At 47.2% G+C, this 71,688-nt stretch overlaps 3 protein-coding genes and 1 long non-coding RNA gene across 4 annotated transcripts; 1 reads left to right on the forward strand and 3 right to left on the reverse strand.

The window, feature by feature from the left end:
- Positions 1-4,542: 4,542 nt before the first annotated feature.
- Positions 4,543-9,308, reverse strand: LOC126542168 (probable chitinase 10). The gene is made up of 2 exons (XM_050189112.2): positions 8,801-9,308; positions 4,543-5,778 (listed from the first exon to the last, which is right to left on the reverse strand). Exons 1-2 carry the CDS (start codon positions 9,113-9,115, stop codon positions 4,603-4,605), a joined length of 1,491 nt encoding a protein of 496 aa, XP_050045069.2. The 5' UTR covers positions 9,116-9,308; the 3' UTR covers positions 4,543-4,602.
- An 8,949-nt stretch (positions 9,309-18,257) lies between these two features.
- On the reverse strand, positions 18,258-20,276 carry LOC126542167 (chitinase-3-like protein 1). Its single transcript, XM_050189111.3, has one exon. It carries the CDS (start codon positions 20,183-20,185, stop codon positions 18,536-18,538), a length of 1,650 nt encoding a protein of 549 aa, XP_050045068.1. The 5' UTR covers positions 20,186-20,276; the 3' UTR covers positions 18,258-18,535.
- Positions 20,277-22,744: 2,468 nt separating this feature from the next.
- On the reverse strand, positions 22,745-49,254 carry LOC126542166 (uncharacterized). The gene is made up of 5 exons (XM_050189110.3): positions 48,984-49,254; positions 45,549-45,751; positions 44,331-44,541; positions 41,978-42,663; positions 22,745-23,086 (listed from the first exon to the last, which is right to left on the reverse strand). Exons 1-5 carry the CDS (start codon positions 49,137-49,139, stop codon positions 22,816-22,818), a joined length of 1,527 nt encoding a protein of 508 aa, XP_050045067.2. The 5' UTR covers positions 49,140-49,254; the 3' UTR covers positions 22,745-22,815.
- Positions 26,802-38,123, forward strand: LOC140216104 (uncharacterized). Its single transcript, XR_011892764.1, has 5 exons — positions 26,802-27,259; positions 28,013-28,103; positions 32,224-32,409; positions 34,224-34,385; positions 38,018-38,123. It is a non-coding gene; the product is annotated as an uncharacterized lncRNA (long non-coding RNA).
- Positions 49,255-71,688: the final 22,434 nt, after the last annotated feature.

Genomic DNA, 71,688 nt, shown 5'->3' on the forward strand with positions numbered 1-71,688 from the left:
CGCGCTTTTTTTCGCTCGCGATGCGCGTGCGCTAGTTGTTTATAAAAGAGGTGCGGCGCGTCGACAGCAAGTAGCGAGGCGGTCGCACGCGGGCGGCGCCGTGGAGAGTTATTCCTTTCGCGCTCCCTGGCGCGGGAGCGCACGACTTTTCGAGATTCATCAATCACTTGTTCGTTTTGGATGTGTCCCTGTTGCCGCCTGTTTTTCGTCTCCGGCGTCGTTGACGATGATGGCCGTGTCCGCTCGATGGTTCGTTTCCTTTTGACTTTAAGATTACCTGTCTTTTTCTTTCTCTAGCCCCCCCTCCCCGAGCTACTCACAGGTTTCCTTTCGTGCGCATTTCGGCGGTGCAGACCTTGTTGATTCGCTATAACTTGTTTCTATGGCAACCGTTATTCTGCCTGAATTCTGGATGCGCTTGCCCGGATGTCTGCATTCTGTTTTCTTCTTCTATTCAGTCCTCCCCGCCGATCACTTGTATCTTGTACCGTTGCGCAAGTTAAAGTACGCGGGCACATGCAAACTAACGCACGTCCATGCATACACACACGTACACACACGCGCGCGCACGCGCGTGCGTGCACGCGCGTGCGTGCACATAAACACAAGCCCTAACATGCAGTAGTCAGCGCTAGAGCTGCCCATCCGCCGCCCGTTAGCAGAAGATTTGCATTATCTGCTCTTCGCATGACGATAAAGTGAAACGTATCAGTTCAAAGCACCGAAAGCACCGCACCCGGTATCGAACCCGAAAGAGAGAAAGGGAGAGAGATAATGTTTAATTAAAAGAAAAGCGGCGCATGGAAACAAACCTGCAGAAATGATGACAAGAAATGGTACTACGCGGCAGCTGCTGTCTTTAGCCATTTAGTTCTGCAAATTGCTACTTTCGCCAATCTCTGTGAAAGTTCGTCGTCAGCAATATCAAAAGGCAATGAACTTCTGGTCGCATTGAATCGCTGTAGCGTCACGCTATCTCCGAACTTTAATTTCTTTCTTGTAATAGTTGACGCTTCAGGCCACTGCGCTCTGGATACGCCGACGAAGTGCGCGCGCTAATTCTGTTGATTATTCATCTGGTGTGATTGCTCAATGTTTGCGCCCAAAAGAATTAAATCTTAAAATTTACCGTTTTTTTTTGTAATTCGCATCTTTATATTCGGTAATATGTAGATACAATAGATTTCATATCTATGTCAGGTAAATTTTAAATTGCAGAAATTGCTCTCACCAGTTCTGATTGAAATTATAATCCTCAAAATTAGGAACGTATATTTTTTCAACTCTTGCACTGCCAGATTCATGGTTAATCCCCCAAAGTGGAGTATGCCAGGTCACTGAAGAACAACAACTACTACTACTGCTACTAAATACTGGACTATTGAACAAGATGCCCTGGATGCCTGTAATTGGTAAACTTGTGCGTTTATGTGTAATGTGTATGTGTGGATCATTTCACGCATCGCCAAACTCATCTGCAGAGAGAAGCGTGCCAGGCATATGGCCAGGGAAACATGTCTAGCGTTCACAAAATAATCTCTCTCTCTCTCTCTCACGTATGATTCCTCCCTTTCCAATTTCCCTTCTACTACATTTTCATATAATTTATGTATTTATCACTATCTTTATAGTATTCTTTTTTCTAACTGCCCCATCTTCGCCCATCTCCTATTGTCGGTAGGAAAACTTAATAGAAATAAGTGGGGTAGGTGCAGGTGAAATGTTTGAGTGTCATCTTAATCATTATGATCATCATTGTCATCACCACCATAAAGAGAATGAGGAGGAAGAAGTCCAGTGTAGCCACGACTGCCGCGAGGAAATTCTATAAGGAAATTCTAAAAACGGGAATTTGAAATTTGCGTTAAAGATTTGTGGGTTTACCCCTTTCTCACTGTTGCATTTTCACGGCACGCAGCCCGAACAGTTACGAGACACAGACCGCTCGAACAAGAAGACGTTTATTTAGGGGCGTGCGATAGCTTTTATCCCCTGAAGTGGGAAGGGAAGTGGGAGTGGAGAGAAGGAACGAAAGTATACTGCGCATGCGCAGAACTATCATGACGAAGACACAACACTCACCTTCTTTATTGCTCTTCAAGATTTTGTTCTTACTCTTGAAAGGCTGACTACTCTGGTACACATTCCTTTATTTCACCCGCGATCGGTTATTTCGGTATTTTCATGTATCTCTGTCTTCTACACCCATATTCATCGCTTACGTTTCACAATAGGCTTTTGCCATTTCTTGAGGAGAGCATCATTGTCGTCATCCCCGGAAGAAACTGAATGTTACTGTTTTTGTATTTAGTCTTATTATTATTATTATTATTTTAGGTCCATGGTCTAGTCAGGTAGGGCAACATCACCATCACCATCATTATTGAAGCGTCTGCCCGGGAAGCTCTAGCTGCAATATATAATAGTGCATGACCACGACGTTGACAGCTTAAAGCACTTTGATGTTGGCATAATCAATGTGTCATCACTGCAGCGTGAACCGCTGGATATCCAGCGTCCGCTGGATATTATGTTGTACTTGCTGAAAGTTGCGCAGGTCTCTGCGTTTTTTTTTATGCCTAAAGAACGGGATGAAACAACACAAGGTCGCCGCCTGGCCGGGATGGGCTATTTTGCCTTTCGATACGTAGCTTCTCGAAGCGCTTTTTTTGCCTGCAAATCTTGTTCTTTCAGCTTAATTCAATAGCACTCGTGACGTCGGCTCCCGTCTACTACCTCCGTTTCATACGATCACTACAGGCGAGCTCCATGTCCAGTATGGTTATCCGAGATTCGCAGAGCGACTGATGACAACAATTGAGCTCGCTAAGTATTTTTTTATAAGCTGACTTGACTATAAACTACTTAAGAACAATTTTTTCTATTGTATAAGTCCATCGTCCCAGGACAATGATTTCGCCCCACGGACACAACGAGACCTTGCGTCCACCTAAGGCCTCGTGTATGACAGTGAACTCGCAGCTTATAGAAAAGCCCTGTGCCGTGCACAAAACCAGCAGTTGTTCTTTCCACTCTCCTCAAATGTCTTCATAGTTTTCTTCACCTTTAACCCTTCCTTCACGTTGAGTAGCCGGCTAGAGCACGTTGACCGTAGCTAATATCTTTGCTACGCCCGCTAATATAAATGAAAAAAATATATATATAAAACATTTTTCTCCATGAGGTGTCTGAAGATCCGAAACTGTGGTTGTGTACAGTAAGCTTGCACTCCTCTCTGCTGAGCGGTGGCATTCGGGCGGGCAGCGCCAACGGCGTCAGCGCAGCGCCATGCTAGGCGTGCTGCGGGGCCGAACGCCCCTGGGAGCCTCGGTGGGCCAAAACCCGGCCGTCGTCTTCTACGTCGCCACGATGTTCACGCTCATCGTACTCGTCATGCACGTGTGGCTGCGCAAGCACAGCGAAGAGACGGCCTCAAGGCTTGCCGCGCAGCAGCACCTCGCCAGGCAGCACCAAGGGTCCGGCCGGCACCGAGGTAGGTCCGCGCTCAACCACACTGAAGGACGATACGTTAACGACGACGGCTACAGTGACCTAGAAACGCCAATCGCTGGCGCCGTGGATGACGAGTTCTTCTTGGCAACGCGGTCACTCAACAAGAGCAACGCGAGCGTCGATGTCGTGAACGAGAAACTATCGACCGGTGTCGGGGTTCTGCAGAGCGCCCCAGACGATCGAGGGAATTTAGACGAAACGTCCTGGTTCATCAAGTGGCTGAAGAAGAAACTTGGCCTTGGGTGGGTGCGAATGTCTGTCGAGACACGAGAACTCCCTGACAAAGTGCTGTAGACGCCGCTTTATTTGTTTCGTGAATTTGTGTTCATGGATATTATGGCCTCATGTTCTGGTGCGAGAATTTCGGGCCGTATGAATGACGCATGAAGAAGAACGACTCGCGGGTGAAAAAGCATCGAGACCAGCGAAATCAGCTGGCTGTGGAAACTTCGAAGAGCGCAAGTCATTGTAATTTTGTCGCCTGGCGTCGTTAATCACCACATGGAGCAGTGGAGCCAGTGGTGTTTTTCTGCACATTAAACCATCTTCGCTCGATTCGGTAATTTTTTAAAGAAGTGTGTCGTGATCGCTCATTTGAATCTAATAGTATATAGGTAAAGCACATTTTCTGCGGGTCGCGGTATCCCTAAACCAAAACTTTAAAGTAATAATCTGCAATTCCTGTAGAAGAAGCCCACTTTGACCAAGTGCTTTTCGACTGTGACAATTACAGGGACCATATTTATTGAAGGCGGCCTCGAAGCGAAAACGTGGAATGTCTGTGTTGGTGTTGAGCAGATATGTGATCTTACAACGGACAGAAGTTTGTACTACCGTTGATGCTACGTGCAATACTTTAGTAGTACAGCGCATGCCACTTTCGCTAAAGTGCTACAGGGAAGTGCTACTTCTAAGATGATAAATGGGCTTGAATGCTCCTTTAGTATTATTAATCAACCAAGTTTGCTATCTTCCTGTGCCACGCGCTATTATGCCGCTTTAGACAGTTACGATCCACTCCGTAAAAGATAACATTACTATATTCAGCATAGAGCACATGACCGAAGTCACTGCGGGAGCTGGGTTCTTTTATTTCACCCGGCCGGATTCGAAGAGGACATTGTAAAGGACGCCGCTGAAGGGGAACTTGCCCAAACCGCAGAAACCGCAGTAGTCATCCCAGTTCATGTCCCAAATGCCGAAGCAGCCGCCATGTTTTGTAGCGTTTGCAAGGGCGTACATGACCTTCCGGTACACCTTGGGATTCATGTAGGACACAAAGTTCCTCCCACTGATCGCAACCACGCTGTACTTGGTGTCATCTTCGATTTCGTACGTGGCCTTGCACACGTCATCGAACGCCAGGCGTCCCGCTTGTCCCGATCCAGGAAACGCCTTTCCGGGACCCAGAGCCATATTTCCGGGGTTGCTTCTGTTTGTAGTACGAGCCACGGTAAAGGACCAGCCGGCAAGGGATGTCATGTAGCAGAGATGGTACCTGCCGTCCTTGCGAAGGATGTTGTCCTTGGTCTCCCAGAGGATGCGGTTGTACTTGTACAGAAAGTCCACTTTGAATGGCGCGAAGGTCCTTGCAAAGGAAGGCTGCTGGGCGGCCGTCACTGGGGGCGTCACGAGGATGCTGTATGGGGCGAGAAGAGCAACCAAGGCCGGCATATCGAAGTGCTCTCGCAACTGCTGCTCGTACGGTACGACTGTGCCAACCAGTTTGCCCGTCAGCTTGTACAGCTCCTTCATTAGCCTCAGAAGCTTGACGTGCAGTCGGGTCTCCTGCAGGGACGGGTACGTCCAGTAGAGGAAGACGCCGCCGAAGTCATACGCCTTCAGCCAGCTAAGGATGTTCATGGCGAGTGTGAGGGCCGACTTTTCGTCGCGGCAAGCCACCGCGAACTTCCCATTGGAGGCTTCGCCATCGCCAACGGCAAGCCAGAATCGGGTGACCTCCGTTTTTCGTGGCAGGTTTTGTACGAGACGCAACGTCTCTGGCGTCGTGGTTACGTTGAAGAACTGGTCAAGGCCGAAGCAACAGTACACGATGTCTGTGCAGAGGTGCGTTGGTAGGTCGCTCGGTTGCAGTTCGAGCGAGTTGCACGTCCGCGGGTGGTGGCGCCCGTTACTGCCGCTTCGGCTACCATGAACCATGCAGATGGATCGTGCCGTGCGGCTCAACGCACTCTCGGGCAACAGCGTGGATGGAAGATCAGCGTCTTCAGACACAATTTCGATGGCGGTGTCCTTGGCAACTACCTGAAGCGAAAGCGAATAAAGGCAGCTTAAAGCTCACTGATGGCAGTACCCATGTTCACACGTAGGACGCAAACAAAGTCTCCACCATTCATCATTGTAGACGTTTAGCTAAGATTTCTCCACCAGTAAGAAGGTCGAGTCAATAGCTCCGTGCCAATACATGATGTAAACGTTACACGCACATTTCAGCGCACCTTGCTGGCAATAATACACTAGCTCTAATTACTAAGTGTTGTTTTGAGAAGTCTTTGATACATATTATAGTACATGTGTGTGTATCATTGTGAACTGCACAATACAATTTGCAATATGTCTCTGCAGCTAACATGTAGCAATCATCTTTATGCACAGCACTGTGATTTGTACAATGCATGAATGACAGTTTATAGCGAGACGAAATTCACACCCTCTAAGCGAAGCTTTCTTCACAAGGTTTTGCTTGTTGTCGTGCCAATGTTCATGCACGATTGTGTATAGTGCACGTACATTAACCGACAATGTAGTACCAGCGATCGTAACTGTCTTCTGACTAATAAAACAATCTATCACGTAATGACTGCTGTACATTCAATATCGGATCATATAGGTACATTTAAAACGCAGACATTTTGGTGCGATAGCGCATCGGCTTATTTGATATTGTTATTCTTTTGTATTTCGGCTATCCCATTCTTGGTCAGCTTACGTGCTACCGGCTATCTGTAACACCAAGTGTACAAAGTCCCTAAATCTAGATGTAAATGACGTAGGTAATTATATAAATGTAAATAGGTGTCGTCCTTCTGAGTGTGTATGCCTGTCATCCCCATTTTTTTCTGGGTAAGTGCCATAGATCGCGGTTCTCTTCGTAACATCGCCGCGTAGACGTCTCACACCGTGTATCTGCCTGACTTGGTGTTTCCATTTCGACATTGCTTGTTAACGGTGTGGTGTATAAAAATAAATATTTCACGAGATAAAAACTGCCACTTAAGTGCTGCATAAAATAAGCAATATATGAGATACGCATTGCATATTATGATAATAAACACAACTGTACGCATTGCATTTAGCTGTACATCATTTAATTACACCTTCATATAGCTTCGCTTCACATACGTTACAACACACGCATTGCATAGATCTGCATAATTTTTTACCGTGGCTAAGCCATAACCTAATGCATTTTGTAAATGGCTATCGAGAACTCATCACACATTAAGAGGCCCAAGGCGACTGCTCTTGCAAGGTTAATTATTAGCCGCTAAGTAATTATTGCAAAGTTTCGTAAGTGAAAGAAGACATCGGTGGGCATAAATAACAATATGGTTTAATAGCAACGTTGTGCACCAGTAACATCAATTGACTTTTTTCGAAGTGTTTGTTCTTGTAGGAAACATTAAGAAGCTTTAGCTTGGACCCAACTCCAACGCGGCCTATTCAAATACATGTTAAACGCAAAAACGCTTTTCTGAGATAACCACTGGACCAATTTTAATTACATTTGTTGCATTTGAAAGAGAAGGCAAATTCTAGTGACTGTTTGAAGCGGAATTTCGATATAGGGCCTGTTTTTCTCAAAAGAATTGTCAAAAATTCGAACGTTCGAAAAAAATATAAGCACGAAGTTTACAAATTAATAGCTTTGTATCAAGAACAGATATCGCGGTTCTGCAAACGGCATCCATTAGATCATTCAAGCGGGATTATATATCTTACCTGAATTTGTTACGTTGAGTACAAGGGTTCTGCAAAATTTATATTTCCATACTAGTAACCTTTTTCAGATTCATGTGTAACATATAAATTTTATCCGCTTTATATGTACTATCAGATGCAATTCATTGAGTTGTGATATCACTTTTCATTGCTGAGTTAGAGTTTTTGACTGGATAGTTTCGTTTGCTGAAAATGTGCAATTTTTGCCAACTCTAAAGAAAAACTACAACCTAAATAAAAAATTCAAAATACACAGTAACTAGATTTTAAGTTTTCTTTTAAATGCAACAAACCTCGTCGAATTCGGTGTAGTGGTTGCAGAGAAAAATGAATTCTCCTTTTCCATGTATATAGATAGGAGCACCCGAGCTGAAGCTTCCTCTTACGCGAACTTAACAGGTTTTACTGGGCTCGAGAACGTTGCGATGCCGATTCCGAATCCGTCCTAGGGACTTCAGACGTTCAATAGATTCGCATAATTATAGTTACCAATAAAATAAGTCTGAAATTGTTATTTAGCCTCCGGCGCCCATTGTATGAATGCGCTTTATATTGTGCGGCAGCAAGCCTTTGTGTAATCTGCGATATACGTAGGCTAGTAGACTGTTGGTTCCGAGCATGTAGTTTCCTGCTGCAATTAGTATATAGGGAAAGTATGGCACTGCGATCGTTCAGCCGCCATGAGAATGATGGTTAGTACACAGATTTGTCTAATCTTCGTTCTTGCGGTTTCAGGCATTCATGTGGCTTTAGTTACTACACGGCCTTTATTGCCCTAAAATACGAACCAGTCCTATTTTTCTAAACGCAGAAGTCAGTAAGTCTGCATAATCATCGTGAATTGATGCATTTCTAACGCAACATTTTGTTGGAAAGGATCAATTTGTGAAGTAACAAGCTCGTTTTCAACCGGAAGGACGTGATTTAGGCCAATCCATCACTAGGATGCTGGTATGCTATTCTGGAAACTGTCCAATTTAGCCATATTGTCATATTCTCTATTGATGATGTTTTGAGCCAATCAGAGATGCCGTAGCTGCCCTTGCTGCCCATGAAAGTTCCCTCTAGTAATCTTTAACCGTAGTCATCTAGTTACCATAGATACCGTATGGTTAACAGCGTGACAGACATTCGATATAGCTATGTGCTCGCCAGCGTCGAGTTGTAAAATAAAAAAAATGATGACCTCCCTGGTCTGTGTGGAGTTGCCTGTGTGACCATCTAATCAATTGCCATTTAACCTTCGGAACTACGCCCGGTGGACCTGTGCCTACGGATTATGAAGACAACAACAATGGTCTCAAGAAACGAGGGTTCTCTTTACCTCCTCGTTGTCAAACACCCGCTTGGGGAGGTAGCTTCCGGACGGCGGTCGCCGTCTCGCGGCCGCCTTCTTGGCAGGCCCAGCAGCGGAAGCAGCAGCAGCAGCGGCAGCAGCGGCGGCGGTGGCGTTGACGGGCTTCGATACGCCGTCTTCGCCGGGGTCCGGCTCGTGCAGGTCGAACTTGCCGGTGCGCTTGCGCCCAGCGGTGACGCCGCGCAGGACCATGAGGTCGCGGAAGGACGCGTTGTCGATCATGCGCGTCTGGAGCAGCACGACCAGGGCGAACATTACTACGAGGGTCATCACGATGCACATGACTGAGGTCGAATTTTCGAGTTGCGTCGGCCCAGCGCCACCCGCGGCGCCGGTCGTCTCGGGACCAGCCGCGGAGCGGCCGCCCGGCCGAGCGACCGTCACCGGCAGCGCTGCCTCCGTCGTGAGGGTTCGTCCTGGGGGCTGGAGAGGTCTTGCGGAGCGTCCGCTTCGCCCCGCTTCACTTGTTCTTCTTCCTCGTTCCCGTGCCGCATGCCCTCGCGGTGACCTCGCCCACCAAAATCCGTCCCAATTGGATGTGGCCAGCAAAGCTTGGAAGTGCCTGCCCAGCTTTAAACTGCACCTATACTTTACGAAATTTTTCTCCAATGTCGAGCTGATTTCAAAGAGAAGGTGTCTATGGCTGGGGTTCCATAAATTTTTCGTGTCCGTCAAGAAATCTGAGTGAACAAGAACTATCATCATCGGCAATGGCTCTTGCCACTGCTCGAGCGTTCGTCGTCGTCTTATACCACAGCTGGCTCTTTGGCGTCCCTCGACGTAACTGCGCGAAGGAGCTCGTGTTACTGCTCGCGCGTTCGTCGTCGTCTATCATGGGTGGCTCCGTTGCGTTGCCGCTCATCACGCCGGAGTTCCAGCGAGGGGGCCTTGTAGCAAGTAGGTGACGCCCCCTCGGACATAATCTTGGTTCACCCGCCAAGCTTGGCGGCCTGCTATAGCTCGGCAGGCAACAGTGGTCACCCGCACTACAATAAACACCGACGAGCACGGCAGCTCGCCGGTCAGTAATCTTTCAGCACCACCACGCTGAGAAGCCCTCCCTTGTTCACGACCCGGGGTGGATCGTGACACTGGCGACGAGGATGGGATCCTCGTGACTCTAGCGACGAAGCTGGCAACGAGTACCTACGGAGCGTCCCACGCCGCCGCGAGCGGCGAAACACTGCCCCCCGTTGCTGTCGCCATGCCGCTGTACGGAAGGCTCGAGCCGTTCGAGGGAGATGGGTCCGCCTGGCAAATTTACGAGGAGCAAGTCCACCTGTTCTTCCGGGCAAACGACACGCCCGAGGCCAAACAGCGGGACATTTTCCTGGCCAGCTGCGGGACCCGCGTCTTCAGCCTCTTGCTCGACCTTCTGAAGCCAGCCACGCCGCACGTTAAGACGCTGGGTGAGCTGCTTGCCATACTGCGCTCTCATTTTAACCCAGCACCGTCCACACTCATGGAGCGTTTCCGCTTCAACAACCGGAGCCGCCGGGAAGGAGAGACCCTCGGGCAATTCGTTGCTGCGCTACGAGGGTTAGCGAGTGCCTGCGCTTTCGGGGACCAACTGGACTCGCTGCTCCGGGACCGTTTCGTCTGCGGAATCAACAACCCCGCCATGCAGACGCGACTCCTGGAGCTTCCCGACCCGTCGCTGGACGACGCCGTGAAGGCAGCGCTGGCAATGGCAGCTGCCGCCAAGGACGCCGGCGAGATTTCACGTGCGACTGGCTCACCGTCGGCGGAAGCGGCGGTCAACAAGTTCGCGACAAAGGGCAGTACCTGCGGTCGCTGTGGTGGTGCCCACTCCCCTCCACAGTGCCAGTTCTCTCAAGCACAATGCTTTACATGCGGGAAAACTGGGCACCTGGCACGTGTATGCCGAAGTGGGAGGACGAACAGCAAGCAGCAGCCGGATTCAAGCCCAGGTACAACACAAGCCCGCGGCCAGGGTAGCCGTCGCAAGGGTACGCGGCGGAGGCATGCGGCAGCAAGCTCAAGCTCTTCCGCGGCCAGGCTCCACGTCGTGGCCGAGGACCCGCCGATTTTCGACATGTGGCACACAGGCTTTGTACCGTCGTCTGTGCCGCCATACATGCTGACCGTCGAAATCTGCGGGCACCCCATTTCCATGGAGCTGGACACGGGGGCCAGCGTGTCTGTAATGGCCGGGAAGCTCTTCAAGCGGACTTTCCCCGGCGTGTCCGTCGAGGCTTCGGGCGTGATGCTGCGCAGCTACTCCGGGCAACTCTCCCAGGTCCAGGGTCAGGCACAGGTCAGCGTTCGCTTTGGCGACAGGGAGGCAACCCTTCCCCTTTACTTAACGAAGGGGTCGTCGCCGACGCTGCTGGGCCGAAACTGGATTCATGCATTAGGCGTTCGTCTGCCACAGTACCAGAAAGCCAGCCTGCATGTAGTGCAAGACGTTCCCAGCCTCCTGACTCAGTTCAAGTCCCTGTTCCAGCCAGGGGTGGGCACATTTGCCGGCACGACGGCTGGCATCTATGTACCTGAGGGAGCCCGGCCACGCTTTTTCAAGCCTCGCCCACTGCCGTTCGCCCTGAAGGACGGGGTTACCCAGGAGCTGCAACGGTTGCAGCGAGAGGGCATCCTGGTGCCCGTAAAGACATCTGAATGGGCCGCTCCCATCGTGCCAGTCCTCAAGCGAGATGGCAGTGTCAGAATCTGCGGGGATTTCAAAGTTACCATCAACCCCGTCGCTACCGTCGAGAAGTACCCGCTGCCCCGGATTGAAGACCTCTGGTCAGCATTGTCCGGTGGACAGAAGTTTACCAAGCTCGACCTCAGAGATGCTTACCAGCAGCTGGTGCTCCAGGATGCCTCCCGGAAGTATGTCACTATATCGACAACTTTGGGACTCTTTCAGTACACGCGCTTACCGTTTGGCGTGGCCTCAGCCCCAGCCATATTCCAGAGGGAGATGGACAACCTCTTCAGGGGCATGAGGCACGTGGCGGTGTACTTGGACGACATCCTGGTTACTGGCAGCGACGACAGGGACCACCTGCAGAACCTGCACGACGTCTTGGCACGACTACAGGACGCCGGCCTCAAACTCAAGCTGGAAAAGTGTGTTTTCCTAGCCCCCAGCGTTGAGTACTTGGGACATATCATTTCCCAGGCAGGCCTAGCCCCGGCTCCCCGCAAAGTTGATGCGGTGCTCAAGGCACCTAAGCCCCAGAACAAGAAGGAGCTTCAGAGCTACCTGGGCCTCATCAACTTCTACAGGAGTTTTCTGCCGAACCTGTCGCAGCATCTACAGCCGCTCCATCTTCTGCTTCGAGATGGTCAGCAATGGGTCTGGAAGAAGGAGCAGGACCAGGCCTTCCAGCGCAGCAAGGAGCTAATCACCAAGGCTCCAGTGCTGGTGCATTTCGATCCTGCTAAGCCTGTAGTCCTTACCGTAGATGCGTCGCCGTACGGTGTGGGAGCCGTCCTGGCACACCGGGACAAAGATGGCCAGGAACACCCTGTGTCGTTTGCTTCCCGACGGCTTCATGCTGCAGAACAGCGTTACAGCCAGCTGGACAAGGAATGTTTGGCCCTCATGTTCGGTGTCGAACGCTTCCACCAGTACCTTTGGGGCCGGAAGTTCGAGGCGGTCACAGACCACAAGCCGCTGTTGGGGCTGCTGGGGCCTGACAAGGCAGTTCCTGTGCAGGCATCGCCTCGAGTGGTACGCTGGGCCTTGAGGCTGGCGGCTTACAGCTACCAGCTGGTTTACCGTCCGGGAAAGGACCTGGGACCTGCTGATGCCCTGAGCCGCCTGCCCCGGCCAGAGGTGCCTGATGCTGTTCCAGAACCTGCTGAAGTGTTCATGCTGGAACACGCGTACCCGGAGGTGCTCTCCAGATCTGCGGTATCTCAAGCGACCAGCCGGGACCCAGTCCTGTCTCAGGTGGTCAAGGCGGTGTCCCGTGGAGAGGAATTGGTGCAGCAGGCCTATAGCCACAAAGCCGCTGAGCTGAGCTTGCAGCAGGGCTGCCTACTGTGGGGTTCGAGGGTGGTGATCCCACAAAGTCTCCGGTCCAGGGTTCTGCAGTTGCTGCACGCGGGTCATCCAGGGATAGAAAAGACTAAGATGGTGGCCCGGTCCCATGTTTGGTGGCCTGGACTGGACCAAGACATCGCGCATTTGGTGCAGAGCTGCCAAATCTGCCAGGAGAATCAGCGAGCCTCGCGTCGTGTGGAAATCACCCCCTGGCCGTTCCCACAGAGACCCTGGTCCCGCCTACATGTGGATTTTGGGGGACCCTTCAAGGGCCATTACTTCCTGGTGGTGGTGGACGCCTTTACAAAGTGGGTAGAGGTTATACCCGTCACCACCCCATCAGCAGGCGCGACCATTGCAGCGCTTCGACAGGTCTTCGCCGCCCAGGGGTTGCCAGATGTCATCGTGTCGGACAATGGTCCTGCTTTCGCCAGCGCAGAGTACCTGGCCTGGCTGACGAAAAACGGAATCCGCCGGATGATGGTTCCACCGTACCACCCTGCTTCAAATGGTGCAGCCGAGCGGGTGGTGCAAACCATCAAAGACAAGCTCAAGAAGAGCCAGACTGGGGATTTCCGGACGCAGATTGCTCGGATACTATTCCAGTACCGGACCACACCTCACGATGTCACTGGCCGTGCCCCCTGTGAGCTCCTGCTGGGTCGGATGGTCAAGACACCCTTGCACGTCTTGCATCCGGACCTCCGATCCACAGTGCTTTTGAAGCAGCTGAAGCAGAAGCTGGCTGCTGACCAAGGATGCCGTCCCGGGCCTTTGCCAGAGTCGGGAGCTCCAGTTTTCGCCAGGAACTTCCGTCCTGGCTCACCCTGGTCTGCCGGACAGGTGGTGTCTCCTGCCAGCGCCTCATCGCTGCTCGTCCGCATGCCAGATGGGGCCATGTGGCATAGACACGCCGACCATGTCAGACCTCGCCTCGGGACCTGGCCAGCACCCTCGACTGCCACTGAGTTCCAGCCCGCAGGAGGACTACCGGCAGCACCAGTCGCTTCTAGCGGAGTACCACCTACCTCGGAGGCGGCAACCGTAGCCAGTGGTGCGGCACCCGTTGGACCGGTGTCGAGCTCGGCACCACTCACGAGGCCGACCACTACGGACCCTCCGGATGGAGCGAGGCTGGCCCAGGCAGCACCCGGCGTTGCCACACCCGACCCGTCAACACCGGTGCCCAGGCGGAGTACTCGACGGCGGAGGCCACCAGACCGTTACTCGCCTGGGTAGCAGGCACCGTCGACCCAGCTAGGGTGGAGGCAGAGCCTCATAGTGTGAACTTGGACATTTGTTTGAACTTGTACGTTTGTTTTTTATTTTAACAAACAAACTGGGGGTGAGGGGTTGTAGCAAGTAGGTGACGCCCCCTCGGACATAATCTTGGTTCACCCGCCAAGCTCGGCGGCCTGCTATAGCTCGGCAGGCAACAGTGGTCACCCGCACTACAATAAACACCGACGAGCACGGCAGCTCGCCGGTCAGTAATCTTTCAGCACCACCACGCTGAGAAGCCCTCCCTTGTTCACGACCCGGGGTGGATCGTGACACCCATCCCTCTGCGAAGCCGCTTATGGCACTGGCCCATTGACAGTCTGTGCGGTGAATGAATGAATGAAGAAGTTTTATTTCCACCGAAAAGGGGCTGTCTGTGATTCCTGCCTCAAATTGTTTGCCTCAATGTATCGCGAAATGAAAACGCGAATTTATATAAAGGATGTACAACGCGAATAAACGCAGATGTATAAAAATAAATGTGTGTGCGTACCATCAGTCACAATGACCACCGATCAAGACAATAAATATATTCGTACCTTTGTTCAAAATTCTGTGTCACCTCGTTGTCGTGTGCTACACAGTTTCGCTGGTCATGCAATTTCACAGGGTGGAATGGCTCATCATATTTTGAGTTCTCGTTTTTATTGTGGTTGCAACGCAAGAAACCCAGTATTAAAGGAATCTTCGTGTTTGTAAAAGAGGAGGAGGAAGAGGAAAAACGTTTATTGAAAAAAAGAAATGAAAATGCAGCGCACACCTTCGCAGTGTCTAATTCCTTAGGCAGGCGAGGAAGCGCGATGATCATTTTCATCTGAAGAGAATCAGTTTTATACTGCAATTAGTATTCTTTGGGGATTTCCCCTCCTATGTTCAGTTTGTTTGTGTCTAATCTCTTTCACCCAGTCATCCAAGTTACAAATGGTCTACTAGCTACCACTAGTTCCAAGTTGCCTAATGTCGTTATGTGCTGGCTCGTGTCTTGCAGATAAGATGGCATGGGCCGCTGGGTATGTGGCCGAATCGACAACTTGTTGATGGCTGCGGTCTGACCTAGTAGACTACTTGGTTCACTGGGTATTTGCCATAGGGTACTTCTACATGGGGTATGTGATATTGATATGTGCTATAGTCTTCGTCGATCCTGTAGAATGAATGAGCCAAGGTGACCCAAGGGATATGTAGCCTTAGCTATGTTAAAGCGATAGCGCCCCATCCGCAACAGACATCTCCGCATCGAACACGGCCGCTTGATGGATAGCCATTGCAACAACGTCGCAACCAGGATACTAGGGATAGGGGGAGTTGCTACGGAGTTTCAACTGGGCGCAGTGATTACATGATATATTGCGCCGCGGTATATTACTCGGCATTGCGGCTGGCAGCAAGACTGTGTCACTTGGTGTGCCTACCGATGCGCCCGCCAGGTTGCGCGATTCACGGGTCCCATGGGGATATGGCATGGGGATAAAATAGACATAATAATAATGATCATAATATATAAAACATATCCCCATCACCAACTGCACACCCATTATAAGAAATATTGCTTGTCGCATTAAGGTCGCCAATTATATTTAAAAAATCGATGCGCTGCAAACTTTAAAAAAAAAGTTTTGTTGGTTTGTTACCGTGATAGATGTGTGCTTGTGAGCTCGTGAAAGATGTGTGCGAAGTGTTGACAGCGCAATGTTTAGAGCAGCCTGAATACAGCTGTATCAATACCCCCTTTGTACAGCCATGAAAACAACTGTGGATGATAGGTTTGCACAGATGCAGACGGCAAAGATAGGATAGGAATAACTATTTTTAAAATACCGGCAAATGACGGTTTAACGCGTCGTTACGCTGGCCAAGCGTCGACCCAGGGTTATGCACTGCTCTGTACTACCCCGGTTCGTCCCGTTTGTAGTGGGTTGTGAGGCTTGGGCTTTTCGAGCTCACCCCGGGCCTGCTGGACGACCCATAGTTGAGTGTCCTTGTCTGCACACTGCACTGCGATCTGAAGTTGGGGCGGGTATGTCCTGGAGGTAGCTTCGGTCAGGAACCTGGTGTGGTGACACTGCGTACGAGCGCGACGCGTATGCGTGTCGGAATGAGCAGTCGACGAGTCGCGCTCAAGGTGACGAAAGGAAAAAGCCCCTTGTTTATTGTGCTGGCCGATAATATACACTCGGGGGGCGGGGGGACGTCATGTGGTAAAAGTAGCTTGGTGCACGTAGTTGTCACCCAGCTATCTGTCGTGACGTCACACGCCGCACACAGGCAGGCGATAACAGCACATCTGGCACAGTCCCACATGATGTGCCATTGGTCTGCCGAACCCACTGCATAAACACCACCCACACGACTTGGATAGAGTTCTGGGTGAAGCCCGTGTAGTACTGCTGGGGCGAGGAGTGCCCGTTCCGTCTTCCTTAGGATGACGACCTCCTCCCCAACCGGCACAGAGTACCGGGTGGGGAGGCAGCATTGTCCGTCGAGCTAAGCGGTAACACCTGGTAACTTCGCTATAAGTGGTCACTCGGTCTTTGGTTTCGAACCACGGCATGGAACGGTTACTCTCGGGGGCGCGGAGGGTAAGCGCTCGCGCCGCCGAATGGGCCATCTCGTTGTGGTTCGGTGAGGATGGACACTCGCCGGCGTGCGCCAGGAACCACTTGATACGGATGTTTCTGCCGTGGTGTTGGAGCTGGAGCTTGCCGATGATGGCGGCCGCCGGCGCACGCACTCGCTCCTTGGCAAAGCTGCGCATGGCGTTCCTCGAGTCAAGATGGTAATACTTCAGCGTAGCCAAATAATGTGCGATCCCCCCCAAAAGAACAAGAAATTAATAGCAAACAAGCGATGCGCACTACAAGTTAGCATTGCTCTAATGTCTTTTCATAGCAGCTGTATTTAGTTCATAACCTTCGCAACAAATCAATGCTAAACAGCTTTTAAACGTTTGAAGCCTTGCTCGTTCATTCGAATTGCAGCCAGGGCCATGCAAGAAAACATCAGTCTGCGTTAGCCGAAAGTCTTGGTTACCGATGTTTTCAATACTAATGATTACTGGACTTAGTCATGACTGGCGCAGGGACAAGCCCTGCAAAACAACCAAACGTCTATGCATTGACACCAGCATATAAGAATTTAAGAATAGGTGTAGGCTTTGAGTTTTAGCTACGGATATGTTCATAATGCAGCATTCACTTTGCTTCAAATATGAAACATTCACCATATAACTTTAATATCGCGTTTTTGTATCATATTGCGCTTGCTCCAAATCAATTTTTTCTCCTGTTTGCACTATGTTACCTTATTGCAAACATTCTTTCTTGATGTATTTATTCAGCAGTTTTTCTTCATTTATTTGAACTTATCATCTTATTTCGAACAGATCGATTCCTGGACTATTCCCCGCGCCCCCTTTTGTGGGCACGCTCTAGATTTGCTGCCCACGTGCTACGACCCTTCCTTCTTCATTGACAATGAACGCGGTTTGAACTTATTTTCGGAGTAAACTGCCTCAACAACGCAGTGAACTTCTTGACGTATTAGCTGAGTGGCACAAGGCTTTAATTTCTCGTGATTTCTCAAAAATAGTTTCCCGCTACCTAAATGAATGAATGAATGAATGAATTCCATGTAGTGCAATAACTATGACATAGAAGGGCTTGGCTTTCCAGTTAATTTTGTGCTTGAATGCGTAAAACGACGTTTTGTTAAGAATGCAACTGAAACGCCAATGCATTTCTCCGCAAAGTTCGGCAATTAATATCTCAAAGCTGCATGGTGTCGTCCTGAGAATTCGTTCCAAGTGGATCCGCCTTGCGAACTCCACGGCTAGAACTTGTAAATTGCAATGGACCATAATGTAAATAGTTAAGTTATGTACCGATTTTTTTGTTAGTCAATTATGAATAATTTTTTGTGCAAGTAGCGTCCGCCGCTTTGAGTAGACCATCTCATGAACTAGCATTGATATTTACCACAGACAACCTTTAGGAATTTAGTGTTCGCTGAAACACCTTGTATATAACGAAGTGGCGCAACAGCGCTGTCATATTAGCTCCATGAAATGCTTTTATGCGTCACTGCAAGGATTGCATGCGGACTGCTTGTAGGAAGAGGAAATAGCTTTATTATCCGGCTGTTCAGCGAATTAAACCTCAGCAATCGCCATCCAACAGAACGTTACGACATTCCACACTATAAATAAATTGGCGTAAGTCATAAGACATCTTTGTCGTTAAGATGCCGCATGCTATTACTCAAGCCACGACAGAAATCGAAAACTTGCGAAAGCAAACATAACAATATATTGAAGGAAAACAAAGATAATATAACGCATTGAATGATGCGCGCGCAGGCGTTCGGATGAAAAGCGGCTGGATGAGCAAACACTGCTCAAACGTGTCCCTTCAGCCGCGTCTGGTATTGTTTGTGGCACGTGGGTGCTTCGTCACCTTCTCTATAGCGCGCTCCGTATTGAAAATAGTTTGGACCAAGGGATATGTCCCTTGGCCGCAGTGTCCGGCAAAATCGTCCCAGAAGGGGTCCCAGATGCCCAGGCATCGCGTGCCACCGGTCACCTTCATGAGTGCTCGCACGAACGCCTCGAGTGAGAGAGGCGTCGGGTGCGAGATCCACTGGTTCCCGTACAGAGCCACCCGGCAGTACGGACGGTCCTGCGTCGCGTCCCAGCGATGTCGAAGGCACAGCTCGTCGTAGGCGAGTCGACCCGGTGAACGCGTGCTGCGGCCTTCCTGTCCAGGACCCGAGGATTCGACGCCTTCGTCGGTCGTGTTATCTTCGGCATCGGTCGCAAACAACGTGTACGACGTGGACGTGACGTCGAGAGGGTAACAGAGCTGGAAGCGCCCGCTGCGGCGATGGCCGCGAACCGTGTATTGCGTCTCGCGGAAGGCTTCGGCGTAGCGCTCGACGACGTCCTGAGTCCACTTGAGGGCTGTCTTTCCGTAGGTGGGTGGCACGGGCTCGGTGGGGTCGACAAGGATGCTGTAGTCGTCCATGAGGTCGACCAGATCGCGCATGTCGTAGCGCTCGCGCAGCCGGTGGTCGAGCGGCACGACGACGCCCACAGAGTGGTCCAGGCGCCGGAACGAGGCGCGCATGATGCGCAGTAGGTCGATGAGCCCGTTCATCTCGTGAATCTCGGGGAACTTCCAGTAGAGCAGCAGGCCGTCGAAGGACTGCGCCTCGAGCCAGTCGACCGCGTTCGCCACGAACAGCGACGCGAGCGATTCCTCGCGCGTTATCTTGCTGTAGGCGCCCCGGTCCTCTTCGCTCGCTTCGCCCCCGTCTCGACCGCCCACCGCGATCCAGACCCGAAGGAAGGAGTTCTTGCTCTTCAGCTGACTGAATTTGCGCCAGCCATGCCGGAAGACGTCCACCGTCGCGTCGCCCGGTTTGATGGTGACGTCGGACGCGTTGATACCGGCGCAGCAGTACACGGCGTCTGTGCACAGGTGGTACGGGAAGACGTCGATGCCGAAGTTGCGGCCGGCCCGCGAGCGCGTCTTGCGTCGTGCCTTGTACATGCACACAGACCGGTACCGGTGGTACATCACGTCCGGCCAGAGCGTGTACGATGCCGGAGTTGCGGTGGTGGGCGCCTCCTCAGCCGCCGGGGAATGCGGCTCGGCGGGGTGACGCGTTGGTGGGTCACCAAGCTGTCGCGGCCCGAAACCCTTGTGTCGTGACGACGCGGTCTTGCGACCCGGGGAAGGGACGGTCGTCTTGCTGCGCTGTGTCCTGGCGTTGGCAGTGGCAGGCGGTCGTGGCTGGCTGGTGGCGTTGGAAACGAACAGTGTATCGGGGTTGAAGCTCATATTAAAGCCGAGTAAGTCCTGGATAGTGGACGATTCCACGAGGTAGATTTGAAGCGTCACCATCAGGGCGAACATTACTACGAGGGTGAGTGCGACGCAGACGGTGGAGGTGAGCGCGTCCGCCTGCTCGTCCGGCGCCGGGGGCGGTCGGGGCGGCGGGGCGAGGCGCTGCACAACGCGGTGGTTGGGCAGCCCCGCCACCGCGGCTGGTGCCTCCATGGCTGGCGGTGAACTCGCGGGCCTGCCAGGCTGCCGCCGTTCGCCGGTGTCGCAGTCGGGTTCCAGTACGAGTGGCTCGGAGCTGGCCGTGTTCGCGGCCGTTCCCTTCGATGCGCTTTCTTCTTCTGCGCGTGCTCGCGTGGCCAGTTCGTGTCCTCGAGGCTACCTGCGTATCTCGTCGTCGTTTTATTCATCCGTGCTTCAGAGCCTACGTTACACCAGGGTCCTTCAATGAAAAGTATTGAAGAACTATGGTTACACTCTTATTTGACCGCTATGCATGAGAAATAGCTTCTTCTGGCGTCAAATTTAATGCAATGCTACTTGAGCGAGTAAAATCTGAAGTAACTAGTAGTCCTACGGTAGTTTGGTCTCCAAATACAGGTGAATGACACTTTTTAAATGCGAGGCATTTATATGCCTAGTCGGAACCAAGGTAAAACACGAGGCCGTCCACGGTCACAGAGTTTGTCTCTATTGCACCCGTTCACTGGCCAGCTCGGCCCCTCCTTGACCCACGCGCATGCTCGCTCCCAAACCACTACTGAATTGACGCCTGCTTTCCTTGCTCACAGATGCGGGTGTGAGCACCTCAAGTAGACGTGGCTAGGATGCGTAACTATGTTACGCGTAGGCCTCTACTTGCAGATAGAACAATGAGCTCCCGAAAGTATCAAGCGGAAGGGGAGCGTAAGAGTGCAAAGGCTCTGCAGAAAGTATAGGTATGCGATACGTACCGAAGTACCGAGGCAGGAGGCGAAGTGATGGACCGACAAGATATACGTGTGGCCATGGAGTGCGAGCAACTTGAGAAGCGAAGCGCCGCCGAAGAACAGTGGCACGCCAAGCGATCGGCGCTGGAAGCGGCGCCGAACGCAGACACACTTTCGAAAACACTTTAGTCGTAGACAAATTTAATGTGGCGCGAAGCGTCTGCGACTGCCTCTGTTTCCGATCGCACGTAGTCGGGGTGTCGCGGACCCCGCATGTGGCGGTCCTCGAGTGAGCGTTTCACGGGAAGGACGTAAGACTGTTCGGGCTTTGCTCCACGTCCAGCGGAGAAATGCTTAGATAATCATGGAGGATGGTTTGCGTGATTTTTTTTTTGTTGTTGTTCAGAAGATCACTCTTGCACTTTAGAGGGTCACTCTCGCTGGCATTCACCCGCTCCTATATTGTAACCATATCCTCCTACTCACACATATTTTCTTCTATAGTAGAGTAAGGAAAACTCTTTGTTCATATATATACGCTCACTTTCATACGCTCACTTTCACTTTTATCTTTTTCAGAGTCAAAGCTCTTGCGCTAGTAAACAGGTCGTGAGCTCACTTTTCTCCTCATGTCACTTTGATCTCTTTCATCCCTGTGGATTCATTTGAGGTGGCGTTTCTTCTGTGGCAGCTCGGGTGCCCAGATCGCCGCAGCGTGGTGAAAAAAAATAGTTTTACCCGTAACGCGCAGTAGTGCAGTAATGAGACAGCCGACGAATACATTGCGCACACTGTTTCGTGCAGTGTTTGAGCGAGCATTCACAGGTGGGAGTGCGCAATATCCTTTTGAGAAAAAAAAAAAAAAAACATTCGGAAGCATGTTACACTCCTGTAACATGTGAAGGCGAAAGCCTGCTGCACACTTGGTAATGCATTAAGTTATGCGATGGGAGGGGTCAGACTTCTTGCAAGTCATAACTAGTCGCAGTGTGAAGTAAACGTATGCCGCTGTTGGTCAAGTTTCTCAACGATACATGCAAGCCCTTCACGCATTATCTAAACGTCCTCTCTTCCTCCCTTTCTTTTTCTATTTACTGCTTTCTTTCTTTACTCTTTGATCCCATCTTTCTTTTATTCATTCATGTTCAGCCATTGCATCTTTTCTTCGTTACGGGGGCATGAACCATTCGTGATGATGATATTTTTGTCGCTGCTAGACGCCGGTTTTTTCGGGTATGAGCCGTTGCAACGAGCCACCTAAGGCTTTCGCCTTATATAAAGTGTCCCGTATTTGTTTGCAGAAGTCGTACCTTCCGGAGGTGAAGTGGAAAGACCAGACTTTTCCTTATCCTCTCACCTATACGTACTTAGACATTCGTTTCGACTGAAACAACCATTTAGTTTCTCACGGCGGGCTTAGTACGACTTCCCTCAAATTTATATTTCGCCTCAATTGTATATTTATGTTTGGATAGCTGGCTATAGGAATGTACCTCAGGCCGAGCTCCCTACATTTCGTATAGAAAAAAAAAAACAACGTAAGCTATAGTATCGACGAGAACTCTAGGCTTGAGCAATGGAACGTTCAGCCTAGCTCGTATACTTGTGAGGACTAGCATGTTCTCGGACGTTAACCAATCTCAGTCCTGTTATCACGTAGTGGTACTGTTCTCTCGGTTACGGCATGATAACAAACCTGCCAGAAATGTAACGTTCACGAAGACTTCTGCAGTTCTTGCAGTACATAAATGAGCGGAACAGGTGTGTCTTCAAATAAATCTACACAATCGCTCACCGTCCCTCTAAAATTTAAATGTTAAATGCTTTACAAAGCAAACATAATTGAACTACATTTTGTTTTAAAATAACAATGGCCCTAGAAACTGTTTTAATTTCATAAATGCCGCCGGTGATGTGTCAGATTGAAGTGGAAGTGCGCGGCACTCGATGTCTTTCCGTGAAGATCGTCTTGGTGAGTGGATACGGCTCCGGCTTTGCTCCCTGGGCGGTGCAGTAGCCAGAAATATCGTCCCATTCTGGATCCCAGACGCCCAAGCAGGGTGCACCACCGGTTACCTCCCGGAGCGCTTCGAGGAGCTGCACCAAGCTGTTTTTGTCCTGGTACGCGACCCATTGGTACTTGCGGGCCGCCAGCACGACGAACTTCAGCCGTATGCTCACGTTCGCCCTGCAGATATATCGGCAGAAATGATGATATAACGCATCGAATGGCAACCGTATAATACATACAGGCTACTTCCCCCCTCTCCCCTTAAGAATAAAGGCGGCAGTTCCACCCTAAGGGCGAAGCATTGACAGGGACAGCACTGTGTTAGAATACTACACAAAGTAAACCTCGTACTTTTATTGGCAGCATAAATTATAGTAAAAATTATCTTGCTGCACATGCATGCGTGGTGTCACGAACCTAGACACGTGAACAGAGATCAGGCAATGACGGCGAGCACTCGCGGTCAGAACGCTGACATGATCCAAAAGCGAAAGTTCCGTGCTTCCGCACCTCAGAAACTGAGGTGACCGCGTGACCTTCAACCAAAATTTAGAAATGACAATTCCGGTCCAATCCCAGAGCAAAAATAAATAAGTAAATAAATAAATAACTAAATAAATAAATAAATAAATAAATAAATAAATAAATAAATAAATAAATAAATAACATGGTTTGATATGGTTTGCCTTCATGTGCACAGCCTAAGCCTATCTACAGAGAAACCGCCAAAAAAATCAATGCAGTCGCTTCGCGGAAATCGGCGTGGACTTGGCACAAAATTTGTTTGGGGTTCCTTGATGATGTACCGAAGTTATACGGGAAGTTTAAAAAAGTACGTGCACTAATGATCAGGTCGCAAAGCGTTAAAAGATCACGTCGTGGAAACACACCTCAGAAGAAACACGTTATTTCTATGGAGCCAACTCCAGGTTACATACCCGTGGGATCAAAAGTGACCGCTGAGCTAGGAACCACTTCTTCATTTCCGCGATTAACATATAGAGGTGTAATAGCTGCGACGGTCGGCGATCGCCAAGTTCTTCCGCGTTGAGGAGTTGCTGCAAGCAGCTTCTCTCGGACACGGTTTTGCGTGTGAGCACTATGGCCTTGAAATGGTCGTAGGGTGCGGCCGGATGTGGGGCTCTCATGACGTCGTCGAACTCATTAGCTACCTCGGAGGAAAGTGCTGAGACGACATGCAGGTACATCACACGTTGCGATGTGATGCGCCGCAGTCGAAGAGGGCTTCTATTTGCGTGAACCACACGGCGGAATTCTTCGGCCAAAACGGCGGCAGCCGCAGCTGGGCATTGGAAATGGTGTCCATGGCAGCGCTGGGGGCAGGGATGTCGCCTGTCACTGTTGACTGGGGCTGAGGAGCCGGGGCGTCGTTGCTGGACACTGTAGTGTTCATTTCGTCTTCCATTATGTGTGCTTGCTACGTCCGGGTCACCAGGCTATAGGGGCGCGAAATGCGTCCGCTATAGATAGACGGGCCCAGAGAGAAGAGAACGAACTTTGAGAGCAACCGGCGAGCAACCGAGCGGCGGTGGGACTGAGCCTTATTGTACGTGCCTTCCACGCCGAAGAGGCCGGCGCCGCAAACATAAACATCCGCTCGTTGCGCAGACGCTCACGGCGGCGGCGGCGGCGGCGGCGGCGGAATCGGATCCTCTACAGAGATTTCCCACCACCAGATAGCTAATTGAAGGTCGTCGATTTCAACCGGCCACGAGCTTATTACTAACATGTGAGCCTTCCAACGCGATACACTGAAATTTGAGCTGAGGGTGCTTCCATGCACTCCTAAAGGGACAGCAAGCTCTCGTGTGCATTTACAGATAAGGCAGTATGGTTGATCAACAAGTGCAGGCAATGCATGGGTGAAAAAGCACTTCAGAAGGTGGCCAACCTGAAGCGAAAACCTTCAGGCTAATCTTTTTGGTTTCTTTGCGGAGTGGAAGAAAAGCGTAACGTTTGGGATAAGTTCCGTTTTGCGCAAAAATAACGTTTTGTTCTTTTCTTTAAATTGGTTCAGTTTCAGTTGGATACCCTGTCACCAACACTGGACGCGCGTGCCGCACATGCGCTGTCGCATACGGTACACTGTAAAAAATTTCCGTAATTATACGGAGGATTTCCGTCATTATACAGAGAACTGCAGTGTAAAAATACGGAAACTATAACATATTTCAAAAATACGGCAAAATCTGCCGTTAATATACGGAAAGTGCTCTCCGTTTTCAGCTTTACGGACATTTTCACTGTAATCATATGTACGGCTATACACTGTTTTGGACGAAACAGACAGAATTCCGTATTTTTGTTATGCGAACATCCCTATTATTTTGAGAAAACTTAAGCTGTCTGAATGAGCGCTCGTACTCGTAAAGTTTCAGCCAACAATATTTTATTGAACACGCAAACTGTACGCATTATGAAGATGCGTACAAAATGTGAGAGCTAGCCTTCTACCAAAAGCTGCAATAACAGATCGTATAAATATATATACGCATCTTCTATTGCGGTCGCAGTTTGCCGCGCATATGGGCCTCGCTGTTCATATGCGCAAATATACGCGTGTTCTCGCAATGTTCTCAAATTAAGCGCTTTGTAGTTAATAGTTGTAGTTTAAGTGAACGAAGAGCCGTGGACATACGTGCATACGTAAACAAGCTTGCAGCATTCAGGTGCTGGTGCACTGGGAATGACATTGGTGCTCTGTATACGCCAAAAATTGTGTGCACTCTAAATCAGTACCGAAACGCAGGGAGTGGTATAATGACCGTAACGGCATTTACATTTTGCAACAAATGGTCTCGAAGGGGGCTGGCGGCCTATAGATCCAAGTACAACGGTCGGATGAAATTTTCGAATGCGGCAAGCAATTAACCCAAGTGTCAAAGGGCATTGCTGAACTGCAATGTAGTTGGTTTAACTCATTCCCCTAATATTTACAAAATATATCGTCTCTGACAATAACTGCCCATTCATTGAGACAAATCGATTACGCATAATCTTCACTGTTCATGTGTTAATTCTTGCGATAAGATGTAATCGCAAACATTTGGCGCTTCATATTGAACCAAGACCGGTAAGCGCGCTCGTTCTTGTACGGTAGAATAAAGAACGCGAACATGCACCGACATGTGTGTAAACTACTGGAAGGTGACTGAAGATGAAGGACCTATTACAGTGCTAGTACTGTGTGTACTGTCAAAAAGAAGAAAAAAATAATACGGAAAGAAAGAATGCCCAGTGCCGAGATGTAACGATTCAAGCTTTATTTCTTTTTGACCTAGAATGCAACACCATTAGTACCATGTGCTTTATATATGGGTAATGTTATGACACAACTCATTATTTACCCGTTCATTACATGCACCAACCAGCCCAAATTATCGCTATACTAGAGATTATGGACGCATCGCAGTGCATTGCTTTGCACTTCATTGCAGCACAGGGGTTAGCTATCCCCAGTAGCGAACGCTTTGGTTGACCTCCCTGCCTTTCTGCTTCTTGCATTCTCTCTCCCTTTGTATAAAACGCACTAACTTGTGGGAGAGAAAGTGTTCTCCTCTTTTAGAATTCAATTAATTGTCAAGCAATTATATTGCAGTTCCAGTAACTGTATCGTCCGGGTCCCGGTCGAAGAAACCAACAGCAGGCGTTTCAAGACAACAGTGAACTGTTATGTTTATTGCGCTGGGCATTTTATACCACAGCGAGGGAAAGGGGGTAGTGGAAATAGAGGGCAAGGAAAGGCACGTGTCGTTCCAGCGTGCCAAGATAGCTTGTGCTCGTTGAACTGATACGATACAGTAACTAGAGCACAAATGCGAAAACGAAACCGATTCTGTTCCGCGCTCACAGAGTGCGCCACCAGGGGGCAGCGCGCGCTGCGCGTCCGTTAGGAGTGGCAGACGGAGCTGCACATGTGTAGTCAGCCGGAATTTTTCGTGTCGTGTTGTAAAAGTTGTTAATTTGCCTTAAATATCTCTTGATTTGTACTCAAGAGTGAAGCAAGACTCCAAGGAAGAGAGACTGACGCATCGGGAGCGAAGAACAGAAACGATGGATGGTTACGCTGCTTGGGTCTCGGCACGTTCGAATTGGCAAAGTTCCGAATTTGTCGCTGTGTTTTGTACGCTTGTGCGCTCGTCATTTGCCGTCATCGCGCGGAGATATTTGCGCTGGATGTCTTTCACTTCGTGTACAAAACTCTGCACGCTGCGGCATCGAAGAAGTTGTCCTGTGTTTGGGTGCACGTATGCGCTTGGACACGAATATATCCTGCTTGCCCTCAACGGGTGTTCAACAGTCTACGCGCACTCGTAACTTGTTCATGAGGTAAGCCCATTTTAATCTTATTTGGTTTGCATAACGTAGGTGTTAAAGTGATGTGCGGTTAGCCGGTGTCGCGAACAGAAATACTGTTTCAAAATTCCACTATGCAACTTCTTAGGGCAAAACTGACTCATGAATGGGGAAAGGGATCACCTTATCTTTTCAGATCGATTCCAGTCGTAGCGCGATCGGCTCGATCGCAATTTCCGTGAGGTACTTCTAACCTTTTGCTCACTCGCGTTAAAAGCGTAGAATAAAACTGCGTTCAGTTGCGCACTTGTATTGACGCTTGTATTGGCTTGAGAGCATACTGTATCTGATACAAGAACTTCTGTTAAAATACGGAAATAAACGTTCGAGGCAATAGCAGTCGCTCACTACCTGTGATCGTTACTTTCTTGCTTGGGTGCACGTTTTAATTGTGACCAGAAAAAAAAAAAGTTATTTCCTCTGGCTGCTCTGCTGTGTTTCCTCGGTGCAACTTTTTGCAGTGCAGCAAGACGTGTTGCTTCGAATGATGTCTGGGCAGTCAAGGCATTCGTGTCAGTAAGCAAGCAGTAAACGGGGTATCAGTGCGAAAAAAAGTGGACATACAAGAGAAGCGAATGGTATCATCATTGACTCTTTTATTTTACGAATAATTCAGTTGTATTACTAAAGCGGAGAGTGGATATGCATGAAAGTCAGATTGTATTGATACTTAGCAAAAACAAGGTAACGTATCATTACCAATCAATCCTTTTCTTTTACTGAAAGGCAAGTTGCTCTTGTGCTGGAGCTGAGAAGAGGTCTGCTGCCTGCAATGGGTCCATCTCTCTCAAGTTATCGCAGTATTGTAGCTCTCAAAGTGAGTGGATTTTTTTTTTCTCTTAGCTATTTGCCACCTGAATCATGACTGCCACCTGCCACCTGAATCACGCTGTGTAGGTGATCTTTGTTAGTGACATTGGAGTGCTGGTGGACAAGCACTCCTTTATGATTGCAATGCATATGACAGAGTGTAGCTGTGGCAATATGCGAAGGTGTTAATCTATAAGCCAAATTAGGTTCTGTGAGGTAATATGTTAATATATTGATGACATTGGATTGTGGTCTAGCAGGCAAAAATGCTAAACAAGGAGAAGTAATTTTAATTTGCACTTGGTAAGATGTGCAAGCAATTCAGGCTGTTACACATGAAATGGGACATTTGTAGATGTCTTCTACAATGCTGCAGTCCTGAATAGCTTCAGAGTTTAGTGATACCACTATAATTTCTCTGTAAAGCATGCAGCACAGTTTAGCACTGGGGGAGGCTGGCATCAACAGGCGTCTACTTACTTAGTTAAATGGGGTTTAATGGCGCAAAAGCGGCTAAGGCTATGCTGCGCCAAACATGAGGTGTTTTAAAATCCAGTTAATGAAGGAAAAGGCTTTGTTAATAATCTATATTTTATGTAAAAATCCAGTGTCGTCTAGAAATTTACAAACGTCACATAATGGGACTAGCGGATCATCACCTAAAATTAAAGCAGGGTGTAAAGGTATGTGTAGTTGATATAATTTGTGCAAAAGTGTTCGTCTGTGTGTTTCAGTCTGCGTACATGTGAGTAATATGTGCATAACTGTTTGTGGCTGTTGACATTTCTCGCATGTTGGTGTGTCTTCTTACGTCAGTAAGTAATTGTGTGTGCGGTGTGTGTGCCCAATGCGTAGTCGGCATAAAACTACATTGATGAACCGCTCCTGATGGTAGCATGACTTCCACTCGCCAACTATGGGTTTCGTGAGATGTAGTTTGTTGTCAGCACAGTGGTCCTATTCACGTTGCCATTTCGCCGTTAAGGCTTTTCTAATCGCGCGGGTGCTATCTTTGTATGGAAGTGTTGTGTTATCTCTTTGTTCGCTGCTATCGATGCATATCTATCGGCTGCTTCGTTACTCGGTATCCCAACATGACTTGGTACCCAGCAGAAGTGGATTGATCTCCCATATTTGTTAAGTGCGACCATGTTTAGTATGTCCCCTAACAGGGGTTCACACTCAGATTTTAGGTTTAGAGCCTTCAGTGTACTTAAGGAATCAGTGTAAATGACTGTGTTTTTGTGCTTGCCAGTGATAATCTTTTTCACTACAACCCATACAGCGTAAACTTCAGCAGTGAAAACAGAGGCATGTTTTGGTAGACGAATACTTCTTTCCCAGTTTTCTGTTACGGGCCCTACACCCACGTGTTGTTTTGTTTTGGACCCATCAGTGTAGAATTGCATGTGATTTTGATATTGGTCCTGAAGAGCATGGAATTCTTGTATAATGTGGTCGTGAGGAGTGTCTCTTTTCCTTAAATGTGTTAATGTCCAGTCGCACAACTGCGTGAAATCGTACCACGGGGCCAACCGTTCTGGTTTCTTGGCAACCTGGAGGACTTCGTGGGGAATTTCATAATCCCGACACTATTGCTCATACTGCAGTACAAGTGGCCTAAACATGTTTGGTTTATTTCTGTAGTGTAAGCGTGAGTTGCACTGTGTGACGATGTTGTAGCATATGTGTTGCGGTGATGACTTGAATTCTGAGTACGTAAGGAAATGTGAGGAATTCTCTGCGCTGCTGTAATGAGGGTTCGTTACATTCAACATATAAACTTTGAATAGGTGACGTCTACTTACTGTGAAGTTCAAATGAGGTGTTACTGTTAGGGTGACTATATATAATTTATGGTTTAATTCTAATCTTGTATGAGGCAGACATAGTTTACCCACTTCGTTAAACAATAGAGATGTAATATCTATGTATATAAGTATTACCCATTCATTTATGCCATTTGGACAATGGCAGAAATGCATGGGCAATACTTGTGTACATAGACATTACATCACTATTGTTTAACCAAGTGGTGCCCCTGCATGCTAAATTTTACAGGGCTATTATTAGGTAATGTCAACTTTTGTTGTAACATTAAGGCACCTTTTATATTATTACAGATTACCACCATTGTGTACCATCATAGTGTGATATTTACGCTAAATGTATTTGACTTTGCTATAAAACCCTGCACAGTGGTGCATCATGAAATTTTTTTCTATAGTTTCTGGCGTCAGAATGCACTTCACGTTATATTTTTGTTTGCAACAAAACTATAATGCAGGTTTCTCTCCTTATATTTTGTGGCACTTCAAGCTGCGGCGAGCTAAACCACTGGGCAGCAATACTGGAATCGCTACTGCGTGTGGAGCTGTCTTCAAACACACACAAGGAATACATAATTGCTTTTTTAGCGCAAAACAATGGACACCAGAAAGACGACAGAACAAGGCGCTACTCTCAACTGACATCACTTTATTGCGTCCCTCCTTTGTAGACGGCAGAATCTAGAAGAACATGCGCTGTGAACACCATGTGCAGGAATCACAAGAGCACACTCATAGGACAGAATCCAAAAAAAACCATATTGGGCACTGTACAAGGTTAAAGAAAGTACACTAATGCACTGTGACCCCAATGACTGTATGAAGAAAGCTTCCGATAACTCTTTGGCGGTGGTATCACGGCTCTTTTTCAAAATCGTAGTATCACGAAACATTGCGAACATAAGCAATCCATACCAACAGGCACAGGTTCCCATTTGGCTCAACATTGTAAAATATGGAAGTGCAAAGCCATGTTTCGTGATACTATGATTTTGAAAAAGTGCTGTGATACCACCGCCCGAGAGTTATCGGAAGCTTTCTTCATACAGTCATTGGGGTCACAGTGCATTAGTGTGCCTTCTTTAACCTTGTGCGGTGCTCAATATGGTTTTTTTGATCCCGTTGCATGAGTGCGCTCTTGTGATCGGTTGTTGGTGGTCCCTGCACATGGTGCTCACTGCACATGTTCTAGATTCTACTATCTATAAAGGAGTGACGCAATAAAGTGATGTCAGTTGAGAGTAGCGCCTTGTGCTGGTCGTCTTTCTTGTGTCCATTGTTTTGCGCTAAACAAAGTATTTATGGATTTGCACCAACTAGCCCGCCAATGCATTGTGTTGAACGCAAAGAAATGCTGCTTTGCCTTCTTTGACTGTGTTGCGGGCACTTCTGAAGTACTGTCTGTCCAATAACCTTGGTGGCATGGAAGTGCCGTCCACTTCTATGCGTTGCTTTCTGTTTCATTGTGGCATCACATCACATTATATTCATAATGTGTATGTACTTTTTCTAAGAGACCCATATTCCTATCCTTGTGTTATATTTGCTGTCGCATTATTTATGTGCAAATGACCAGTGCTCCAAGCTCCATTTTATCGCAAAGTAAACTACTGGTACCTAAACACTTCTGCATATCAGAAAACCAAAGCCGAACTGCCGAACACTATCAAGCAGCAGCCTTAGTACAGTGTCAAGTAGTCAGATTTTATTGGTTATGCAGAGGCGCACAGTGTACCTCTTTATTACTTGCTGAACAATTAAGCTGTGTGAAAACTGAGTATTTATGTAGCTTCAACCACATGCTATTGGCCATTGTTCCTGCCCTCAGCAAATGTGGAAGATTATCATGGCATTTCTTTTTCTAACTCTTTTTCCTTATTACAGTGGGATTACTGCATGTGTAAGTAGGAAACGGATCACATAGGCAATCAAAAGCCAACAATGTGTAAACTTGGAACATTGATTGTACAGTTTGACGACCCAGAATAAGTAGAAATACACCATAAATGATTGACGATTAACTTTTACTTGACACAGGGCTAGAGCATACAGTAAGCATACTGTATGCTCATACGGTGTCACATCAATTTAAATTTTAGTGTAGCTTTACACTGTACGCTTCTATTGTTGCATTCTGTCAGAGGGATGGTAATGTTTCGCGTGTCTAGCAACTAGACTGTCTATATACAGTAGTAAAAATGTGCGAACTGTATTTTTTAATGATTTGATAGAATGTGTAGAACAATAAAGCCATACAATCAATGCACAGTGATGTGACTTTCTCTGCACATGTTGCAGGTTCAAAAAAGTATGGTGGAAGCTGTTGCCAAGGTTCCGACCAGAAAAGACAGCCAGTATAAAAGGGTCCACACCACTGATCTCTACTACAGGGCATGGACAGCACATCGAGCACCCTCGACTGAAGCCAACCTTGTCCCGGAAGTTGGTGCTTCACAACTTTGCGGCAGCACTTTGTTTGCACGGGTGTGTGGCATTTCTTCCCCTAACATGCCTGCCTGATGTGCCATAAACTACCCAAGCAGTGTTTCGAGGTGTCCAGAATTTTTCCATTGCAGTGTCTACAGTGTAGCTAACATAAGTGGCGTGCAATGGAAACACTGGTAAATGAGAAAAAACGATGTAAGAGAACACTATCATATACGGGTTCAGATTGTCATAAAAGCGCTTACCAGACATGTAGAGACCTCCTAAAATGTGAAAAACCACAAAGAAAAGTTTTTCGGCAGCAATATTATCTGATCACACGCACTAGTTAGTCCACCATATGCCCTGCTTCCAGGACAAGCGCCTGCATGACACCGCATTTCCACTGGCTTCACCTGCATCCGGTGCGGTGTGCTGCATCCAGCAAAACATTAGAAATCACTGGTGCACAGTGTTTTCTGTCCCCTTTCTCGACACCTACTGAACACATGGTAAACTGTTTCCAAAGCAAAAAAACAGAGGGAAAGGGCTCTGAACACATTGCATTTTAAAATGGCTGGTACTGGGTAACGCAAGTACTGTGGCATAGTAGATTTACACCAGGCAACCTGTGCACCCAAAAAGGCTGCTGTTTACTTGCAAATGGCCAACGTATTGTGAGCATGTTGAAGTTCTTTTTTTATTCTCATCGCTTATTTAGCTAGTGGAGACAGCTTTCACAACTGGAGAAGAAGCCTTGGAAGCATGAAACACTTCACAAAACCAGCTTCAATATATCGTGTCTGCATCACAATTTCATGGCTGCATGAGTGAACCCTCTGGTTAACATGTAGGAGTGCTCATGATGTTTGCCATGCATTATCCACTTTATTTACAGGTCAACCCTATCTTGAGATTTAAGCTGATGTTGCGTTTAGAGAAATTATGGTCGAGAGCCAGCTTTTGAGAATACAGATTGAGCTCGACAGATTAAACGCCAGAACAAGTCGTTGAGGATTTCAGATCAAGAATCTTCAAAGGCCAGTTCATTTAGTGGTGTTAATATTCTGCTCAAAGTTGTTGACTGTTACGTTCGTATGGTGCCCAAGCATTGCGGTAACAATCTCACTTGGAGTACATAGCAAGGGTGTATAAGACGTAAGCTGCTGGCTTTTTTCTGTGTTTTCAAAAACTGGTTTCTTGTTCAGTTCAAATTTTCAAATTTTGCATTGTTTATTAGGTGTTGTGTTCTGTTTCCTTTTCCTGCAGCTTCTTAGTTAAACATCTGAATAGTGAACACAACTTGACCTTTTGCTTGATTTTCTAGATTACCGCCTTTGATGCAAAACAATTTCACTTCAAAACTGCTTGTACCGTACTGAAAGAATAACTTGAAGCAGCCATAGCCACCAATAACACGCAAGAGATGATTATGAAAATTGTAATATTGTTTTTTGATCTACAGGGTGTCTTAACTATCGTGCACCAAGACTTAGAAATATGTAAACGCGATGTAACTAGGCAAAATGAAGGTAATGTTGTTTGCCGTCGCTTGAAGATACTCTGATTATATTTTGCATTCTGCCTAATTACATAATTCTTAATTAGTTAATAAATATCTCAAATAATTAAATGAAATCTGTCAATGAAAAGTTGTAGAGCAATATGAAAGCCTTCTTATACACTTTTTTGTTACTGTTACTCATTGTGTGCTACATAAAAGTGTTTTTCCAAGGAATAAGCCTGCGAATACACATAAAGTGTCTTGAGTGGCCAGTTATGTGTCAGTTTTGTGGTGCAAAGCCACGAATACACCTTAAATGGGTTCTTTTAAGAAAAAGACTTGGCTCAGAAAATTATCCTTCTTTATGCAGCCTGTGGAGACAAGGTTTCTTAGACATGGCCATGGCCCTCAAGGAAGATGCCGAGGCCACAGGCAGTTCCACCAGTGACCGTGAAAAGGTCCCCTGGGGCACAAGTCTAATTTGGCACCCCTACCTTTCTCCTGCAGCTTTTCTGTCTACTTAGCTAACCAGGTGGGTCAATGATGGCAAAGGGAAAAAAGAATCAACAGCTTCAAACGTAGAACTTGCTCAAGCTCAACGCATTTTTGGTGTGAAGTTTTTCCCTTATCATTTATCAAAAAACGGGTAATAAGTATATGATATGGTCTTCATACGGACACCTCTTTCCCACAGAGAATTAGCAGTAAAAGAAGCAGCTTATGAAGGCTTGAATATTAGCTAGGATGATGTGGCATAGATAGAATAATGATTATGAATGTTTCTGGTAAAGGTAGTGGTAGTAGAGTGAATAATCAGTTTATATATAGATTAAAAGACATTTCGTTCCAATGCCAGAATTTTAAATCATCCCAAATAATTCTTGCGTTTGATAGTCTATGCGCATTGAGTGACAGTGCTTCTTGATGCTTGCTTCTTGCTGACATCATCCTTATGCTGTATAATTCACCTGTTTAAATTCCCTATTTCTCCCGTTCAAGCAACTTTACATTCATCATAAGAAACCTTGTAGATGAGTTCCAGAAACTTGCTGATGAGATTAGAGGGCGGCGTGCACCCCAGGCTTAGATACGGATTGAAGGGCCTCATATCTTGCAAATGTTAGAAATACTCCTGCTAAGCAAGTTCTTGGTGTCATACAAGGTTATTTGCGAGTATGAATTTGCCTAAATTTAGAAAACAGTCAATCTAAAACATGTCAAGCAATATCGCTTACAGTACACACATATTCCAACGGAACTAAATACAACTAAATATAGCACCAAATGCAGAATCATTGGCATGATGCCATTCTTTCAGTGGAATAAAATCTGTCCTGCATTGTAAATCTGGAATCCGTTATAATCCAGACTACTAAATGCCTCATGAGGGTTGGGACGTAAAATATGCGTGTATTTATTCCTCGTTGTTTTACTTTAAGACCCGATAATGCTTAAACAGCAGTGAAAGAACTGAGATCACGGTACTTAATACTTTATATTGCTCCAGAAATCCGTTTTTCTGCCGATCGCAGCATTTGACACTACCAATTTTTTACAGAAAATGTGAGACAGAAGGCACATAACACTTAAGGTGGTGCTATTCACTTTGATTGTTTGGGAACAATACTCATAATGTACATGTTATGGCCCTACGTGTCATTGCCTTTGAACAACAAAAAGGTAGGGGGTTTGCGTTTTGCAAAACTGCATGGAGGTTTTTACTGTGTGCAATTAAAATTGGAAACCTTAACAGCTGATACTAAATACATTCTCCACAGCTTTAGGTTATACAGGTGCACTACTTTACACAGAACACACTCTTTTACCTCATCACTGCCCACGCTCTTAGGCAAAGTTACACCCTTTGGAGTGCCCCTTCTGCCACACAATGATAATCGTCATCTGCCTTGTTGCGTTGCCTTTCTTTAACGCTGCGAGCCCTGTACTTTCCAGTAACGAACGGCATGCGCGTTATCAGCATGATAGCATTCCCGAAAGGAAAGTAGCGGGCGTGGCGTTTTAAAGAAAGGAAACACATCAAGGCAGATAATGATTATTGTTGTGTGGCAGAAGGGGCACTCCAAAGGGTGTAACTGCCTAAGAGTGCAGGTGGTGATTCAGATTCTTCAAAGGTGTTTCATTGTATGGGATGGCACATTGCTCTTCCCTTATTTGCAGAATATTGCATTCCAATTGTGTCATATCAGATGAATCCATTAGAGAGCTTTAACTTGCCCTAAATTTATTACAGCTCTGTACTGGTAAACTGGCAGCAGCTTGCAGTACTTGTGGAAAAACAATTGTAACCGCCATATTATATGCAACTGCTAGTGCACAGGCATCGGCAGCAGCAATGGTTAGGGTACACTTGTTTCTTCTGTTCTGGGGTATGCATCCTCCACGAGAAAGTAGTTTTTTTCGTCTTCCTCTTCTACCACATTGGAATGTAAAATGGGGTGTGATTTGTAGGGTATACTCTTGAATAAACTTCATGAGCATTTATTCTTGTCTGTGCCACAGATCATTGTTGCTACCACTATAAAAGCAGTTTACAGCACCCGTAGGGAACAATCTGTGAATCTTTAATGAACAGTAAGGATAATGAATGATCGAATAATTTTTAGTAATTTTCAACAAATTTAGCACTCTTTGCTTTCCACTGTGGTGTTTTTCAAACCGTAATGTTGGCACAAGGTTTGTCTGCAGGATGTCATTTTGTGTGAATGAGTGCACTTGTGCGCATAACACCTCATCGTCAACATTCTGCTGCACAGAATGTCATTAGCTTTCGTATGCATTGGTCACTATCGGCTGCTCCTTTGTTAGTTGGAATGTAGCATTTATGTAAAGCACATTTGATGTTCTAACAAAAAGCATTGTGCACTCCTACTTGATGCCTAGTGCTTTAATAGCATGGTTGACACCACGAGAGTGAGTGTGGTGTATAATTGTGTCTGGTGGGGTGGGGGGTGTACATTAACTTAAGCAACTTTTCCAGACGACTTGAATCAATATTGTGGAATGCTGTTTTTTTTTTTTTTCAATCACTGTTACCAAGTTTCACTTTGGTTGTGGCAACAAGTTTAATGTAGTTCGCTAGCACTCCTGCCAACACATATAATGTGCAGGCATCTGTGTTGAAAAAAAGACCAGCTAATGGTTTGCGAGGAGCTAAGGTCCATTTAGACCATTAAATTTTGAGCTTACACCGGTGGAAATAACAGGTGAATGAAAGCACACCCAGGAGAACTGACCATAATATTTTCTTTCAATATAATAATGATGAAGCTTTGAACTGCATATCAACTGACTTGTTTAAAAAATGACCCATTTCCTTGTTCAAGTAAGACAAAGGTTCCACAGGAAGACAGAAACTTGAAGCTGTCAACAGCAGCATGAATATAAACAGCGCTCGACGTTTTGCAATCTTGCACCTGGTTATCATATTGTCCATCCCATTTTTTTCCACAGGCTGTTCTTTACTGTTTTATGGTCATACCCAGTTTAATTTTAATGTCCCTATTTTTTAATATTTCGTTAATATATCTTTTCTTCATCGGCTTTTAACAAAATATATATTCGTAATGTGCCTTCATTTACCATTTACAGTGATCTTAACCAGATGCATCTTGATACAAAATTTATTTTCCTAAATTCTTCGTTTTCCTTTTCCAAAAGTGCAAACTGTTTATCTTGATACCTATTTTGTCTTCTCGGAAGATTAGGTCTACTGGATTAATGACTGCTTACATGTGTACATCATTTTCTGTTTTGGTGACCCCTACTCTGCAAGAACTGACAGTAGTGCTCATACCCGCTCCATCACAATCACCACTGCTAAGCACACCCTTCCTTCCTTTATTTTAACACTTTGGCTTCTCTTGACCTATTATATGCACCAGTTTCTTCTCCCCCAATGAGGCTAGGGGCCACTGAGCTATGCACAATCCAAAACAACACAGCCAAGGAAAACATTTGCTACCCTAATGACAAGCACCTATGTCGAAATGTTGGCTATAGCAACATCCCTTGTTCCAACAATGTTGGTCTACTTACATGTTTTTCTAACACAGAAGTTACTGCTTTGTCGTGTTCTGTGATTATACTTTTTTGCTGCTTTCTTTAGGATGGATATTCACGAATACTATTTGTTTCTCCTAACAGCAGCAAGTTTATCCTTGCAAGCATTTTGGGTCAAGAACAACTTTCACCAGGAAGAAGTGCAAGACGAGTGATTGAAGAAAATAAAGTTGCTTCTGTGATCTAAGAACTTGAGGACTGAAATGTTGCACCTTTGTGTATATATGCTATGCAGTGCATTCATATCACAAAGTGCAAAGTGTTTTATCTCTGCAGCCATGTCAGTGTGTTGGCAAGGCAATGGTGACCTGCTGCTTTTTCTATGAGCTGCCTTCATGACATTTGCATTAAAGGCGATGTACTATCGTGGACAAAAGTACCCTGGAACTGCGAGCGTTGACCAAATTGCATTTCTGTTCAAGACCGCTGAAAACAGTGGGTCACGTATGCACATTCCGAACGCAGATGGTAGCACGGCTGATACCAGCAAATAGTGCACCATAAAATTCGGTCGACTCTCGCACGTCCTGGGCAATTTTGTCCCCGATGGCACATTCTTCGAACAATGGATATGCTCGGGAATACGGAAGTACCTGTACTTTAACGGATATAGTACAGATTTAGCATACGGAGTCTTCCGTTTTCTGAATACGGCAAGCACCTGTATTTTAACGGTTATAGTACGAATTCAGCATACAGTGTGTTCCGTTTTCTGAATACGAGAAGCACCGTACTTTAACGGTTATAGTACAGATTCAGAAAACAGAGTTTTCCGTTTTCTAGATACAGAAGCACTCGTATCTTGTATTACGGTCTCTCTTTTACAGTTGTCCGTTCTACGGAAATGACCGTTCTTAGTTTACGGAAGAGTGTTCGGTCACAAATTACCAGCAAATTTTCTGTAAAGTAAGGAAAATTTTTTTTACAGTGTACATCACGGCGGCGGCGGTGACGGCACGAGCGAACGTAGAGTACGAAATTCCGAAAAACGCAAGAGAAACGCAAGGAATTTGCACAGAAAGTTTAACTCCCTCGACATTTCATCGTTCAGTCTGGAATTCTGGTAAGCGGTGTCGCGGTCACGCAGGAACGTATCCGCTGCACGATTCGTTAACGAGGTCTTGTCTACTGGATTGAACGAGAGGCTGCGCACAGACTGCGTGCTCCGAGAACACGTGCGGTTCTGGGCACCTCTGAAATATTTTCGCCGTGTTATCGCCTTGCGCGAATACATACACTTCATATGCTTCGCGATAATCAGATCGCGATCGGAACAGGAATGCCTATCCATGTATTAGTGCTTATTAGTTTCCCTAATAACCATATCGAAGATAGTCCAGTCCTGATCAGGACGCTGTCATCGCTCAGCGCAAGATGTGCCTCGACGTGCACCGTATGTCGACGGGAACGTGGTTGAGATGCTCGCGCCGACAACGCCGGATGATGTGCCGAAATTGCATTGGGCATACGTTTGGTGAATTTGCTGTTTCTTTACAGAGTGCTTTTGTGACATCACCTGTGGAAGATTGCGCAATTATGGGCCCTGCGGTATATTACCCGAGAACGCCAGCATTAATTTAATGAGAAATCACAGCCGACACTTGCCTAATCTGAAATTTATTAGCGTTTTAATTATTCTATTTCAGGCGCGGGTTGTAATCAAAACACCCATGAGTTCTCGGCCTTTTGGCTAAGATCAAAGTGTTCACAAGGCACGTACACTCGCAGAAAAAAATTTCAAGCTAGCGCTAGTATCGGGATAAGTGTCTTCAAAAACTTGCGCAATATCTACTTTTGCTTTAGTTGCTTTTTTAAAACCAAAACACATTTTTAAAGCCATGCGTGACAAATATAGAACGAATGGCGATGCATTTCGTCGCCTAGTTAACAACGAATACATCTAAGCTATAGCGTAAGTCTTTGAATTTTAAGCGGATGATGTCTTGTGGAGTTATCGTCTCGAATTCGTAATTTGCAATGTGTCTCCTAAAGTGATTCATTTCAAGGTTAGTCAAAATTTTATTGATTAGTTACGTATTTATTTCGAAATGTCTCCGCAGTAATGTCCACCTATTCTTGTAACACAGCTCATGAAGTGGAATGGAGGTAGATTTATATATATATATATATATATATATATATATATATATATATATATATATATATATATATATATATATATATATATATATATATATATATATAAAGTGCATCATCTTTATTTCAAATTTTGGTGACGCGCAAGACATTCGCAGCGTTATTACAGCGCAGCTGTTAGCCTCTCGGTGTTCGGTGTTTTTCGTGTCCACATCCGTTAGCAAAAATGTCGGCTGATCCCGGTGGTTGCGCAGGGCAGGCGCAGTGGCTCGTAACCTCCGTAAGGCAGATGGTTCAAGCACACAGCAAAGTGAAGCGGAAAGTGCATACATTCTTTGGAATCACGCACACAACATTCAGAACAACATTCGTTTCAAAAGAATACGTTTCCGGCATTCGTTTCCCGGTAAAGATTACCGTTGGGCAAGCTACCGCGGTGACGGCAGCATGCGACGTGGAGAGTGACGTCTCTGGCCTTTCGTATGTAAAAGAACCAGCCTAGCAACTGCTTTCATTGTTGTTGTAGCGCCGCTATGGATATGCAACGCGTATTTAGGACTCCCGAGGTGCAGCATGAATACGAGAAACGACAAAAGGAAAAAAAAAAAACTTCGATAGGACCAGGGGCGGCGCGCTGCCATAAATTACCGTTACTTCCATTACTCTAAAGCAATAAAGCATTGGATATCCCCATCAGCAGTTGTAGTGGTGGTTTTCAACAGCTTCGCTGGACACCAATTTTCACAGGGCCAAGATTGCGAGTACATGTTTTTAACGTTATGGCTACATTTGTGGCCGTTGGCATACAAAGGGTCAAGTCATTAAGTGTGCTGATTTGCCTCGTAGATAACACACTCACCGTTAAGGGCTGAGTTTATATCGTTGACGGTGACTTTTTGTGTCTAGTCAAGATGATGATAGCTGAGACAGACGACACAAAAAGTGCGTGAAATAATAAACCTTACTAGCTGTCGCTATCAAGCACTCGTGTCAGATATTTCGGTGCACTGCAGATAATCAGAATTATTACACTTATAAAATATGGCTTCTCTCATTCCAAGTGCAAATTGAACTCACTGTCACATAGAATAACATTATTTTACAGCCTTACAATGTAAGGGTGCCAGACATGTCACAAAATAAGACCCTTAAGAGTGCGAATACATTTACTGTGTTACAAAAACTCAATATAGCATGCGGTATACGCTGAAACATTGCTGCGACTCCTTTAGACGTTTACGATGGCGAATCGAAGTCACTTTTGCTTCAACGCTTGAATTTAGATACACGAGGTTGACCACCATCCAACAGTTGTCAATCTCGCAAAGAAAGACAGTTGTATCTTCCTATGGGGAAGATGACGAAATGCTGATTTACTAAGACCACCACCGATTTGCAAATTTTCCCGAATCAGATTTGTTTAGTCAATTGCTTTAATTTCTTACGCTCCGTGTTATCGAATAATACGGCCGCAGGCTGCTATTCGCTAGGATTGTTGTCGGACATTTCTTTAGCGCTGCTTTGTCCAGTCTGGTGGTTGTCCCTGGCACGATTCGCGGACTACGGTAATTTTTTTTTTCATCAAGTGAGTTTGAATGAGTTTGATTGAGTTTTTGCTAAACCGACATGGAACTTTTTCTGAGGCATTCACCTGCAGAGTGGCGGATGACCTATTGTTCTTTCACCAAATCGCCTTTACAGTCGAGATTCTAGCTCAAATCATAAGTTGTTACCGTCTAACCTGATTTATTATACACGGATCCTAGGTAGCGCTGAGGAGACAAGGACAGACACTAGATCACATGTCTGCTCTTCTCTTTTTATAACTATTTAGAATTTCAGTATGACGTACCAACTAGCCCGAATTACTGCCGTGGTCATTTTCTTATACGCGTCACGTTTCAAGAAGACCTAGGGCCAAGGCACCACAGTCGCGTTTCTGTTTACCTTAAATCGGTGGTGGTGGCGCACGTCGCATCGTAGGGGGTCACGGCCAAGCCAGATTTCACTTGGAAATCAGCGATACTCGGTGGCGATGACCTTCGGCTCCTGGAACCCCCGGAGCTGGCCGCGAAGTCTTCGAGAGCCAAGGAGTAGCCGGAAATCGAAACCGGGTAGCAGATGTGCCGGTACTTGGTTCTCTCCGTCTCCACTGTGCGAGCGAAGAAGTCGCGGTACTTGGCGACGCTGTCCGCTGTGTACGGGAAGAAGCTCCGGAAGTACGAGTTGGCGTCTGCGGAACTTCCCGAGTCAGCCGTGAGGGGATCGACAAGCATGGAGTACGGCTCGAGGACGTTGAGCAGGTGCGCCACGTCGGCGTAGAAGTCTCTGCCGCCGGAAGTGAGCGGAACTACTACGCCGACGGAGAGACCGCGGACCCTCTTGAATGTCTTGACCATGTGGGAGACGAGGGCGGGGAACTGCGAGGCACCTTCCTTGAGAGGAGGCGACCAGCGCAGGAATAATCCGTCGTAGCGCCTCTCGATGACCCAGCGCAGTGCCTTGAGCGTGAAGTTGACCACGGACTCGGCGTCGTGGGAGATGCGGTGCACGCTCGAGTCATCGTCCACTCCGATGAAGACCCGCAGGAACGGGTTGCCGGACTTGAGACCCGGGAACTTGCCGAAGGCATTCTGCGCATAAATAATGGAGGCAGGAGCTGGTGACGCTGCACAGGCATGACAAGACGAAGCCAGGCTGGGAAAACGCGACGAAACCATGCGTTAGACAAATCCGTATCCACTGCACCAACGGAGAGTAGAGAGGTGGTTACAGCGACAAGCATGAACGGTTAATCGTCGATTAGAATGACACTGGTGACTGCTTATTCATCAGATCGTAGTTTTCTTGCGCTATGTATTTTACAGCAAACAAAACGAGTGAAGAGGTTCCACGCAACCTTGCTTTCTTTATGCAGCATGACAGGATATCGGAGACGAACCCCGAGTTGTAGAGACAATACTGCAGAAAGCATTGCTCTATCAGCATATATACCCGCCGTGGTTGCTTAGTGGCTATGGTGTTGGGCTGCTAAGCACGAGGTCGCGGGATCGCATCCCGCCCACGGTGGCCGCATTTCGATGGGGGCGAAATGCGAAAACACCCGTGTACTTAGATTTAGGCGCACGTTAAAGAACCCCAGGTGGTCCAAATTTCTGGAGTCCCCCATTACGGCGTGCCTCATAATCAGAAAGTGGCTTTGGCACGTAAAACCATAATTTTTTGTATCAGCATGTTTGTACGAAGTCATTCATTATATATCGAAGAAAACACCACATTGTTATCTCCGGCCTGCGCATTTATATCTCATTCATGAATATCAGTCGGTAATTGACTCTTGCGCGGTCGATGTGTCTTTTTCATTCTCATTTTTCAGGTGCTATAGTCTTTAAATCATTACTTCAACGGCGGGTCCAAGCCACAGCAGGCTTAATATTTCAATAATAAGTGGCGGCCGCCAAGTTCTAATGAATGTTTAAAAAGTGAATCACAGTTCTCTAGACAAGGGACGACCGCAAAAACGAGGCACATAGTGCCTTCTGTGTCCTGTTTATTTGGTCGTACCTTGTGTAATGTGCTGCGGTTCACATGTGATGCAAGGCCAACGGGCCCTGTACGTTTAAAGATGCATAAGAAAAAAAGAACATTATCAATTAAATTGGTATAGACTGCGCTTACTGAGCAGCGAAAAGGCAGGAAGTTTCAGTTTACATCATGGTCATGCATGAGCTCGGTACACTGCGAAATTGGTTATGTGAGACGCGGCTAACTCGGGTAGTAATTCACAAATTCAGCATTGTAAACTGTAACACTGTCGTTGTGGCTTAACGGCTATGACGTTGCGCTGCTAAGCCCGAGATCGCGGGATCGAATGCCGGCCGCGGTGGCCGCATTTTGATGGGGTGAAATGCAAAAACGCCCGAGTACCGTGTATTGGGTGCATGTTAAAGAACCCCAGTTGGTCAAAATTATTTCGGAGTCGCCCACTACGGCGTGCCTCGTAACCAGATCGTGGTTCTGGCACGTAAAAACAATCTAATTAATAAGAGAATATAACACGTTATTTCCTGCACAAAATCTTCCCATAACTGCTGATACACAAAACTGTGTTTTACGTCACGCAACCACGTCGGCTGTCATGTTTGCCCGAAAGCATCACGAGCATACGGCGGTGTAAACAAGTTTTCTCTTTTTGCACTGTAAGTCATTTCGCCGCCCTCGTGCCCTCGTCCCTCATTTATTTTCTGCTTTTAATACCCTTTCCGTAAATGAAGGAGTGTTTGCTACTGCACGCGCACACCTGTAGCAGGTCAACTTCGACGTTGGAGGCCTGCAGGCTGTTGGAGCCATCGACGCTGGCACTGTTGTAGATGGCGTGCGTACAGAGGTGGTACGGAAAGCTGCTCAGGTTGTACACGACGCCATGCCGAGACAGGCCCGAGCTCTTGGAGTTGAACAGGCAGAAGCTCTTCTGCTCGCTCAGGTAGAAGCTGTTGCCTAGCATCGAATGCCTGCGAGTCGGTGAGCCAACTAGAAGATTGATCACCGCACTCCACCTATATTACCGCTGCTGTGCAGCGACGCGTGTTCTATAGTTGGCGTCCGAGACTAACAATACGCATGTCTTTGAAGCGGATGTGCTCTGTAATGTTGCAATCGAAGGTGGTAAGGACACCGAAGAAACGACCATTATTCTGTTCGACCGCGCCACCTGGATGATCGATAGCACCAATGCGCAAATCATTGCATGGACATTTAAACGAGGTCAAGTGTACTCGGGAAGGTCCGCCTATTCAATAGAAATTTTTGTAGAAATGAACATTTGTTGATTGAATTTCGCTAAAGCCCGTCAAGTCAATGTTCTCAGATAGGCCCGCGCTACTGTAAATAGAGAAACACATGCATTGGCGCCATATCTTCATTTCACCGCGAAATTACTTGTGTGAAGCCTTCTGCGGGACTACACGCTGACCATTCAGCGTAATGGATATGGGCTAAAGAGGGTCAACAGGCGCGATTCATGACGCTTCCTTTGTAGAAGTTGTTAACTTATAGTCAATGCGTGCGCCTATATTTAGAAGGGACGACTGGGACACTGCATGTGGCAGTTATTAACACTCTGTGTAAATGATCAAGTGTGTAAAAAGGTTCAGAGACCAAATATTTGTTGCATTAAATAGGTACTGTGCCTTGCTTTCGCGAGTTTTCGATCGAAACACAATAACGTTCCCGTGTTAACGCGATAACATTAAGGGCCCCTTGTTGCAAAAATTGCTACGTCGGCGTTCCGCATCGAACGTCGTTTAGGCCAAACAATTTTCGAACCACCCATACCCAGGCCCTCCATGTGGCGCAAGGAATTTACTACGGTATATATAATAGCCATCTCTCTAAAACGCCTAACTACAACACTGCCCTCTACCGCATTACTTGCGCTACGACGATGCATACGCTTAAGTATGCGTCAGCGCTTCAGCCAATGCTGAATTGTCACCTAGGCTAGTGGCAAACTGCGCACCTAGGTTTGCCGGGAAAATCCGGCGGCCGCTCGTCGAGCTCGACGTCGAGCGGGTCGCTGTCCGAATGGGACAAGGACTCGACGCGACTCGACTGTGCAGCACGTCTCCCCGCGTACTTCTGCTCGGCACTACGCCAGGGATTGAAGATGTTCCAGCCGACTTCGCTGCCGCTGCGCATGGTGATTTTCCTCACGAGGTACACCTGGAAGTTTCGAAAACTCATCTGTGCATGTCGGTCCCGTTGTTAAGAGCTAGTTGGGTAACGGGAGACATCGCACTAGTTAGTGTTCATTCATCTTGTAATGCGCCGACTGATACGCCTACTAACCCGCGGGAACACACTAAAAAGGGCAACAACGCGCATACTACCAAGTGGTTTATTGTGAATTAAACATTGCCCCTATATGGACTGCAGTCAGTTGAGCATGTGAAGATGCTCAGACTAGAAGGATGGCAAAAAAACAAACAAAGAAAGAAAGGATAGGGAAAGCCTAGCAATGGAAGAAATCGCGACACAAAAGCGGATGTAATCGATGGCTAACTATGACAAGATGTTTTTGCTCACGTGAAATTTTTTGCTAGCTTGATCTTGAGTACCGTGAGCAAGCCAGAAGGTGCGCCCTCGCGTTGTCAGCCTCTGCCCTTATGCTCAGAGCCTACACAATTTCCATATAACTTTTTTTCAACACAGTGGACAATAGTAGTAGCTCCTTCGAAATTTGGTGTGCCTGAGTGTGTTTCATTAACAACAAATCAGTTGGCAGTTCGCACCATGTTCTGTCAGGTGTGTACTCCCGTGTTAGTTGCGTAATCAGTTTCACTCAGCGCATTTCAAGAGCAAGAAGACTTAGATGCCTCCCTTATAACGCGAGGCAAAGTGAAGCAGCCGTTACGGAAGCTTTTGACGCCTTGATGTAGCCTACGAGAATATATTGGCACGTGTACTCATTTATCTTTCTCCGGCGACCACTTTTCACCGGCTAACAAATGTGAAACGCCATCGCTTGGCGCAGGACGGACGTGTACGAATAGGTAGTTTCTCGAATGTTATCGATGGTTCTATCCATTGTCTGTGTCACCGGATTTTTTGTAACCTCGGGCTTAGAGTGTATTCTACTCAGGCTCGATTCTGGACATTCCACCATATTCTTCGAGGTGTAGCACAGGCGCGACGTTTACAATATGGCCCTGGTGGCCCCGATTTGCTTTGGTATTATGACGAAAATTTTGAATTTCGCCTACAAAAAACTAATGTAGGCACTGAACCTAACGTTCTAGATAAAGCAAAACAGTTTTACTCTTCAGTAAAAATAAAGCAGCTAGCTCAAGCCATACGATTATTCCGTCGAAAATGCTTCTCGTTTCCGCCATCTGCTGCGTACAAGCCATCGTCTGCTACATTAGCCAGGATGTGAGTCCCCGAGAAATGGCATGAGTCATCGTATATTGGAGCCAACGCACTTGCTTTCTAGCTTGAGGCAGCATACGCGACCAACCATGTGGTGAATTCTACTTTGCGTTATCACGATCTCGTGAAACCCAAGTGACTCAGACCAACACGGCTGGCCGAGAAGCGGCCGCATATCACCGATAACGTTGCATGCGCCAGAGGTATCCGCTTGTGCGACGCATGCAAGCGCCGGCACTGCCATCTCTTGCTGACTTCGCTACTTATTCGCACCATGTGAGTAAACTTCAATGCGCCGCCTTGTGTGCATTTTTTTATAATTTAGAAAGCCTCCATTGTCATAACTTCCCATGATAAGAAAAGTCATTAATATTGATTACAATAAGAACGCCACAGTGAAAAGTGCAAACGTTGCAGAAAATTTGTATTGTTCAACTAATATTATTTAAAATAAACGCGTTTTTGTTTTTGTATTTTGATGGCCCAAAACGCAAATGCCAACACCCACCGAAAGCAATGAAAATGTTATGAGCACGCATTATGAACAAAAAATTTTCATGACCTCAAACGGCGAGAAAATGTTAGAATACGCATGCTTCGCGGCCGCCATTGCGTATGAACACTCATTAGCATAATTCGCGTGGCTCGTTGCACCATAAATTAAGGCGGGAAATCTCTGGAATTGCGGCCTAGCGCCCCAGCACAACGTTATGCAACGTCAAATTGTCGTTTACAAAACGGCTCTTCCTGCGACGCTCCTCAGGGATATTCCTTCAGTCAATCAGCTAGCTGACATCGCGGCTATATTGGACCATCACCACATATTTGCTAAATTGCAGATGCATTGTACGGGCTTCTGCACACCACCCTTCACGTTCTTTTTAAAGCCCTAACGTCGCAATAGATTTGTCAGGGATCAGAAAGAAGTATTAGTGAATAAAATTTGCAGTTCCACGTCACGTTTTGTCATCTTCATGAAAACGCAAAATTAAATTTTGCAATACTTCCACTTACCGGCAAGAAATATTAAGACACGTGACCTCACGACAGCCAATCAGAGAATCAAAATAGGGGATAATTGCGTCCGTACACCCGCCATGCGTGTCGAGAACAGAGCTCCTGATTGTATGCGCAACACGAATTGTGTAGTACTTTCTGGAAAACATTTTAAGAAGGGAGCATTTACACGTGTCCTCATTTTTCTTTCTCCGGTGACCGCTTTTCATCGGCTAACAAAGGTTAAAAGCTATCTCTCAGTGCAGGACGCGCCTGCATGAATCGGGATTTTCTCTAACGTTATCGATGGTTCTTTCCTTTGTCTGTTGTCAGCGAACCTTGCGTACCCGTATTGCATGCGCATGCGCGACACGAATTTTCTTCCTGGAAGACATGCTGGCACCAGCGATTACGCTGGAACCTTCGACGAGTCGTGTATAAAAGCCGACACGCTTTAACCGCTGATCAGATTTCGACGACCACCGGCTACGTTCGCCGCTATCGTTGTGCTTAGATTGTCACTTGTTTTGGGGGGCACAGGTCAGCCCAACAAAGTATTCGTTACGTGGTTCACACTTTTGCTGCTGTGTTCACCGTCACTACAACGTGACAATATGGAACAACTGCTTGCTTCGACGAGACGTAGTACGAAGCAGCATGCCTCGTCGTAAGAGGCTCACGTTGGCGAGGCCCGATAATGCCGACGAAAGTCCTTCACATCGGCTAACCGATGATTAGAAGCGCACCGTGATGCTCCGAGGAATCGGATGAGAGCCCAAGGTATGTATGCTTGCTTGAGTTATGCTTTTGAAAAGTGTGTTGCTCGGCGCAATGCTTGAGTCATGGTTGCCATTATTCTGTGATTTTTGTAACCTCTTTACTACTATGAAAACACGAAAAAGATACAGGACGGCTGAAGAACCACGGACGAGAGGCCGTCTTGGATCTTTTCGCGTTTTAACGATCATAATCTGCGCCGATTAACATCGTCAAGTTAACGATTTTGTTACGACGACTTCGGCGCACCCACCTGAAACATGACGGCCATGGTTACCATTATGGCCAGTATGATGGCGACCGACACAACGGGCACCAGCGAACCATCTCGAAAAGCTCGTTGAAGGACGCGGCGCGCGCCCCCGCTCACGCCGCCACTTCGCCCGAAGAACACGCTGGGGTCTTCCATCTTCTAGTCCCGTTCTTCCTCTTCGAACGCTGTGAAGCCCCGAGGTTGAGAATTGTCCCGTTCTTTTTTTCGCCTCACGCTGCTTGCGCACAGTGCAGTGAAAGGCTCGAACTGCGCGTTCACTCAGGCACGAGGCACAGTGCACGAGCAGCCAACCTCAGCCGCCGGAAGTGGAAGACAAAGAAGCCGCTAATGCTTCCGCTCTTACGTATGCCCCAAGGGTGCGGTAGCCAATACAAGGCTTTTAATTAGAGCTTCTTACAAGGAACTTCAGTTGGTTCGACATGTGGCCGCGTAAAATAAGGCCGCGTAAAAATAAGGTTTTGAAGAATCTCGCTCATAACATGAGTGTAAGCTTCAGAAGACGCCAGCATATTTCCCGCCGGCGAATTCTGTTGGGGAAGAGGCCCTGTAATAAGTATACCGCCGCTTCAAATGACGTATTCTATCTCTCTCTTTGTATCCGTATTCGCACAGTTTTTATTCTGTTTCAAGATAAAAGTTTTTCTTGCCTCTGTATGCACGTGAATGAAATTCCTTTCAAGATGCGCGAAGGAACTTCCGTCACTACTGGCATGCTAGAATCAGCGACGAGAGTTTCAAGAAACAAACGCAACTGACTTCACAGTATGATTACAAGTTTCCTAATTTCATCACACCAACTAATTATCAGGCGACCTCTACTGCGCGACCCTTCCTCTGGCGCCCCATTTTGTAACTCCAGTTATATTGATGAAGTAGAACAGTCCTACCGGGACATTAAGTTAGCAATGAGGAAATGGAAAATTCAGTATACTGTAGTCAAGGGTGACCACAATACGGAAGTGGGGGTAAGGCAGGTAAACAAGCTCTTGGCAAATATGCACATGGCACCGACTCAGGAGTGGTAGAGCACATAAGAAACAAATAGTTATCTGTAATGCTGGTTTTCAGTTTCGCAGAAGTGGCTCGCCATTTACAGCCAATGTGACTGGCTAAAATTTTGCCACGCGCTTGGTTTTGGCGTGTGAGTAAGTCAAGAACTTTATTGAGGTCCTGAGGAGTTTTAAAGGGAAGCTGAAACGGTTTTCAATTTCCATGAATTGCTGGGATTGGGAAGAACAGACCTAATAATTTACGGCTCCGTAATTTTTTTTTCGTTTTATTAATATAAGGGGCGGAAATCGCTTTCTAAATCACCCCCGCGGACACGCCCCCATCGCTTCCCGGAGCGCCGGGTGAGGTGGTTGCCAGAGGAGAGAACCGGCGAGAGTGACGCCACTGGCGGGGACCGAGCTGCCGGACCGGCGTGCTGGCATGTGCTGGCATGCCTCTTTCCGTCCTGCACTTTACTGAACGACGCTATGAGAGATCTGCCGCCGCCGCCGCTCACGTTTGTTTTCTTTTGCGATTTTCGTAAACTGTTCTTTCCTTCTGTGCTGCGTGAGTGCCTACAGCCAAGGGCGCCCAACATGCCCTCGTTCTGTGCAGCATTCGGCTGCGTGAACACAGGCGGGCGAGACGATGTGGTGTTTCACAGGTTTCCGAAGGACAAGAAGCTTGCAGCGCAGTGGGTCCGTACGGTGAGGAGAGATACGTTTGTGCCGATGAAATCAACTGTGCTGTGCTCTTCATCTTCCATCAATACGCAGCACATGCAGGTGCACCTAGTTTAATGAAAGCCTGATTAGACCCACATTGATGCACTCGAGAAATGCGAACATTCGCAGCCATTAACGTCTGGTAACACAGTTTTAGCGTAGCCGGATAGCCTTACGACAAATGCGGAAACGCGTTGTTGCTAGCGTTTCTATACTCCGTTTCAAACATCAGGTGCAACGCTGTGGGGGCTTGAGATACTGCTTGCAGTGGCTGCGTTCGCACTTAGAAAAAGTTCGGTGTTGCTTGACCCGATCTTTGAGAAAATTTTCCATATATAAGCTCAGTTATGAATGAAAAAAAGAAAGAATTTACCCATAGAAACAATCCGTGTACTTATACGGCTGCTAGCACGCTCTTTCAAATCAATTTTCTTTTCGGTATTTTTTAATTGCAGCCCGTCGCGGCAGCTTCACGTGCATGCTCGCGTGAGCAAACGCCGCTGGCACGCTGCGAAGCATAGACGGAAACGCACGCGGTAATAAATTTTGGTGACCGGACTTCGTGCGTAGCTTCCACAGCGTTGCACCTGAGGTATGACATGGAGTATAGGCTTGCCTAGTGACATTCGACGTACGGTTGCAGTTATCGTGTTTACCACACGGCGGTGCTAAAACTGCCCAATATCTTTATGCCAACACTAGCATGGAGCACGCATACCGATTCTTGATCGAGCCACAATCGCAAAGTCGTCGAACCATAGTATGAATATTGCACATATAATACCTCTGGCCATCTCTGGATTTGTATGATAAGCAACTTCCATGACTGTACCCCGCAGCACTGCATGTGCGCGCTTTGAAACGCGGCACTTATGTTCGCGATCGTGTATCAACACTCAAAAAAACCACGGGACTACTTTAGACAAGCAGCGGCAAGGTGCTTGTCGTCGCGGAATTGCACCCGTGTTTACAATCTAATGAGAAGTTAGTGCTTCGGCATTCTTCCAGCAGCAAGTTCCCAGTGACACTTTAGCGCATTTTTTCTCCCGGCATTGGAACCTGCAGCTACATGAAAAAAAAAAAAAAACATAAGTACCAGCTAAGATTTCCAACGCGCGAGAAGGTGCACACATCGCTCTCGCTGTTGGCACACTCTACATCGTCGTTGCCGCCGCTGCCGCCGTTGCCGCCATCGTTTTCCGTATGGGCTGTCGGTTCGAACATGTACGGCGAAAATACAAGCTGTCCGAGACAGCGAGAACGTTCCATAATGCTTACAACTCAGCTATGAAGCCAGAACAGAACAGCGTGCTACGCTCTGAAACGGCGGCGCCGACCGGCGACTGCCGCCAATGACGTCACAGCGGCCCCGACCAATCACGGGCAACAGCGGCGTTCGCGCGATGCCTTGAGGCGCTGGTGCGCGTTTTCTTGGAAAAACAGCCGCTTGCGTTTGTTTATGCCCTTTTCGAACCAGATATTCGTGTTCAGGGGACTCAAAACTGTAGAATACCGCAGAGAACTCATTTTTTTCGAAAAGTGTTTCAGCTTCCCTTTAAGCAGTTGGAGATCCACGCGGGGAGCTCCTCGGGCTGAAGCCGTAGGCGACGCCCAAGTCGCGACGGGAACGTGGTGACGCTCCGCCAATTCTTGGGCCCTCTGGACGGCCTTGAGTTGGAATTTGAGGTCCGGGCTTTTGAGGGCTTCTTCCCATTGGCCCTCACTGGAGAGAGGGCCCATTGGTAACGCGGTACATTGCCATAACATGTGCGAGATTGAGCAATAAAATTCTGGGCAGTCTGGGCAATTTTCCGGGATGTCTGAGTCGTAGTGACTTAGTAGGCCTCGTGACGTATAGGAGTCCGTTTGTAGCATTCGAAACGCGGCCGCCTGCCTGCGCTCGAGTTTGGCGTGCGGGAGCGGGTATTTCATTCTGGCTTTTCGATAGTGTGAGGTGATTTCTTTGTAAGTGAGTAGTGGGTCATTAAACTGAATGTCCAGCCTCTCGGAGGCCGTGGGACCGTCGCAGCGGGCAAGTTCTCGCACACGGTCGTGGGCCGTTTAGTTGAGGTTTGGTTTTTGCCGGTGAATGTCTTTCCCTGTGTGAGCGGGAAACCAGGAGAGGCATCGTTTGCTCTCTTTTGAGCTCGCTAGTAATATACACGGTACCTCTTTGGATACGTTGCCGCTTTCGTAGGCCTAAATTGCGGCACGCGAGTCTGTGAGCACATGGGTAAATGTGGGGTCTGCCATGGCGATGGCTATGGCTATCTGTTCTGCTTTAGCGCTGGTGGCCGTTTTAACCGATGCGGATGATCGTAACGTTCCGCTGCCGTCCACGACTGCTATCGCGAAAGTGAATGTGTTGCCGTACTGGGCCGCGTCCGCAAATGCGGTGGCTTCACGATCCGCGTCGTTGCGGTCGAGGATCGCGCGGGCGCGGGCCCGGCGCCTACCCACGTTGAGTTGTGGGTGGACGTTTCTTGGAAATGGTGAGACCTTGTAGTTGTCTCTAATTTCGCTCGCTAGCGTAACCACGTACTCGAGATAGGGAGATGGGGAGACATTAGCTTCCTTTAGGATTAGTCTACCATCTTTCGGCTTTGGACGAGGATAGGCGGAGTATTTGTGCCATAGTCTGAGCCTCGATCACTTCGTCGATGTTGTTGTGCATGCCTAGCTGGTCAACCTTTGTTGTACTTGTTCTTTGTGGAATGCCCAAGATTTGTTTGATGCTCTTGCGCATTATTGTATTTAGTTTTGTCTTTTCTATTTTCGTCCAATTATGGGCAGAGACGACGTAATTAATGTGGCTCATAAGGAACGCGTGGTATACGCGCAGAAGGTTATCTTCGCAGAGGCCCTTCCTGCGCCTCGAGGCTCTGTGGATGAGTCTGTTCATGTTTTTGGTTTTGGCGGTGTCCGTGGCATCCGGTGGCTTCGATTAGGAACCCAAGAATGCGCATGTGGTTGACTCGCGGAATCTGTTGTCCGTCTCTTGTGTGTAGTGCGATCGGAAGTTCGTCAAGAGGAGTTAGGTAGAGGACGTGCCTGTTTATTATTTTCCTGCGCCCCATTTGCATTGCTTTGCACTGCTTTCCTCCGAGAGTGGCTCACACCCACTATGGGGGATTGGCCAAGAATCGAGTGATTTAAGAAAAGGTTATCCGCGTCTGAAAAGAATCGCTATTAAGAAATTTTGAATGGCAAAAGGAATGAAGTCAGAAAAATTTTAAGAGTTTAACAAGGAAATCGTCCTGTTGTGAATTATATACCCCACAACAGCTGTACCAATATCCCTATGATAATGTCCCAAAGAAGAGGCTGCCAAAGGTAGAATGTCAGGATCGTTATATTCAATTCAGCCCTATGAAACTTTCTTTCTAAAATGAGTTTTCTTAATGTAGAAAAATAGCGGCATGACAGGAAGAAGTGTTCTGTTGTTTCGTCTTCACCACATATGAGCACAAGCAGGAGGGCACCAGACCATATCGATGCAGATAATAGTTTAATGCAGGTATTCGACATTGGAATTTCGTCAACAGGACTTGAACTTTTCTATTGCGGCAGATGTTTCTGTTCCAAGGAAATGGAGTGGTGGGTAATCAGGTAAATTCGTTAATGATAGGTTCCACGAATGTTACATGACTGCTAGTCTCCTGAAATTCGCAGCAGTTATGAAAGCAGATACAGGATGGACGGATGGATGGATGGAACACTTTATTTGGTCCTGCAAGTAGTGATAATTAACCACTAAGCGGGCCGCTCCCACAGGATACAGGAAGCATCTGGAGAATTTTACCACTACTGGCACTCTCGCCAAGTTGTCTGCTAATTCATTGATAACTAATCATTTGTGACCAGGCACTCATACCCATCTAATTGGTGTTAAGTGACAGGGTATTAAGCAATGAAAAGTAGGTGAAATATGTGAGCCACTATTTGCAGTGAGAACTGAACATCAAGATAAAGAATCCGTTATTGTTACAGCTCCCTAGATTGATGAGTTCACTTTTCGAAGATCCAATGTAACCGCCAGAAACTCAGCTATAAATACTGGTGCGTGGTAAGGAAGTCTTAAAGAGAAGGACCAGTGAAGAGCGGAAAAGAAAATTCCAATTCCAGCTTTTTGTTCTGTTCGCGATGCATCTGTCGCTACGACAGCGTTTATTTTTAGTTCCAATAAGTTATTTTGTGATAGCCGATTTAATATATTGTAAGAAAGGTGCTGTGCGCTGTTTGGCTGTATGTCGTCAAAAATAATCTGGCGATTCTGCCTCTCATTGACAATAGGAAGGATCTCATATAATCGTACATCTAAGGGACCAACAAGAGCCTGAACGAAGATGACCTGAGGAGTGTGGAATCGAAGTCAAAAAGGTTGATAATATTGCAGGTCGAGAAATAAAAATTATTTGTAAATTTATAGGGAATTCACACATGTTTAGGAATGTTTGGACCGTTAATAACCGAAATCTGCACTAGCGAGATGGTAAATGAGTTTCTAAGTATAATACATTGTTGGCAACGTACTTTGGTAAACCAAGGCACAGGCGTAAAGCTTCCCGTTCCAGAAGCACCAGGGGATGTAATTTGTATGCCGGCACACCTGAATATAGAACACATCTAAATTCGAAAATTGGCCGTACGTACATTTTATAAAACATCGCATGAGTGTCTCTCCGCATCGCCGATCGACTGTTGCAAAAGCCTGCTTAGCATTCCAACCACTCGCACTCATTTTTTATAGATACAATCAATGTGCGTGTGCCAACTAAGCCGGTTATCATGTATTATGCCCAGGTATTTTGCTGAGTCGACCTGAGGTGTATTCTGCAGGCGGTAGGTAAGGTTTATATGCATTAGATCCATTATTGGAAAAAGAATACTTGAGAATTTACTGACGTTAAGGGAGAGGCGAATATTGTGTAACCAGAATTCTATGGCGTGCAGGTGTGTTTGCCGTTGACTATATAAAAAGTGGATGTCGTTGTCTGATGAAAAAAAACGCGATGTCCTCTGCATATGCCATTATGACAAGGTGTAGAGCAAGGTATGACAAGGTATTTATTAAACAATAAAGGTGACGTGACAGCTCCTTGTGAAACCCTACGCGACTGGCGACGTCTATTTGACGAACATCCTTTCAGAGAATAATAAATCCTCGGCAAGTTAGAAACTCATTAGACCATTTTGTTATATATTTTGGGAAACCTTGAGCCCTGCCAGCATCCCTTTCTTCGCAATGCCCTCTGCAATGTTGCGCATGAATAGGCGAGGTGTCTCGAGCGTGCGCATCGCTATCGTTCGGCGTTTTAATGCGAAATCGTTATGTCCCCCATTACGCGAAAATCTTGCGTCGTCGTCGTCGTCGCCAGCGTGCTTTGCTACCAGAAATGGCCGACGACGAAAAGAGTAAAAAACACGTCAAGAATGCTCGGATTGACGTAGAGTTTCTCAGGGAGGTTCTTGCAGATAAAGTAAATCGATGGCTGTGAAAAGAAAATTTGGTAAATTTCGGTCTGGATGGGAATCGAACCCGGCGGCCCTCCGGGGTGCAAGACGAGCACGCTTCCCCGATGCCCGGCAGCTCCACGGTTCTGGCTGAATAAAGGTGTGCCTAGTATGTACGTCATTGGACATGTGATGGCGCAGCCAATAGGGAGCAGGTGGTGCGACGTCATGAGTGTATGAAATGAGTGCGTAAAATTAAAAAAAAAAACAGTAATGTCCAATTCAACGACACTAAGCTGTCCTTCTAGTTACGAACTTCTCGCGGCCAACGAGCACGTTACAACGCTTGGCGCGTTTTAATTTGGCCTTACCGAGGCGCAGTTAGAACGCAGGCGAGATAAGGAACGAGCAGAAAAAAAAAAAAACATTTCACCCATAGGGGCTATAATGCTTTTCACATTCCCACACGTAAGCAGTCTTAAATGTCTCTTCCGGATTTTTTTCTCGTTTCCACTGAATTCAAGAAAGGAAAAGTCTAGCTAGATGGCTGGACAGTGCGTTGCACATGGGAGTACGCGTATGTAATAACGCGTAATGGCACGGTGCCACCAGAAGACAAAGTAAGGAAGCATTCACAGCAGTAGATTCTGGGAAGATTTGCGAGGGACTAAATGCTGATGTATACTGCTTCCTCGGACATCTGGAACACATATGCAAGCATTCTGTTTGAAGTTATCACAGGTTAGGCAGGAACGAGGGCAGAAAAAAGGATGTTGATGTTGAATACCGCGATGCTACCTGCCACCTATCTTCATTCTTGTTGGCAAGAAATTTACCCAAACGGGGATTGCCCAAGAAACAAGAGGTATAGGACCATTAAAAATATATATAGGTAGAATGTAAAGGCTAAAAAACTAAATAATAACTACTCGTTATTTCTCTTCTGGCGCAAGATCAGAACGAGATGAGAAAAACCCGTCCAAATAAGCCACGTGCGCGCTCATTTTCTCGCGTTTCTCTTTAAGAGCAGTAAGAGGGAAGGAAAACAACGACGCTTCTCCGGAAAAACGAGTTTTGCTTTAGCACACGGAGAGGACGCAGCTGGAAGAAAGTCTCGCTTCACTGCGCCGCAGTGTTGCCGTCGCACGGTTACCTAGGAGACGACGACATTTGCATATTTCATGCACAGATGACACCTGCGAACCGCCAAGTGCCTTCTCCCGGCGGAGTCCTGGAAAAAAAGTGCGCACGCGTTCCCCGCGTTCGCCGCGTGTGCGTAGAAAGCCTTCGGAGAAACCCAATGAAAACAGAGGAGTGCGGGGCTGTCGCCCTATTGCTGTTTTTTTTTTCTCGGAGAGAGATAACGAAGAAACGACGGAAAGGTGTTCGCGTCGCTCATGGAACGGTATAACAACACCGAAGAATTATCTCAGAATAACAAACCAAAGACAAACAGGAGTAGCCTAGCTTTAAATTGAAGGAGACGCATAAAGAAAAGAGAGAAACAGGATGCTTGAGCAGCTTTCAACGGGGACAAAAGATGATGGGGAACAATAGCAAACTCGGAGGAAATTCGTTGGGAAAAGAATGGAGCTTCGTTCACGCATTTTTGTAGACGCACAGACGGCTCTCCCGTGAACAATGCGTGTCGCTTAAGAAAAGGTAAGCTCCGGCGCAGCGAATACGGAATACTATGAATTAAGAAAGGTCAATAACACACCTTAAAGCTGACGTTGCGAGAAAAGGTGGACTTCGAGGAATGAAAAGAAAGTACAGGCAGGAGTTTAAGACTGATTTCTCACGTACCGCGCAGCTAGCTTTAGGAGGACGCCGGCGAATGAGTGAACGAGCAGTTATGCGAGCAAAGAACGAACGAATCGAGTGTTGCGAGTCAAGGGAACTTAGTGTCAGGAAAATTATAGGAAATGTAGCAGGAGCGGGAGATCAAGGTGAAACAGGGCAAGAACACTTTGCACTGAGTCTTAGCCAGGTGATTTCTCAAAGACGAAGAGATGTACCTACGTATGTCCGTACGCTTGGTGATACTTAAGTCTAAGGTGTTTACCTTCTTCATAAGCCATCTTAATCCTGTGCAATTTGTTCTATTGGCGGCGGCACGCCACGTTTGGAAACACGGCAACACATTTGATTATGGGTAGCATACATATACTAATATCTTTTTTGGACGAGCTTTCAGAATTTCTCCGTCTGTGTGGGTGTTATGTAAAATAAACATGATCGTCCTATGGTTAAAGAGCCAGTTTTACTTCGTAGCTGCCTGGATTGCCAGTCATTATTTGTCCACAAAAGTTGATACGATTACGTGAAATTGCGTGTTGCGATATTACAGGAGCTGCGCTGTTTCTCCGAGTCAATCGTTTTCTTTACTGAAAACTCGATAAAGTTACTGGAACATATTGTATACTACGCGAGGAGCGCAGATAATGTAACCTGCTCTTAAAAGCGATTGGATTACCCGGCCGATTGGCTTACTTATTGTGGGGTGTTGTCAACAAGTAACAAGTACAGTATGTCGCTGGGTTATCCAAAACGTTAAAATGTTAGATGGATGAAGGACGAGGATGAAAGATGACGTGAAACATTTCAACTATTTAGGAGTTCCCAACCAAACACGAGACCGGCACTTGCAATTAAAAAAAATAAACGGCAGAGTCAGCCTTGCTTTAGCTTCTTTGTAAGCGATGGCGTGTTTTGTTACAGAACTCCAAACAGCCCATGCATCATATATCGTCTTTTATTTTATTTTTTTACGCCATGATATCGGAACTTTTGTTCAGCATTGAAACGCCTTGAACCACAAGACAACATGCATGACCACGCGAAAAATTTGAGGACGGTTAAGCTTCGCCTTCAAGAGTGGAACGCGATAGCGTTATCGCACCCCGTTCGCACCTCCCACTCATTCGCTCGGCATGCTCTTGACGAGACGAAGGGGAGAAGCGGTAGAGTCACTGGAAAAAATTTCAGAGTACCGCAAAGGTCGGGATTTGACTGGCAACACTGAGCGGCCACCGCCATATACCTTCCAAGCCGACTGCGTCGCGGGAAGGCCGCCGTGTTGGAAGAGCTTGATATTCGGGGACACATCGGGTTGAGTGTTTACTGAAGTACAAATACTTTGTGCCTGGAGATAATGGTTGCTAAGAAAGAAAAGAAAATGTTATTTTGTGCGAAGTAATGCAGCCGGTGGTTGTTTTGCACGCAGATCGTGTTTACTGCTGGAACTGTGCTACAATTGTGGGCGGCAGGTTAGCGCTGTTAGGCTGGCTAGAATGGACCCTAGCGCTTTTATCGGGAGCACGTGTTTTTTTCCCCTTTCGCGAAGGGAGCTACGAAGGAAACATTTCGTCACTTAGAGCCGCAATGAGGCAAGCTTGTGCTTTTGGGCATGAACATCGTGGACCACCGCCAGCTTCTATTGAATGTTTCCAAGCAGGACGAAACTAACACCTGACAGTGTCACAGGTACGTATACATTCATTGTATAATTTCACAAGCTAAATCGGATACATTTAATTTAGTTTGTAATCGGATACCGCGCGTTCTCGACTCTACCGGGTGACTTCGTCCGCCGTATACACACGACACACATGCGATTGCCGTGTGCGCACCGGTGTTTGGCCATGATCGTAAGACGGTCTGTGCACAGCAGGTGTAAAAACCAACTTCGATGACCATTTTGTGCACTAAATCTTGTGCAAGGCCAATATGAGCCATTTGCGTGATTACAGCAACAATTACAGCAACGATTACAGCACTGATAATGAGCGACAGTTTGCTACATTGCGATTTATGAACGCGGCTGTCTAGTGCGTTCATGAGCAGCTACTCTTCTCAACTTATTTATGACTGTTTTCTTAGACTGCCAAGATTTGCTGTCTGTCTAAAAAAAAAAAAGGAAGGCAGGCAGGAACGCTCGCTGGTGACGCCGCACTTTTTTTTCTGCGTTACATGGGCGATGTATAAAATTCTTGTGTTTTTAGAGCGGTTTATGTAACATGCATAGTGGCAAAGTGAAACTAAAGCTAATGGGTGTTCTGTTGTTTATTATTTCTTGTTATGCATCAAGCACAACATTATTTGGGTATGCACCGTAGCATTTCAACATAAAACATACTATGTATGCTGACTTCGGTTCATTGCATGTGCTGGGCTTACAAGCTCAGAATTTGAACCATGTGTTGTGAATATTACCAGGCCGTTGGTTTCAACCTCAAAATGCGTACGTATAAATGAGCAAAGGAAAAGTGGAATGCTCATCCACTCTAGGCTTCTCAAAGTCTTCAGCACAAAAGTGATCCTGCAAATGTTTGTTGTATGGTTAGAAGTGTGATGCTGGTCACCCTAACGCTGGGCTACCCAAGGAGGCTCCCAGGGCTTTTTTGAATGAAGCCCGTGAAACAAGAAAAAGATGGAAGATAGCTGTAATAATAAGTTGAAAGACCCAACTAAAGAGACGAAGAACACGTTATAAAGGTTTAGAAGTTTACGCAGTGAGACAATTAGCTCAATTGGGATGTAAACGCGCTTGTGGCCGCAAACACGCAGCTTAATGGATTGCTAACATTTAAGCCATTTCTATTTTTCTACCAGAAAGCGGCCGTTATGTGGACGCAAGACATGCACTGACCATGTTTTTATTGACTGCGATTGTCACGGTCTGCGAAAAACAAGTGCCATATGGGTCGAGTGACTCTAGGCAAGAGCGCGCTCACGTGCGCGGAGAAATAATGCGAGTACCTGGTGCACGTGATGACGTGGAATATTCGCGCGACAAGTGTGCCTTCGCGTGCCACGACCACGGAATAACCGCGTGTGTTGAGCAACAAACGCGTACTCGTTACCCGCGTCAAGCGTGCAAGACGCGAACGATCCCTGCAATGAACTCCTATTTTCGTAGCATGGCTAACACCGCTTGCACTTCGCTTAAATATCTTCTAAAACACTGCCGAAAAGCACAAGCAAGGTGTACTTATACCTCGCACACGCGGGTGTTTTTTTTTTAGGCTTGAAGTTCTCCCGGCCGATTCCGTGTAACCACGCAGAACGACGCTCTCGGTCATTTTTCCCGGTCGGAATCGAGAAAAAAGATGTTCCATGCTCGGCTCGGTTGCTGCATCCGAAGGCGCAGCAGCCACGCATGATTTCCTTGCAGTCAAACGCGAGCGCGACAATCGGAACACAAAAAAACGTAGGGGACCTGCGCTGCCTGCGCTCTAACTCAGCCGGCCCGCCCGGCGCTTGGAAGGTATATGGCACCCCAAAGTCACGTGGTATGGTTGGGCCAATGAACGCGTCGGTGGCGCGGGGAAAACGAATGCGGTACTCTGAAATTTTTCCTGTGACTCTAAGAAGCGGGCGAGTGGCGCGCCACCTGTCGGGGCAGCGCCGTACATGGCGAGGAGGGGGTCTTCTGTGTTTGCCGCAAGATGGCTCTGTGTGTGCGCCAAGCGCAGAAGAAATGTAGTGGAAACGTACTTCGCTACTCGTTTAACTGCGACTTCTGTAATTTACATGCTCATAATTACCGATATACACTGCAGTATAACTTTCTACGGCCCGTTTCTAAGGCAACACCGCATTAACTAGAGGCGCTTTTGTCGCGCTTTGAACCATCGAACTCATGGCTGAGTGGTAGCGTCTCCGTCTCACACTCCGGAGAACCTGGTTCGATTCCCAGCCAGCCCATCTTGCAAGTAGTTTTTATTTATGAATTGCCTTCCGAGATTTTTCGCTCACGGCCAACGCCGCCGACACCGGCTTTTCTGCGACACGAGCTCCTTAACGCTGTCGCGTTGAAACACGCCGCGGTACGCCGAGAGCTGCGTAGCGAATTCCGGTGACGCGCGCGTCCCTTAATTATCTTCACCGTCGGCTAGAAGACGCTTCCTCTTTGTAAGTAAATTGTTGCTATGCGACGCACCAATCATCTCGAAGCACATAATTGCACGAGGGAAATTCGGGAATTACAGGCATGAGCATTCGTGAGTTCACGATTAGAACATTGGGCTTCTGTGCTTGAGGAGATGGGATCAAAATCAACCATCGGAAATGTACTTTATTTATATATACCGGGTGTGCCAGCTTATTTGAACCAAGATTTACTAAAATGAAGTAGAACGAAGAGCTTTAGAGAAATTGTACCAACGGCATATTAGCGGTAGTCGTGAAATCCAGGGTTCGACGGAAGCCCGTCTGGTTGGGAAAATTCATGGCGGGAAATATTAAGCGCCGACCAATCGTTGAAAAAGGAAGACGTTTCGGCCCCACTGCGGGAGCCTTATTCACAATGAAGGGAATGCAAGTTGGTGATATACGCTGCATGGTGTGACGTAAACATCGGTTGTATATCGGGGGCAGGTTGCAAGAGTTGCGATTGAGCGTGTGTGACGTCGTCTGGATATGAAGGGATTCCAGATAAAGCCTTGCCGTCTTGTTCTTTTTTTTTTTCCAATTATCTTCGCGCTATCCCAGTCCAGTCGATGTCTAGGTCGTCAGCGCATTTCTTGCCACGTGCGTGCTTTTGACATCAGAGTTCGTATATATATATATATATATATATATATATATATATATATATATATATATATATATATATATATATATATATATATATATAATCTATACGTGTCAAAGTCGAACTCAAGGTCACCTCGCAAGAGTAGTATTTTGGGCCAGTTGGTCTTGCGTCATTATAATTAAGAGAAGCACGCAGGCGGGATAGTTGTCCCATCTATCGTTTTTCATCGTAGTCAATGTCACATAAACGGCCAGATAGACACATATATACATTAACCACAAAGTGAGGGAAAGAGCCATAGAAAGCTATTGGTTTAATAATTTACTTTTCGCACAGTTTTGCAATACCACATGGAAAACATGAGACCTCATTAAGTCATTAAGCCCAAACACAGACAGCCGCTTTACCTTCAAGATTGTCCGAATGTAGGCATCGGACGTACGCCACTAATCACGTGTGCCTCGATCTATGATACGGACCATCGAGCTGCAGTGCCTGCGCGTTCCAGGCTATGAAGGCAATTTGAATCTAACTACGAGGCACTGATCTCTACGAGATGCCGTTATTAGACTTGGAAATGCCAGACTCTATGAGTTGTGAGAGTTTAGGAGCTTTTGCGTGCGTGTGATTTCGTAACCCATTGCATTAATCTAAAATAACATGCTAGGCGAGCCGCCAGCCCAAAACTCTCCAGAGAAAAGGCGGCCGAGCCTGTCTCTCTCTTAAGGATTCCACGCTTTGCATGCGCTTACACAGCCATTTAGAAAACACTTACTCTTCGCGAGATTTCTCGCTTACGAATCCTGAAACTAGCGCGAGCATATCTACGTTGCCGCTGTGTGTCGTGGGACGAGTGCCGTAGCAGCGTCTAAACACTCCAACGAAGAGTTCCCGTTGTCACAAACCTTGTTCTTCTGTACGTGCAGCCTGGAGTGAATAGCACTTGCTCCTCCCTCGCTCTGTCTGCGTCCGTACCGAGACCATGTCGTGCCGCTCTTTCGGCCACGAATTTCACCAGAGAAAACGAGCATAACAGGAGCGACAAGACTGATAGTTGCCTCGCGAACCAGGGCGGCACGTTTCGCGAGAGCGAACGGCGGCAGCGAAGCGCCGTCGCACGAGGCAGAACTCAATTTACGCTTGCTGCTTAGCGGCTCCCCTTTTTGCTCGGTGCAACGATCCACCGTCCTGCAGTTAGATGAAATAAGAGAACAGCGACAACACAAAGAAAAAGAAAAGAAAACGAAAGAAGGAGTATAAAATAAACGAGATGCTACAAAGACCGCTGAGCGAAAACACAAGTGCGTAGGGGCTCCTTTAGAAGACGGGTCTTTCTTGCCACGAGCACGAAAAGCTGGAAGAGTTGCAAGAGACGCGACGCCTGTTTCGAGGTAATTTGCATATTTTATTAGGTGCGCAGGCGCAGATGCAAAGCTGGTTGCAGTCGACTTCTAGGTGCTCCGGAGATTCTTAAGGCGTCTCAAGGAGCGAAGGAAAAAAAAAAAAAGAGGGGAGTAGACCCGATGTATAAAAAGAAAAACTACGCTAGCCCGAAAGGAAAGAAATGAAACAACACTCATCATATTCCTGAGCAGGTCGCTGACTTGGTCATTGCCAAGAGAAATTGAGCACCTTCTCACGTTGTTCCTTACCTACGTTCTTAGGCCTTGCGTGTTCCTTCACCTCACGCACTTTTATGGCGTGTGGTCGTGATGAAGTCACGCACGTTATATGACCAGCGTATAGTGCGGTGGCCAAATCGTTTTCCCGGGATGAAGGCAGGCGGGATTGTGAAATGATTCCGAGGGCGCGGTGATGTGCACCTAGCCGCTATACTCGCGCATCGCTTCCGACGCCTCGTCGTCTCATGCTGTTTGTGTCCACCCGGTATGACGACGACCATCTGCTTTCCGGCGCAGGCCTTGACACCTAGCTAGAGGACGTCATTTGTGGCGTCGGGAGACAACCTCTGCTGACGACGCCGGATGACAGTAGCTTGAACAAGAGTGTTGTGGAATAACCCTGGCTGAGCGAAATGTTGCGTTGCTAGCCATTCATATGCCGCTTGTTTTCTATGCAATCCCGCAAAACGGCAAATTTAATGGGAATATCCGCACGTATGCTACTCGTCGGTTGGGCGATGTGTTGTGTCACTTAAAATTTTATTCAAAGAAAAATGATATAATCACGTCAGCCACGTAGAAGCTTGGACATCGACATCTCTGTCACGTTTTCTAGGAAATTGTGGCGCTATAGACAGACACAGAAGGGAGAGCGAAGGCACCCCGAAAAGGCCCTGCCTATATAGCGCTGTGTCTAGCGTTGCCATTTGCAATATGCAGTACAAGCTAACGTGTCATCTACTACGCTAGAGTTTATCTTTGTTACACTTGGGCACACATCCTTTGCGTGGGTTTAAACACGGGTAAACGGGCGATGACTGAGGTTCGACATGCACGCTATCAATCGCGATTAGATTGAGAACATGGCTCATTTTAGATGCCCGCCGCGTAGCATTTTTTACCATTGCTATGTTCTGCCGAGAATACGTGTAGTACATGGGCAATAGCTTCCACCAGTTTGTTGAGATGCCACCAAGAATACATGAATTTAGCTGCACCACTGGTCGATGTTGTTCCTTCTTCATCGTTATGCCGGATACGGCAAGACACGAATCATTTCTCTGTCTTGAAACGAATTCTTGAGTAAAAAGGTAAACACTAGACTATACCGGGTGTTTCAGGGAACCCTTGCAATTTTAAAAAAAGTTGCCTGTGGCAGCTAGCACAATTCTACTCCATGAGGCCGGTCTACTTGAAGATGTGCACATTACATGCACAAGAAATTCAAATGCATAATCGACCAATTAAGCAAAATTAACTAATTGATTTTAACTTACTACATTACGGCAGGTACTGAAATTTAGCAATTTTCTAGCCGGATTGTTCGCAAGGCGGATGCATTTGGCATGAATTCTCAGGACGAAACCTGTTTCGCGATATTTATTCCCAAACTTTGCGAAGAAATGCATTGGCGTTCCAGTTACTTTTGTACTTCAATGCATAAAACGAAGCTTTATTAAGGAAGTAAGTGGAACGACAGCGCATTTTTACCCAGAAGTGTGACGGTGCATATCTCATGAGTGGTGTCACCCATACAATTCTTTTCAAGTGGATATTCCTTGCAGTCTCACCCACTAGAATTTGTAAATTGCAATATGTGCCACAGGGTAATCAGTAAAAACTTAGTGAATTCTCTTTTAATTAGTCGATTGCACATTTAATTTTTTTGTGCAACTAATGTCCGCCTCTTAGAGTAGACCAGCTAGTTAACTAGAATTGTACTATTTACGATAGGCAATCTAAAGATAAAATTTGGAAGTATTCGCTGAAACACCCTATACATAATAACTATCGCCAGGAATTGACGCACTTGTCATGAACAGATCACTTCAGGTACTATACCTGCTAGACTTGTTCTTTAGGCTAATGAACTCACGAGAATTCGAGAGAGATCAAAAGCTAGTCTAAAATTGCACTCTGCAAGCAGGCCTGGCCATCTCCGGGCCTCGGCAGCCAGTTGCCGGAAGGTATACGCTCCGACGCGCTGCACTTGAAAATCGAATGACGTCCGCGATCATTTGCTAAGTGCAGTGTCAACGGAAACGCTGATGGAGTCGAGCCTGCGTCCTGCACTGGGGGCTGCATCGCAGCGCGTCGAGAGCAGAGATCCGCCGTCTCTCGAGCGGGGAACGAGCGTGTCAGTGCTCGTCTTTCTTGAACGCATTTGCGTTTCTGCCTGCGGAGTGGCTCGGCTAATTTCGCTAGCAGCTCGCGTCTCTCTCTTGTCGACGTGCTCGAAAATTCTGAAGGACGGAGTGCGCATGCTGTCGGGGCTGTGCGCAGCACCCGACTTGCTGCTCCCATGAAGTGCGTTTCGAAATTTCCATCTGCTGTCGTAAGAGGCTCTTTTGTTTGTCTTGTGGCCTAGGAGCCAACGTGCCAAGTCTATCCGTCGCGCTTCCTTTGTATTGGTCGAAATGGACGAAAGACCGCTCGTTTTAATGTTTACATTCCATGTCGTGCGGATTTTCCATCATTTGCGGGCCGGCAGCTGCATGAAGAAACGCCGAACATTCATTTCACACCTTTTGAGATTTCTTTGAGGGAATACGTGGGGTACGTCAGTATACGCGATGTTGCAACTCTACAGGACGCTGTTTCTCGGGTACCTGAGGTTCAGCTTACCTATACTGAGCAATACCTGCAGAAGTAACATCCGCACAATCGAGAGTGCAGAGGCGCAGGCACTCAGGGTTTGTCTTGGATTGCCGCGCTGCACATCAGCGGCGGAGATAATTACAATAGCTCAAGATTACCCAGTCACAACTCATATGACATTAGAAGTGCTCAGAGCACGCATCAGGCCCGTTGCCCGCGCCCCCTTCCACCCCCTCACCACGCTACCGAAAGACCGGCCCAGTGCCCCGTTTTGCCAGGAGATATCGGCGTACCGTGACGGCCTACCTAGACATGATACGCCTGCCGAGAGGCTCCTTGCCCCTACTTGGTGTTTGACTCGCGCACATGTTCGACTCTCAGTAGCGGAAATTCGAACGAAAGCAGGACTTTCGTCGCCAGCTCTCAAGCAGCTATATCTACTCACGCTGTACGATACATACAAGGACCATCTCCAGATTTACACTGATGGCTCGACGACTGAGGATGGATCTACAGGAGACGTAATCTTCTCCAAAAACGCCGCGACCAGTCAGTTTAAAGCATTTCACCGGATAACGTCGACTGCTGCGGAGCTTGCTGCACTTCGCATGATACATGAAGACCTGAACCGAAGATGGAGCATATCCACCGATTCTAAGGCATCCCTGCATTGTTTGCTATCCGCTCTACGCCGTGGACCAGAAGACGAACTTGTGCTAGAAATAATGGTCTTATATCACCAGCTAGCAGAGAAAGGACATGAAATCACTTCTCAGTGGCTCCCAGGTCACTACGGCAACAAGGGCAACGAAAACGCCGATGAAGCTGCTAGGAGAGCTCCCGGAGATGCCATGAAGGAACCCATCCCCCATCCCCCCATTAAGACCTGACGCAGCAGCAATGCCTCGCATACCAGCGTGTGTTGCCACACGTTCCATGCGGAACACGCCAGCTTTCCGACATACGCGACGGCTCTGCCTTGAGCCATCCTTCCGACTACGCATTCCATCTGGACTATCTCGAATCGAGATAACTGTTCTCTGCCGACTATGGCTGAGAGTGTCCTTCATGAAGGCATTTGCTTGCCGCATGGGAATGACTGACATTGCTGTCTGTGGTAGTTGTGGCAACGAGGAAACAACCGAACATATCCTCTGTAATTGTCCCCGCTACAGCTCCCAGAGACAGTCGCTCGTGACTGCGCTGGCACGCCTCGATGACCAGCCGCTTTCTGAGCAGACTATCTTGGAGTGTCGGCTCATGCGACCTTCACACCGGAAGGCGGTGAAGGCGCTACTGAGGCTTCTATTGTCAAGCGACCTGCTTGAACGACTGTGACACCACTGCATTCCTGTACGTGTGTGCGTGTGCGTGCGTGCGTGTGCGTGTGTGTGCGTGTGTGTGTGTGTGTGTGTGTGTTTCTAATTTTTTTCTTTCCCCTCTCCCACTCTTTTCATGTGTGTGCATTTGTTTTCTTCTTTTTTAAAAAAGATATTTCTGTCTCCCCTCACCCCTTCCCCAGCAGAGGTTAGCAAACTGGATTTCTATCTTCCGGTTAAGCTCCCTTTCTTTCTCACCTCTTTTATCTCTCACTCTCTCTCTCTCTCAGCGGTTTTCAAGCATGAGCAGAATGCAATGACTGGCTGTCAAAGGCACTTAAACATAGCGCCATAGTAGGGCGCGCGCGCGCGAGGTTTGGAAATTTTTTTTTGTTTGCCATGATCTTTTCCTTGTCATGGTTACTATTAGAAGTCTGATATTCTTCCTACGTTTAAGAGCTATTAATGTCACCGATGGTTACCAATTGGATTGCACGGCTACTGAGGCACTGGCTTAATCAATTGGCTGACTGCCATTTCCTAGATATTATTCATGCCACAGTAAGAAAGCGGGAACAGGTATTGTGGTCTGCGAGTACAGCTCTGAGTACCGTTTTTAAGAAATATGCCATCATGAGTAATAATATAAGCAATATTTACTTGTGAAAACGTAGTATAAGGTTAAGTGGTGCCGCACGAAGCAGGGCAGAGGGACACAGAAAAGACGAGGACGAGCGCTTACTGCCAACAGAATTTTTATTGTTTGATACAGAACTTTACATGAAGGAAATGTTGCAGGAAAATGCAGCCAATAGTTGTTACTTACAGATCATCTTGGCTTCAGCAGTGCCAACCTTTTGCCTGCTCTCAGCCAGCACCCTCTGAACGCAAGTTCATATTTGGGAAAGGCAGTTGCAACCATTGCTCGTGTTAAGTTACATCTAATGATGCCGGTTCATTAGAAGGTATTCATCCTTTTCGCACCTTAACATGTTTGACTTTTCCTTACAGAGTCCTTGGTAAAACAAGTTAATGCGAATCCATTTTGCCTATTAACATCCTGACTTCAACCATCAAGCAGTCAAAACAAAACGAATTACGTGACGCAACTGCACAAGCCGGTCATCGGCACTCATTGAGCTGTTTGTTCGCCAAGCGAAAAATGACGAAACGCATGAGGGTGGCCAAATGGTCTTGTTGGTCGGTAATTATTGAAAGGTACCTGTATAGCGCAACAAAACACGGACACAAGAAGAAACGAATACGGAGATAGCGCTTGTCTTCGTTTCTTCTTGTGTCCTTGTTTTGTTGCGCTGTACAGATGCCTTTCAATAATGACGAGAAGCACTGCCGTATTCAACACGTGCGCGCTACAGAACTTATGCAGTTGATGACGATGATGGTAGCGCTTACGGTGATGAGTCGTTTAGGTAATAATCTTGCTTTAACATATTACATTTTGATGGCTTACTTTGCTGGAATTAGTAGACATGCAATTACTAAAGGCAGAGCATATGTTAGATTTTTAGAATGCTCATAAGGTGTAGTGAAGGTGGAGTAGGTGTTAGTGATAGAACTTGGAACTTGTTCTTTGATAGAACTGTAAAAAACAAGGAAAGCGAGCCTAAATTGTTGTATTACTGCTCTGGAAGAGGTCAGTCCAGAGTGGGTCAGTCGAGGCGTTTGTCGGTCATTTACTAAAGACGGGTACAACTTATGGCGAATTCGAGAAATTGCACCGGCGCGCATCGGGGCGCCCCGGTGCGCACTGGTGCCATTTGCCGAATTCGCCATAAAATCGCGGCAGCCGATTGCCTCCGCGACTAAAGAAAAACTCAGTGCCTTTCCACACTGTGGAGAAGGGTGACCAGTGTATGTGCGCCCCTTAAGGGCGAACTATTTCACAATCTTCGGGATAGGCCCACATATGAAAAATTGTTGGTCTACGCGCGGACGTGATCCACAAGATCCAAGCCATAGAGAGCTTCGCTGTAAAAATGGCCGTCCAAGCACTCCGTACAGATCGTCAACTAACGAAGTTTAAACATGCGGCCCCGATGTTTACCTCCTGGTTAATTCCGACAGTTCACTAAATGATGGCTTGGTATGCTGCGGGATCCTCGGTACACAGTTTCTGCTTGCTCTCGGCTGCACAAGCCTGTTTTTGCACCCGTGCTACGGCATCGGCACGACGTAGACGAGCTCGTTCCGGTTTCTACTCGCGGCGTTGCCGATCGAAAGCTGCCTGCTCCTCAGGACTGCGTATGATGCCTTGCCTACCTACTTCGGAGCCTGGGAAAAAGTGCTGCGCGCGAGCTCGGCCGCGACAGAGAGCAACGACGTCAATACTGAGGCAGCCAATCACGCTCTTCTCTCTTTTTAGAGCAAAGCTGTCTATGGCTAGCATCTGGCGGATCGCGTCCGCGCGTAGACCAACAATTTTTCATACGTGGGCCGGCACCGAAGATAGTGAAATACCGGGCCAACCCGCAGCGGAGTTGGAGTTCGCCATTTATGTGGTGGTGGTGCTGGTGGAAACATTTTCTCCTTTTGAAGAATAGGGGCAGGGGGATAGAGGGGGGAGGGGGCTACGGCCCACATACACAGCTTTGCTGGTCATCCTTCTTCACAGAGTGGAAGGGCAGGGACTTTTCATGTTTTTTTTTTTTGCGCTTATGTATGGGGTTGCGCCGGAGAAGTTTTCGGCCTGCAGACGACAGGCGACGCACGGACGGACGGACGAATCAGCTAGCCATATACAGCTTCGCTGTAAAATAAACCATAAAATTTCAGTTGGCAGTAAGCGCACGCCCTCGTCTTTTCTGTGTCCTCTCTGTCCTGCTTTGCGCTGCACCAGTTAACATTGTGGAAAACAAACTAGCCAACAACACCACCCTTCTACGTAGTACAAGCTCGGCAGCCACTAGTAAAACTACCTAACGTACCGTTCTCACTACAGCGCAGAGCACCGCCAGCCCTATAGTTGCGTTTCCAACTCGAGCAATGTTGTTGTCTGCGAATAACCCTGTGCTAATTGGTACCTGAGCATCAAGAGCGGGAGCCACGTGCAGACACCGCACGCAACGCAAGCAGCCTCGGTCTTCTTTTTTTTAATTTCACAAAATTGTGTATAGTCGTTTCCACTCTAGTCTGTACGGCGGTTGCCTCGACGAATCAAGCTCGCTAGGCGCAGCTGAGCTAATTGCGCAGTCGCTAATTCCATTGTTTCTGGCACGCGCGCGTCGGCGTTCCCCTGAGATCGCGCTCTCACGGCCCTAAAACACCGAGGTCGTTCCGGCTGTTCCAGCGGACGGTCTGCTCGCATGTCTGCTGCTTAGCCACGAGCCACCCGTTCGCGGTGTGTTCCGTGGAACTCGGTGCCGAGGTGTGCGCGTTCTTTGTTTGCTTAGCCGCTTCATGTTTGTACGGGTTGGC

The sequence above is a fragment of the Dermacentor andersoni genome, chromosome 2 (genome assembly GCF_023375885.2).
Source record: "Dermacentor andersoni chromosome 2, qqDerAnde1_hic_scaffold, whole genome shotgun sequence".
Taxonomy (NCBI): Eukaryota; Metazoa; Arthropoda; class Arachnida; order Ixodida; family Ixodidae; genus Dermacentor; species Dermacentor andersoni.

Excerpts from the sequence above, each read along its gene's own strand:
- LOC126542168 (XM_050189112.2), bottom strand. The coding sequence starts at position 9,115 with ATGTGCATCGTGATGACCCTCGTAGTAATGTTCGCCCTGGTCGTGCTG. Across the intron at positions 5,779-8,800 it reads GGGTGTTTGACAACGAGGAG|GTAGTTGCCAAGGACACCGC; the intron begins GTAAAGAGAACC and ends CTTTCGCTTCAG.
- LOC126542167 (XM_050189111.3), bottom strand. The coding sequence starts at position 20,185 with ATGGAGGCACCAGCCGCGGTGGCGGGGCTGCCCAACCACCGCGTTGTG.
- LOC126542166 (XM_050189110.3), bottom strand. The coding sequence starts at position 49,139 with ATGGAAGACCCCAGCGTGTTCTTCGGGCGAAGTGGCGGCGTGAGCGGG. Across the intron at positions 44,542-45,548 it reads GATTTTCCCGGCAAACCTAG|GCATTCGATGCTAGGCAACA; the intron begins GTGCGCAGTTTG and ends ACCGACTCGCAG. Across the intron at positions 23,087-41,977 it reads GCCACCACCACCGATTTAAG|GGCGAACGTGAGCATACGGC; the intron begins GTAAACAGAAAC and ends ATATATCTGCAG.